This window comes from Carcharhinus amblyrhynchos, chromosome 35, assembly GCF_965287045.1.
Source record: "Carcharhinus amblyrhynchos chromosome 35, sCarAmb.v2.hapA, whole genome shotgun sequence".
NCBI classification, from domain to species: domain Eukaryota; kingdom Metazoa; phylum Chordata; class Chondrichthyes; order Carcharhiniformes; family Carcharhinidae; genus Carcharhinus; species Carcharhinus amblyrhynchos.
The window spans coordinates 17,047,218-17,119,306 of record NC_137358.1 but is presented as its reverse complement, the minus strand read 5'-3'; the positions used below and the strand labels follow the sequence as shown (position 1 = coordinate 17,119,306).

Here is a 72,089-nt window from a genome sequence, read left to right as displayed (position 1 = left end):
GGCAAGGCCCAGCTGTAAATGCCCCTTTTAGTGGGTAAATAAGGAGGGCATCTAAAACAAAGTAGAAAGGGTCAAGAGCTTCAAGTTTTTACGACCTGACCTGGACTCCCATGCCGACACTTTAGTTAAGAAAGCTCACCAACGCCTCTACTTTCCCAGAAGATTAAGGAAATTTGGCATGTCAGCTACGACCCCAGAGAATGCACTCTTTCCAATTGTATCACAGCTTGGTATGGGCTCCTGCTCTGCCCAAGACCGCAAGAAACTACAAAAGTTCTTTGAATGTAGCCCAATCCATCACGCAAACCAGCCTCCCATCCACTGACTCTGTCTACACTTCCTGCTGCCTCGGAAAAGCAGCCAGCATAATCAAGGACTCCACGCACCCCGGACATTCTCTCTTCCATCTTCTTCCATCGGGAAGAAGATACAAAAGTCTGAAGTCACGTACCAACCGACTCAAGAACAGCTTCTTCCCTGCTGCTGTCAGACTTTTGAATGGACCTACCTTGCGTTAAGTCGATCTTTCTCTAAACCCTAGCTATGGCTGTGACACTACATTCTGCACTCTCTTGTTTCCTTCTCTATGAACGATATGTTTTGTCTGTATAGCACGCAAGAAACAATACTTTTCACTGTATGCTAATACACGTGACAATAATAAATCAGATCTTTTCAAGTCATTCATTCATGATGAAAGTTAAAATGGAAGAGGGGAGCAGAGAAAGGTGGGACTTCAGGTACACAAAAAACAACAAGGCAAGTTAACAGAGCCATAAAAAAAAGCACGTGGAATCCAGGGTTTGTACATATAAAAATAGAGTGCAGAGTAAAGAGGCAATGCTAACCTGACCTCAGTTGTGTCTTGTTTTGAGCAGGGATGTCAGAAGAGATTTAGGAAGTTGCCGTGAGGTTAGGGAGAGAGACTCTCCCTAAAACGAACAAATGTTAGAGAAGCTTTAGAGAGCTGTTTGAACAGCAGTTCCAAAATGCAGAGGGCTTTTGAGACAGTGAATCAGGGCAGAATCTCAGCAGTGATTCACGAGCTGGGAACTCAAGGGATATAAATGAAATCATTAGCTAAAGGACAAAGGGAGAGATTTTCTTTTACGCACTGGGTTGTCAGGATGGGGAATGCTGAACCGGAAACAGTTTCTGATTATAAAGTCTGCTTTTAAGGATGAGGTAGATAAAATATTTGATAAAGGAATGAAACATGTCGATACACCTGAAAAGAAAAGTCCGGAGTAATAAATATATTTGGGGAGTTGATGGATGTGGTTATTATGTAGACAACAGATAACAAAATCACTAGTGGCAGAATTTTACCAACTTAGTTCCCCAATGTAATGGCAGGGCCATTTTTGGGATTGGAATGTGAGCTCTCTGCATAGCATAAGAATACAAGAAATAGGCGCCCATTCAGCCCATCGATCCTGCTCCACCATTCAATATAATCTTGATCGATCTTCAACTTTGAGGACAGGCACAAAATATTTATCCGTGCCTCTGTTATTCCCTCATTTCCCACGATAATATTTCCTATCGCTGCTTCCAAGTGATTAATATCTACTTTAGCTACTCTCTTCCTTTTTTATATACTTATAAGATGTCTTACAACCTGTTTTTTTATATTCCTGACTAGTTTGCTCTCATGTTCTATTTTTGTCCTTTTTTAAGCAATATATTGGCGATTCTCTATTGGGAAAAACATTTCGCAATCTTCCTCTGAGCTCCCTGACTGATGAGAATGATCACTGAAATCTTGCTGTGATTGACACTAGAGGGACCTTAATGTCCCGCTGCTGATGGTGCAGTCCTGCTGTGGGGTTCCCAGCAGCAAAAGGGTGCGTTCAATGGGAAACCCCATTAACAACAGCAGCACTATAATATCCCATCATCAGTGAGCAGCTATTTCCCACCACCACAAAACACACCACTCAGCGGAACAGCACTCCCCTGATCTCATGCCACAATGATGGCTGACAGCAGGGAAGTGCACCTGTAAGAGAGAGAAGTTCTAGACAAGCAAAGTACATTCCAAGCAATTGACAATCGCCTGTCAAGCAGTGGTGACACTCAGTGTGAGAAGAAGTGTTTTAAACTGCAGCCTCTCAATGGCCATGTCTGCAGCTCTTCCATGCAACTGTTGACACCCTTACCACCTCATCAGCTTCACCAAAGCTCCAATTCCCACTGCGCACTCGACTCAGTGACTCTGACAAGTTGCTGACAGTTCTAGAACCAGCTTCCTCTGGCTGGGAGATCCAGGGTTCAGTGCTAAATAACCTAAAGTGGCTTTGAAACAACTTCTTTAAAATCGTCTCGCCAGGGTTTCCCCCGCTGCACTCAAACCTGCTCCAGGAAAAGCCAGAAGAGTATAGGATCATGTGAGGATCCCAACATAACATCCTTTCCTACTAATTTCCCAGCTTCCTTGCCCCCAGACCAGCCTCCGGGAAATTTAACCCTATGTTTTCGTTTCTCTACAAGTTTTAAAACCATTTTTGTCCCTCTTCCGTTCACTATCCATTTGTCCTTTACTCCCTCTCTCTCTTTCTGTTGTCTTTGTCTATCTCTCACATTCTTTCTCTCCACCTTTCTGGGTGAAAATTAGGCAGAAGATCTTAAGGCATTCATGTCTACATTTGCAGGGCAGACTCCTTGGCAAAACTTGTCCCTCAACTAACACCAGGAAATCAGGCTTGCTGGCGTTGATCTCATTGCTGACTGCTGGAATTTACTATTCACAAGTTGGCCACTGCATTTCCGACACGACCAAAGTAATTATACATCAGAAATCTTTCATTGGCTGTTTTGGGACACCCAAAAGTCATCAAAGGTGATCTAGAAATGTATACATTTCTTTATTCATTATTGCCGTGATCCATTCAGAGTGGGCAGTGACCTGGTGGCACAGTGGTTAGCCAGGGACCCAGGCTCGGTTCTGGCCTTGGGTGAGTGTCTGCATGTTCTCCCCATGTCTGCGCGAGCTTCCTCCAAGTGCTCTGGCTTCCTCCCACAGTCCAAAGGTGTGCAGGTTAGGTGGATTGGCCATGATAAATTGCCTCCTTAGTTCCACAGAATGTGTAGGTTAGGAAGATTAGCCATGGTAAATGCTATGGGGTGGGGGTGGGCAGGGTTGGTGAGGGGGCGTGGGCCTGACTAAGATGCCCTCTCAGAGATTGGGTGCAGACTCAATGGGATGAATGGCCTCTTTTTGCACTGTAGGGATTCTATGGTTTTGCTGAGATGGTTTTATGAAGATTTCTGTAAATATTCTCACACGGCTACAAACGCTATTACTCCTGCTCTCATTCCTGGGTCTTTTCTGACCAATTGTATTGAATGGTTTGTTGCCAGCTGTGCTATATGGGATCTTACAATCCTTTCCTTTTTTCTGTGAGAAGGAAGCCCCCCAAAGCATTAACTAAACGTGAGTGGCATTCTCTCATGGGATGTGGGCATCGCAAGCTCACCAGCATTTATTGCCCATCCCTAATTGCCCTTGAGAAGATTTGATTTGATTTATTATTGTCACATGCATTTGTACGCAGTGAAAAGTATTGTTTCTTGTGTGCGACACAGACAAAGCATACCGCTCATAGAGAAGGAAAGGAGAGAGTGCAGAATGTAGTGTTATAGTCATAGCTAGGGTGTAGAGAAAGATCAACTTCATGCAAAGTAGGTCCATTCATCTGATGGCAGCAGGGAAGAAGTTGTTCTTGAGTCGGTTGGTACATGCCCTCAGACTCTTGTATCTTTTTCTTGATGTGAGAAGGTGGAAGGGAGAATGTCTGGGGTGCAAGGAGTTCTTGATAATGCCGGCTGCTTTTCCGAGGCAGCGGGAAGTGTAGACGGAGTCAGCGGATGGGAGGCTGGTTTGCGTGATTGACTGGGCTTTGTTCATGACCTTTTGTAGTTTCTGGCGGGCTTGGACAGAGCAGGAGCCACACTGAGCTGTGATACAACCAGAAAGAATGCTTCCTATCAGACATCTGTAAAGGTTTGTGTGAGTCATAGCAGACATGCCTTAACCACCTGAGAAAGTAGAAGTGTTGGTGGGCTTTCTGAATTATAGCGTTGGTGTGGAGGGACCAGGACAAGATTTAGGTGATCTGGACACCTAGAAACTTGAAGCTCTTGACCATTTCCACTTTGTCCCCTTTGATGTAGACAGGGGCATGTTCTCCTCTGCGATTCTTGAAGTCGATGACAATCTCCTTCGTTTTGTTAACTTTGAGGGAGAGATCGTTGTTGCCGCACCAGTTCACCAGATTCTCTATCTCATTCCTGTACTCTGTCTCGTCATTGTTTGAGATCTTTAGATTCATGGAATCATAGAATCCTACAGTGCAGGAGGCCATTCAGCCCATCGGGTCTGCACTGACCACAATCCCACCCAGGCCCTATCCCCATAATCCCATGCATTTACCCTAGCTAGTCCCCCTGACACCAGAGGGCAATTTAGTATGGCCAATCCACCTACCTCGCAATTCTTTGGAGTGTGGGAGGAAATCAGTACACCCTGAGGAAACTCATGCAGACATGGGGAGAACGTGCAAACTTCACAAAGATAATGACCCAAGCCGGGAATCAAACCTGGCTCCCTGGCGTTGTGAGACAGCAGTGCTAACCACTGTGCCACCGTGCTGACCCAGTACAGTGGTGTTGTCAGCAAACCTGAAAATCAAGTTGGATGGGGAAGTTGGCCACGCAGTCATGGGTGTGTAAGCATAGAACATAGAACACAGAAGCCTACAGTGCAGAAAGAGGCCCTTTGGCCCATCGAGTCTGCACCGACCACAATCCCACCCAGGCCCTATCCCCATATCCCTACACATTTACCCACTAATCCTTCTAACCTACACATCCCCGGACACTAAGGGGCAATTTTAGCATAGCCAATCAACCTAACCCGCACATCTTTGGACTGTGGGAAGAAATTGGAGCACCCAGAGGGAACCCACGCAGACACGAGGAGAATGTGCAAACTCCACACAGACAGTGACCTGAGCTGGGAATCGAACCCAGGTCCCTGGAGCTGTAAAGCAGCAGTGCTAACCACTGTGCTACCGTGCCGCCCCAAAGGAGAGTATGGAGTATAGTGGAGAGCTGAGGACACAGCCTTGTGGGGCACCGGTGTTGCATGAGTACAAATTGGTGAGAGCAGTAGCGGACACGCTGACAGTATCATCAGCCTTGACCTGCTGAGTATTTCCAGCTTTTTCTGCTGTTATTTCACATTTCCAGCATCTGGCTCTCTGACCATACCTCCCATTCACCATTCTCTGTCTGAGTATGCAGTGCTTCGATTGAGTACAGCTCCGGATGATTGTCCGCCTTCTCCTCCTGCTCAGCTTGTCGTGGTATCCAGGAGACCGCACAACTGAGGCATTGTGCTAAATAGTGAAGGTGAAGCAAGGGAAAACAGAAAATGTGGGTGACGCTGATCAGATCTCACAGAGTCTGCTGGGACAGCTTTCAGGTTCTGACGATTGGTCACGTACCAGAAACATCTGAATCACAGAATCCCTACAGTGCAGAAGGAGGCCATTCAGCCCATCGAGTCTGCACCAACTACAATCCCACCCAGGCTCTATCCCTAAGACCCCATATATCTGATTTGATTTGATTTATTATTGTCACATGTATTAACACACAGTGAAAAGTATTGTTTCTTGCGCACTATACAGACAAAACATGGAGGAGGAAGCGAGAATGCAGAATGTAGAATCAGAGAATGAGAGTAAAAGATAGAATTAGAAGGAATGCTGGGCAGAGCTTACAAGAAGGCGCCTCGCTCCGGTGCCATTTTGGGAATAAAAAATTTACCCTGCTAATCCCCCTGACACTAGGTTCAATTTAGTATGGCCAATCAATCTAACCCACGCATCTTTGGGAGGAAACCAGAGCACCCAGAGGAAACCCACGCAGACATGAGGAGAATGTGCAAACTCCACACAGACAGTGACCCGAAGCTGGAATTGAACATGGGTCCCTAGCGCCGTAAGGCAGCAGTGCTAACCATTGTGCCACCACTTTTACAGATGCACCATAGAAAGCATTCTTTCTGGGTGTATCATAGCTTGGTATGCGTCCTGCAAGAAACTACAAAGGGTCGTGAACACAGCCCAGTCCATCACTCAAACCAGCCTCTCATCCATTGACTCAGTCTACACTTTCTGTTGCCTTGGAAAAGCAGCCAGCATAATTAAGGACTCCCACGCATCCCAGATATACTCTCTTCCACCTTCTTCCTTAGGGAAAAAGATACAAAAGTCTGAGTCAGTACCGACCGACTCAAGAACAGCTTCTTCCCTGCTGCCAGCAAACTTCTGAATGCATTAAGTTGATCTTTCTCTGCACCCCTAGCTGTAACACTACATTCTGCACCCTCTCCTTTCCTTCTCAATGAACAGTATGCTTTGTATAGTGCACAACGTATAAGATAATGAAGGGGATGAATAGGGTAAAGGTAGAGAGATTCTTCCCACTCAGAAAGGACAGCAGGACTAGGGGGCACAGCCTCAAGATAAGTGGCGGGGGGTAGCAGTTCAGAATGGAGTTGAGGAGGAACTTCTTCACTCAAAGGGTGGTGAATCTCTGGAATTCTCTGCCTGTTGAAGTGGTGAAGGCTGCCTCGCTAAATATATTTAAGACACGGGTAGATAGGTTTTTGGTAGGCAAGAGGATTAAGGGTTATGGGGAGAGGGCGGGAAAGTAGAACTGAGCCACTTCAGATCAGCCATGATCTTATTGAATGGCGGGGCAGGCTTGAAGGGCTAGATGGCCTACTCCTGCTCCTATTTCTTATGTTTTTATGCAAGAAACAATGCTTTTCACTGTATACTAATACACGTGAGAATAATAAATCAATTCTAATACAGTCACGTTGGGGGCTGGAAAATGGGACGAACCGTTTAGAAAGTCCTTTGTCTTCTGCAGGACTGGAAGTTCCTGTTGTAGGAGGGGTGGGACGGTGGGGCAAAAAATTCCGCCCACTGAGTTCTGCGTCTCTCTACAGAGACAGCCCCGAACAAAGAACAAAGAATTTCTAGCATTTTCTACAATGTAGGACTCTTTCAGTTTCTTTCTGTATCTAAGACACAACATCTTTCACACAATATTGTACACAATATTATAGAATAGAGGCATCAATAGGTAGGAAGATGGACTGTTGACAAATTCTATCCATTAATAAAGACCAGGAATAATTGGAATCAGGGATCTTTCCATATTGGAAAAATCTGATTAATGTAATAATACTCTGCTTTTCACATTTTTGTTCATATGTAGGATGTGATTGTCTCTGGCAATCCCTAATTGCAGTCAAGGAGATGGTGTGGTGAGTCATCTTTCTAAATATAACTACGCCACTTGCTTGGCCATTTTAGAGGGGCAGTTATGGATGTTCTGGGTCTGGAGTCACATGTTGGCCAGGCCGGGTAAGGGCAGCATTTTCCAGTTTATTTATTGGTGTCACAAGTAGGCTTACATTAACACTGCAGTGAAGCTACTATGAAAATCCCCTAGTCTCCACATTTTGGTGCTTGTTTGGTTACACTGAGGGAGAATTTAGCACAGCCAGTGCATCTAACCAGCACATCTTTCGGAACGTGGGAGGAAACCGGAGCACCTGGAGGAAAGTCACGCAGACATGGGGAGAACATGCAGACTCTGCACAGACAGTGACCCAAGCTGGGAATCAAACCCGGGTTCCTGGCACTGTGAAGCAGCAATGCTAACCAATGTACATGGGATTTAATGGGATTGAGGGTTATAGATAGGACAGGTAGGTAGGGATATGATCAGCGCAACTTGTGGGCCGAAGGGCCTGTTTGTGCTGTAATGTTCTATGTTCAATGTGTCACACCAGATTTCCTTCCCTGAAGGTAAGCGGGGTGGTCTTTCGTAACAATTCGGTCGTTTCAGGGTCATCATCACTGAGACTAGCTTTCGATTTCAGATTTATTTAATGAACTGAAACTTAAAGGTATCAAATGCTGTGGTGGGATTTGATCTCACAGCTGTGGGTTAGAAGTTGAGGCCTCCATTAATCCAGTATTGTAACTATTGCACTCCTGCGATTCTCAGACAAGCCCCTCAGACACACAAGGGCATCAGATTCCCCTGAATCATTGATCAGATTCCTGTATCTTTTTGTATTTGTTATCTTGTTGGAGCAGGATTGCTATTATAAAACATTTGCAATTATAGCAGTGTTTCCCTTTCGGTGTAGGGCACTATCTTTCAGATATGAGGACTGAGACAAATTAGAATATGTCATTTGTTGCAGAGCGTCCTAACAAAAGAAACTGGTTTGATTGGTTTTATTTAAGATTTGATACCCCATCCTGGTCAATGCCAGCTACATGTTCCAATTTATCAATCAGCTCCTTCAATGACACTTGTTGGCCGGAATTTTACCGGCCCGCCTGCCATGGGAATCGGATCGGATAAGAGGAGGAGCGCCAGAATGTCCGTTGACCTTGGAGGGAATCTTATGGTTTTGGGATGAGCGAGGTCGCAAAAATCCCACCCATTGTATTTTATTCACATCAGAGAAAACTTGCACTTGCATCATCACCTTTCCTTATCTCAGGAAATCCCAAAGTGCTTCAAAACCAAGGTTTTGGTGGAGGCAAATTCGATAGGGTCATTCAAGAGACTTCTTCTGGATGAGTACATGGAACTTAATAGAATTGAGGTTTATAGGTAAGCCTAGTATGGATATCATCGGCACAACTTGTGGGCTGAAGGGCCTGTTTGTGCTGTAGTTTTTCTATGTTCTAACCACTTTTGAAGTCTGGTTACTGTTGTAGTCTGGAGAAATACAGCAACCAATTTACGCAGAGCAAGATCTCACAAACAGTAATCAGATCAGAATGAGAGGTGACCTTGCTGAGACCTTCAGAATTCTCAGAGGGTTTGACAGGGTCGATGCTGAGAGGTTGTTTCTCCTGTGGGAGAGTCTAGGGCCAAAAGCATAATCTCAGAGTAAAGGGGGTCACCCATTTATGGCAGAGATGAGGTAGAATTCCTTCTCTCAGAGGGTAGTGGATCTGTGGAATTCTTTATATTAGTGTCACAAGTAAGCTTACATTAACACCGCAATGAAGTCACTATGAAAATCCCCTGGTTGCCATACTCCGGCACCTGTTCCGGTACACTGAGTGGGTATTTCGCAAGGCCGTCGCACCTAAACAGAGGCTGGGTCATTGAGTATGTTCAAGACTGAGATGGACAGATTTTTAATCAGGGAATCGAGGGTTATGGGGATAAGGCAGGAAAGTGGAGTTGAGGATTATCACATTAAATCGGCCATCGAATGGTGAAGTAGACTCGATGGGCTGAATGGCCTACTTCTGCTCCCATGGTTTTATGATGCTTGTTTGTAAGAATAAATGTGGCAGTGGGACACTAAGGCCAACGTTTCTGAGCATCTATCAGTTATACCATGTGATCTTTCACCTCCACTGAGAGGGCAGATAAGTTTATGGTTCACCGTCCCTTCTCAAAGACCTACTGCAGGCAAAAATTATTTAACAGGAACATTCTACCGATGACCATGAAACCATTGTCGATTGTCAGAAAAACTCATCTGGTTCACTAATGTCATTTAGGGAAGGAAATCTGCTGTCCTTACCCGGTCTGGCCTACATGTGAGTCCAGATTCACAACGATGTGGTGACTCTGAACTGCCCTCTGGAACAGCTGAGCGAGACGTTCAGTTGTATCGATCACTACAAAATCTCAACAAAGACATGAAACTGGACAGACCACCTGGCATCAACCTAAAGACCAGAAAAGACAACAGCAAAACAAACAGCCTCGTTGACCCTGCAAACTCCTCCTTATTAACATTTGGGGGCAAGTGCCAAAATCTCACAGGAGAGTATCCTTAGGCAGCACCTTCCAACCGTAAGACCACCTCCATATAGAAGGACAAGGGCAACAGGTACCTGGGAACACCACCACCTGCAAGTTCCCCTCCAAGCCACTCACCAACCTGCCTCGGAAATATATCACCATTCCTTCACTGTCACTGAGTCAAAACCCTGGAATTCCCTCCCTAACGGCATTGTGGGTCAACCCACGGTCAACGTGGACTGCAGCGATTCAAGAATCATCATCTTCTCAAGGGCAACTAGGGATGGGCAATAAATACTGGCCCAGCCAATGACGCCCAGGTCCCACGAATGAATTAAAAGAAAGCAATGCAGTAATCTCCTGATAAAGTGTAGTTCTATTTTCCTTTTAGGCTACATGGTCTAATTGATACCACACCCAGCTCAATTGGAGGGACTGCAGATATTTTGTCTGTAATATTATTTTTCCAAGTATTTGAAATGGTTGCTTTTACTTCTTTGTAGTTCTTGCTTCAAATATGAAATTGAGGTTAGGCGGGGACGCAGATTTAAGGTCACTGTCAGATCAGCAATGATCTTATTAAATGGCGGAGCAGGCTCAAGGGGCTGAATGGCCTACTCTTAGCCTTGTTGGTGTGTTTTCTAAGGCAACAACATTGGCAACTCATAAATTCATTGAATCCCTACAGTCAGAAGGAAGCCATTCAGCCCATCGAGTCTGCACCGATCACAATCCCACCCAGGCCCTATCCCCATAACCCCATGCATTTACCCTGGCTCGTCCCCCTGACACTAAGGGTCAATTTAGCACGGCCAATCCATTTAACCAGCATGTCCTGGGAGTGTGGGAGGAAACCGGAGCACCCGGAGGAAACCCACACAGACACGGGGACAATGTGCAAACTCCACACAGACAGTCACCCGAGGCCAGAATCGAATTCGGGTCCCTGACGCTGTGAGGCAGCAATGCTAACCTTTTAGGGGTTATTAACGGGGGGTTTGAGTTTAAGAGCCATGGGGTTATGCTGCAACTATACCGGACCCTGGTGAGACCACATTTGGAATAGAACATAGAACATTCCAGTGCAGTACAGGCCCTTCAGCCCTCAATGTTGCGCTGTCCAGTGGAATCAATCTAATGATCTAATAATATTGTGTGCAGTTCTGGTCACCTCACTATAAGAAGGATGTGGAAGGACTGGAGAGAGTGCAGAGGAGATTTACCAGGATGCTGCCTGGTTTGGAGGGTAGGTCTTATGAGGAAAGGTTGAGGGAGCTGGGGCTTTTCTCTTTAGAGCGGAGGAGGATGAGAGGCGACTTAATAGAGGTTTATAAGATGACAAGGGGGATAGATAGAGTGGACGTGCAGAGACTGTTTCCTCGGGTGGATGTAGCTGTTACTAGGGGGCATAACTATAAGGTTCATGGTGGGAGATATAGGAGGGATGTCCGAGGTAGATTCTTTACTCAGAGAGTGGTTGGGGTGTGGAATGCACTGCCTGCTGTGATAGTGGAGTCGGACACTTTAGGAACTTTCAAGCGGTTATTGGATAGGCACATGGAGCACACCGGAATGATAGGGAGTGGGATAGCTTGATCTTGGGTTCGGACATAGCTCGGCACAACATCGAGGGCCAGAGAGCCTGTACTGTGCTGTAATGTTCTATGTATTCTAACTACATTGTCACTGTGCTGCCTCGCATAAATATACATACAAAATATACAATATATATAAAATTGTACCTCTCATCTTTTTAAAACAATCCAAGGTACTTCACAGGAGTCTTTGACACGATGTCAAGGTGAGATTTTATAATAAATTATGACGTCTTAAAAATTGGACAGGGAAGTGTGTACATACCGACAATATTATAGATACATACAGGATCGCAGAAGTGTCTTCAGAATTGCTTCTCTCATTAGTGTGGTGCTGAATAATCCTGGGCCTGAAGGTATATCAATTTTACAGTGTGGTATTTGGGATTTGCTGTATCAGACCTGCAGTATTTCCAAATCATTTTTATGATAACTACAGGAATATTCATGACCTTGACTTATAAAACACAGCGTGCTGATAAACAGAGTGAGTTAACACTCGGTCTTGCATTTTGCGATCAGCGATATTCTTGCAGTTAAGCTGAGGAGCAGACATATAATAAATCACATGACTGATTACATCAGAGGTTCCTCACTGATGGGGTCGCTAAATGCACAACCTGCCCTGCTAAAGGACAGAAGAACATTAGATAGAGCAGCAGGAGTAGGCCATTCGGCCCATTGAACATGCTGTGCTGTTCTTTAAGATCATGGCTGATACCCATGATGGTCACATTGTAAGGAATCATGGAGTTACAGAGTCCATTCAGTGCAGAAGGAGGCCCATCGAGCGTCCACCGACACCAGTCCCATCCAGGTCCTATCCCTATAACCCCACCCTAGCCGGTCCCCCCTGACGTTAAGGGGCAATTTAGCATGGCCAATCCACCTAACCCGCACATCTTTCAGACTGGGAGGAAACCCATGCAGACACAGGGAGAACGTGCAGACTCCACACAGAGACTGACCCAAGCCAGGAATTGTGTCCCTGGTACTGTGAGGCAGCAGTGCTAACCACTGTGTGCCACCATGATTAATCCAATGAAAAGATCCTGGCGTCCTCCATCCTCCTGCCTCTCCTATTCCTGTACAATTGTTTTTAAACAATTCAAAGGGGTTTTATCTCTTTCTCCAGTCCTCCATCCAGGATCCATTCCATTTGTTAATCCCTTATTTTGTGACTCCATTCTAGAATGTGGTCATTGCTGGCAAGGCATGCCATTTATTACCCACTCCTATCTCGAGAAGGTAGGGTGGACCTTCTCCCTCAGCCCCTGTGAGCACTTTTGATGAATCATAGAAACCCTACAGTGCAGAAAGAGGCCATCTGGCCCATCGAGTCTACACTGACCACAATCCCACCCAGGCCCGACCCCCATATCCCTACACATTTACCTGCTAATCCCTCTAACCTATACATCTCAGGATAGTAAGGGGCAATTTCAGCATGGCCAATCAACCTAACCGGCACATCTTTAGACTGTGGGAGGAAGCCAGAGGAAACCCACACAGACACGAGGAGAATGTGCAAACTCAAGGGTAGGACAAGGGTAGCATCACCTGCAACTTCCCCTCCAAGCCACACACCATCCTGACTTGTTCCTTCAATGTCTCTGGGTCAAAGTCCTGGAAATCCCTCTCGCACTGGCACTGTGGGTGTGTCAATACCACACACACTGCAACAGTTCAAGAAGGAGTGGCACGGTGGCACAGTGGTGAGCACCGCTGCCTCACAGCGCCAGGGACCCAAGTTTAATCCCAGCCTCGGGTCACTGTCTGTGTGGAGTTTGCACATTCTCTGTGTGCTGCGTGGGTTTCCTCTGGGTGCTCCGGTTTCTTCCCACAGGGCAGGGATGTGTAGGTTAGGATGATTGGCCATGCTAAATTGCCCCTTAGTGTCCTACGATGTGTAGGTTGTGGGGGATTAGAGGGGTGAATACGAGGGGTAAGGCATAGATGGAATGCTGTGTCAGAGAATTGGGTGTAGAGTTGATGGCTCAAATGGCCTTTTGTTAGAAAAAAGGCAGTTCTCCAACACCTTCTCAAGGGCAATTAGGAATGGTCCATTCGGCCCATCGAATGTGCTCCACCAGTCGATTAGATCATGGCTGATCTGATGCTAAATTTTCCCTCATTGAACCAAAACAGGCGACTGGGGGATTTTTCACAGTAACTTCATTGCAGTGTTAATGTAAGCTTACTTGTGACACTAATAAATAAACAAACAAACTCCACTTTCCTTTTTGTCCCCATCAAACAAAGATCTGTCTAAGTCAGCCTTGAATAAGTTCAATGACTCAGCCCTCCCAATAGAAGTCTACAAGATTATGAGGGGCACGGACAGAGTGGATAGTCAGAAGCTTTATCCCCAGGCTGGAAGAGTCAATTACTAGGAGGCACTGGTTTAAGGGGCAAGATTTAAAGGAGATGTACGAGGCAGATTTTTTTACACAGAGGGTGGTGGGTGCCTGGAACTCACAGCCAGGGGGGGGAGGTAGTGGCAGGAGATATGGTAGTGGCTTTTAAGGGGCAAATCCATGAATAGGATGGGAATAGAGGGATATGGTCCCCGGAAGGGTAGGGGGTTTTAGTTCAGATGGACAACATGGTCAGTGCAGGCTTGGAGGGCCAATGGGCCTGTTTCTGTGGTGCAGGTTTCTTTGATCTCTAGGGGAAAAGAATTCCAAAGTAGGGAAGTTGGATGAAACAAGGTAACTGCAGACCCACCAGTTATGGAGAATCCGCTTGAATCTATCATCATGGATAAAGTGAGTGAGTACTTAGATGAGTATGAACTGATCAAAGGGAGTCACCACAGATTGTTGAAGGATAGATCATGTCTGACTCATCGAGTTGTATTTTTTTACAGCGGTTAGAGGAGTGGTGGGCGTGGTGGCACAACGTCTATGGACTTGATCTGTATAGATTTTATTTTTATTCATTTGTGGGACATGGGCATCGCTGGCTGGCCAGCATTTACTGCCCATCTCTAGTTGCCCTTGAGAAAGTTGTGGCGGCAACTAAGTGGCTTGCGAGGCCTTTTCAGAGGGCATTTGAGAGTCAACCACATTGTTGAGGATCTTGAGTCACGTGTAGGCCAGACCGGGTAAGATTTCCTTCCCTAAAGGACATCAGCGAACAGACGGGTTTTTTTGACAATCGACAGTGGTTTGATGGTCATCAGTAGGTTCTTAATTCCAGATATTTTTTATTGAATTCAAATCTCATTATCTGCCATGGCAGGATTCGAACCCGTGTCCCCAGAACATTAGCTGAGTTTCTGCTTTTAATAATCTAGTGATATCACGAGTAGGCCATCGCCTACCCAGAAAGCACTTAATGAAATTCCACCTGACAGATTTTGGCAGCAAAAATGGGAGTGTTCTGAGATGGAATCAGGGCAGAATTATCAGATTAATGACAACTCAGTAATATGAGTGATAGTAGAGGGGGAGGCAAAGAACAGAGGGGGTACAATTGGTGGCCCTATTCCCGGGCCTCAGCTTTGACTAACTTGGATGAAGTTTTACAGATGACACTAAGGCCAGGATTTTTCAGCTGTTCCTTGGTGGGACCCGCCTGGGAGTATACAGCAGGCCAATAAAACGTCCATTGACTTTCCGACGGGGCTGGAAGATTTCAGCAACAGATGGAGCTGGAAAATCCCAGTGCAGGCTCAGAGACACGGTTAAGTTGTGTGGGTGGGAGCAGGAGGTTGCAAAGGGACATTGGGTGGGGTTTCCCAGCTCCCCTGGCAGCGGAGGAGACTCACCATTGGCTGCCAGCAAGATTTTCCAGTCCTGCTGATGTCTCAGACGTTTTCCGTAGCTTGTCTGAACCGTCGCTGCAGGGGGCGCCCCTTGGCAGGACTGGAAGATCCCACTGGCAGCAAGTGCTGGAAAATTCCACCCCCAGACTAAATGAGGGAACATGACTATTGCGAACAGAGTTCAATATGAGGAAATGCAAAGTAATCTGCTTTGGATCTGAAAAAAAACAAGCTGAAATATTTTCTTGATGTTGAGAGACTAGGAATGTTCTGGAGAAGCAGAGGGGATTTAAAGAAAAGTAAAGTTTGTTTATTAGTCACAAGTAGGCTTACATTAACACTGCAATGAAGTTACTGTGAAAATCCCCTGGTCGCCACACTCCAGCGCCTGTTTGGGTACACTGAGGGAGAACTTACCATGGCCAATCCACCTGACCCGCACATCTTTGGAGTGTGGGAGGAAACCCACACAGACACAGGGGGAATGTGCAAACTCCACACAGACAGTGACCCGAGCTGGGAATCGAACCCAGGACTCTGGCGCTGTGAGGCAGCAGTGCTAACAACTGAGCCAGCACATCCCCTTCACGTACAGTGTCTGTATATGAAAGGAATCAAAAAGGCGAGTACAATGGAGGCCTTCTTCCTCATGGAGATTAGGAAAGTCAGGAAGTGAAGCTTCTGTTTTACAGAGGCTTGGGCAAATGCCATCTGGAAACTTGCGTTCAGTTTTGGGCACCATATCGCAATCAGAATAGATATAGTCAATCATTCATGTGTTCGCTGCCCAAAGGCAGGTCCTTGGCTCATTATCTGCCAATGCTGCCTCCTGGGCCAGTTTCTGGTGGTTTGACTTTCTCCCAGGGGCAAGGCCAAGCAAACAGCTCCCAAAACAATCTCGGCCGCAGGGGAATTGAACCCTATTCCACATCACACACAAACCCTCTCCAGCCAACCATTCCCCTCAAGGCGATAATAGCCATGACATATCAGGGGTCACTTCATAGCTCTCATTGCAAAGCTGTTGCAAGACCAGGGGGCACAGGTCCATATTGTTAAAAGGCAGGTTCAGAACCGATATCAAGAAGCACCCAATTCGAAGAGTGATCAATATCTGATTTGATTTGATTTATTATGGGATATAATGAAAAGTAATGTTTCTTGTGCATTATACAAAGCATACCGTTCATAGAGTACATAGGAGAAGGCAGCACAGTGGCCTCACAGCACCAAGGATCCAAATTCAATTCCGGCTTTGGTCATTATTTGTGCGGAGTTTTCACGTTCTCCCCGTGTCTGTGTGGGTTTCCTCCGGGTGCTCCGGTTTCCTCCCACACTCCAAAGATGTGCGAGTTAGGTGGATTGGCCATTAGAATTGACCCTAGTGTCAGGGGGATTAACAGAGTATATGTGTAAGGTTTGGGGAATAAGGCCCGGGTGGGATTGTTGTCGGTACAGACTCAATGGGCCAAATGGCCTTCTGTACTGTAGGGATTCTATGAAGGGAAGGAAAGGGTGCAGAATGTAGTGTTGCAGTTACAGATTGGGTGAAGAGAAAGATCAGCTTAATATGAGGTAGGTCCACTCAAAAGCCTGATGGCAGCAGGGAAGAAGCTGTTCTTGAGTCGGTCAATATGTGACTCAGACTTTTGTATCTTTTTCCTGATGGAAGAAGGTGGAAGAGAGGATGTCCGGGGTGCGTGGGGTCGTTGATTATGCCGGCTGCTTTTCCCGAGGCAGCGGGAAGTGTAGACAGAGTCAATGGATGGGAGTCAATGGAAACCATTCTGAGCTAAGACCTTTGCTGACAGGCCAGAACTGCTCAAGAGGCTTTTTAACACTATTCATAAAAGATGGAGATCAGGAGAGGTTTTTTTCCTCTCAAGAGAGTCATCACTCTCTTCCCCGCAGAGCAGTGGAGGCTGGGCCATTGAATATTTTTAAGATAGATAGGGTCTTGACTAACAAGAGAATTAAAGCTTATTGGGGATCGGCAGAATGTGGGGTTAAGGCCACAATCAGATCAGCAATGATCAGACTGAATGCAAAGCGGGCCAAATGGCTCCCAATTTGTGTCCTCAAATGCAATAATGGACGTCAATGAAAGAATGAGCGAGTTGAACCAAATAGGCTTCATCATCTGGTCTTACACCTGTGATAGGGGCGGCACGGTGGCACAGTGGTTAGCACTGCTGCCTCACAGCGCCAGAGACCTGGATTTGATTCCCAGCTTAAGTCACTATCTGTGTGGAGTCTGCATGTTCTCCCTATGTCTGCATAGGTTTCTTTCGGGTGCTCCAGTTTCCTCCCACAGTCCAAAGATGTGCAGGCTAGGTGGATTGGCGATGCTAAATTGCTCCTTAGTGTCAGGGGTACTAGCTAGGGTAAATACATGGGACTATGGGGATAGGGCCTGGGTGGGATTGGTTTCCAATGACTCCCATCCATTGACTCCGTCTACACTTCCTGCTGCCTCGGAAAAGCGGCCAGCATAATCAAGAACCCTGGACATTCTCTCTTCCACCTTCTTTCATCAAGAAAAAGACACAAAAGTCTGAGATCATGCACCAACTGACTAAAGAAGAGCTTCTTCCCTGTTGCCTCCTGTGATCAGTGCAGAGTCTATGGGCCGAATGGCCTCCTCTGCACTGTAGCATTCTATGATCTTTGCCAAGTGTGTGTGGCTGGACATTACATATGTCCAAAGAACCACTGGGGGAAGTCACCCTGAACTGTTTTATCAACTAAGCAAACCTCTCTGGTAATGTTTAGTCATTAAAAGAAATTTGCCACAGCAGTCAGCATTTAGCTAATCCTATTATAATGGACATTGAAAAAACATTGCTATACACAAACCAGGACACATTCAACTAAATTGTTTAGTTTCTATCCAATGGAACACAAAGCCAAGCGAAACACAAGGTGCAATCAATCACCACCACCAAAAACCTGAAAAGACTGTACAAAAATGTCAGTTTAGCCTCCAAGGAAAGCAGCTGAGAGATGATCTTATTACCAGGAACTTAACGGAATGCTACTTTATTCATTATTTATTTCAAACTTAGCAGATATACATGCCAGAAGAAAAGGTTTAAGAAGCCTTGGAATACTGTGTACAGTTCTGGTCACCCTATTATAGAAAGGATATTATTAAACTAGAAAGAGTGCAGAAAAGATTTACTAGGATGCTACTGGGACTTGGTGGGTTGAGTTGTAAGGAGAGGCTGGATGGATTGGGACCTTTTTTCTCTGGAGTATAGGAGGCTGAAGGGTGTTCTTATAGAGATCCATAAAATAATGAGGGGCACAGTCAGCCAGCTAGTCAATATCTTTTCCAAAAGGTAAGGGAGTCTAAAACTAGAGGGCATAGGTTTAAGGTGAGAGGGGAGAGATACAAAAGGGTCCAGAGAGGCAATTGTTTCACACAGAGGGTGGTGAGTGAATGGAACAAGCTGCCAGAAGTAGTAGTAGAGACGGGTACAATTTTATCTTTTAAAAAGCATTTAGACAGTTACATGGGTAAGATGGGTATAGAGGGATATGGTCAAATGTGGGTAAATCGGGATTAGCTTAGGGGTTTAAAAAAAGGGTAGCATGGACAAGTTGGGCCAAAGGGCCCGTTTTCGTGCTGTAAACCTCAATGACTCTATGACTTTAAGCCATGTTCTCTTTGGAAAAGAGAAGTCTGAAGGGTGAACAACACCAGCTTGCATTTGTATAGTATTTTTAATGTAGCAAAATGCTCCAAGATGCTTCTCAGAAGTAATGATAAACAAGACACATAAGGAGACATTAGAACAGATTGTTGAAAGCTTCTTCAAAGATGTAAGATCATCAGATGTAGGTGCAGAGGTCGGCCATTTGGCCCATCGAGCTTGCTCTGCCATTCAATGAGATCATGATGTGTAGGTTAGGTCATCCAGAGATGTGTAGGTTAGGTTGATTGGCCATGCTAAATTGCTCCTTAGTGTCAGGAAGGCTAGTAGAGTAAATAGGTGGGGTTTGGATCTAGGTGGGATTGTTGTCAATGCAAGCTCAATGGGCTGAATGGCATTCTTCTGCACTGTAGGAATTCTATGATCCATCTAATGCGTTAATTCTCAACTCCACTTTCCCACCTTATCCACATAATCCTCGATTCCCTTAACAATTAAAAATTTGTCTATCTGAGTCTTGAACATATTTAATGACCCAATCTCCACAGCCCTCTGCAGGGGGGGGGAGTTCAGAGCTTAAAACCCAGGTGGTTAAAGACACAGCTACCAAATGGTGGAACGATTAAAATGGAGAAAGCCGCAAGGATTGGAGGAGTGCTGAGGTCTTGGAGGTTGTAGGGATGGAGGCAGTTGCAGAGATAGGGATGGGCGAGCCCACAAAGAAAAAGAAGGAAGAGGATTTCAAAATCAAAGTGTTGCTGAGCCAGAACAAATTCAGATCGATAAGCATAAGGCTGAAGGGGGGAATGCAACTTGATGCGAGTTAGGGTACAGGAGGCTGGGGTTTGGATGAGTTTAGGATTATAGAGGATGGAAGTCTGAAGACCAGCTGGGAGTCCCATGCAATAATCAGAACCATGGTTAACAAAGGTAAGGCTGAGGCAGAGTGAAGTGGGAACAATGCGACAAGGTGGGCTTCATAATGGTCATGATGTGGAGATGCTGGCGTTGGACTGGGGTGGGCAGTCTCACAACAGTAAGTAGTCTCACAACACCAGGTTAAAGTCCAACAGGTTTACTTGGTACCACGAACTTGCGCAGCACTGCTCCTTCACCTGATGAAGAAGTGGTACTCCGAAAGCTTGTGCTACCAGGTAGACCTGTTGGCCTTTAACCTGGTGTTGTGAGACTTCTCACTCTTCATAATGGTGCAACTGTGTCATCAGGATCAAATATCACAAAGCAAAGCTGAGAACAATCTGTTTCAGTCTCAGGGAAAGGAGGAGATTCATATGCCACTTAAACACTAGCATAGGTCAGTTAGGATGGGCTATATGGCCTTCATCAGCCACAATCATTTTGAGATCCTGTTGTTTGTACTCAAAGAATTTGTAAAAATTGGTAAAAGTTAATTATTGCCATTTTTGGACTTTATCTCCTGAAGTGCATACTGTTCCTCCAACCCAAATGTATTGATTCACAGAAATGGACTGTTATTTTGTAGTAAATTATTTTTCGCAATTGAGCATCATACAGGCTGTCCAATTCACATATTGTCACAATATGCCACTGTGACAGATGTTAACTCGAGTTTAATTTAAATTGTCACATTGAAAATAAAGAGTATAGATAATTAGAGAAAAAAATCTTCAATTATAAATCATAGAATCTGTACAGTGCAGAAGGAGGCCATTCAGCCCATTGAGTCTGCACCAACCACAATCCCACCTAGATCCTATCCCCGTAACCCCATGTATTTACCCTGCTAATCCCCCTGACACTAAGGACCAATCAACCTAGCCCAAGCATCTTAGGAGTGTGGGAGGAAACCGGAGCACCCGGAGGAAACCCACACAGACATGGGGTGAATGTACAAACACCAGACAGTGACCCGAGGCCAGAATTGAACCTGGACCCCCGGCGCTGTGAGGCAGCATTGCTAACCAATGTGCCACCGTGCTGCCCCTCTGCCCAGATTAGTAATGGAAATTACCCAAGTAAGTTAGAAATTTACTTGTCAGGGACCTGAGTTCAATTCGCAGCCTTGGTCAGGGTCTGTGCAGAGTCTGCACGTTCTCCCCATGTTTGCAAGGGTTTCCTCCGGGTGCTCCGGTTTCCTCCCACAGTTCGAAAGACGTGCTGGTTAGATGCATTGGCTGTGCTAAATTCTCCCTCAGTGTACCCGAACAGGCGCCGGAGTGTGGTGACTAAAGGATTTTCACAGTAACTTCACTGAGGTGTTTATGACTTGTGACACTAATCAGTAAAGAAAAATATTGTCAATGGAACTTACCCAAAGTAAACTTGTCACCCTGCAATTCCTCTTCTCCTTCAATGGAAGCTCAGTAACGTTAGGTCGTATTAGAGGTGGGTACAATTTTATCTTTTAAAAAGCATTGGGACAATTACATGGGTGAGATGGGTATAGAGGGATGGGTACTGCGGGCAGTTGGAACTAGCTTAGTGGTAAAAACTGGGCAGCATGGACAAGTTGGGCCGAAGGGCCTGTTTCCATGCTGTAAACCTCTGTGACTCTAATCCACAGACTCAGCGGAAACCTATACGCACTCAATGCAGCAGGAGCAGAAGAAACTGCTTGTCTTAGGAACTTTCCATTTGTTAAATAAATAAATAATCATTGTTTCTGTAATTGGTGATTGTGAAACTGTCGACTAGATTAGTGACCTTCTGTCATTCCCAGGCTCAAAATATTCTATAGATCCTTAAAATCCACTATGAGGAAACAACTTTTTATTTATGAGTCACTCTCTCAGTTATAACTTTGTTAGACTATTCTTTGTAACTTTCCTGGATATTCCATCCCATTCTACACATTTAATAAATGGATATTCCATCCCATTCTACACATTTAATAAATAAACCACTTCCTAAATAAATTCTGGATAGTAACTCACTCTTAGTATCTATCATTCCACATTAATAAAGACTTTTTCCTGTTCTATTTTGCCCATTTCCAAGTAGTATCAGTTTGTGAGTAATCCACAATTTTGGGGTGGATCTGATTTAAGATCACCCTCTTCCTCATTTAGGATTTAATTCAAACAGCAACTTGGCTTCCTATGGCATCTTTAACACAGAAAAGGGCAATACGGTGGCACAGTGATTAGCATTGCTGCTTCACAGCACCAGGGACCCGGGTTCGATTCCCGGCTTGGGAATTTGTGGAGTTTGTACATTCTGTGTGGAGTTTGTACATTCTCCCCGTGTCTGCGTGGGTTTCCTCCGGATGCTCCGGTTTCCTCCCGCACTCCAGAGTTGTGCAGATTTGGTGGACTGGCCATGCTAAATTGCCCCTGAGTGTGAGGGGGACTGGCAGGGTAAATACATGAGGTTACGGAGGTAGGGCCTGGTTGGGATTGTGGTCGGTGCAGACTTGATGGGCTGAATGGCCTCCTTCTGTAGGGATTCTATGATTCTGTATGGAAAACATTCAAAAACGGAAAATGAAATTACTGAACATGAGTTCTGCCATCAAAGTGGCCATAAAACAGAGACCTGTACGCTCCTTCAGGAAGATGTAAAACATCTCCCCAGGAATCTTCCAGTCCTACCCATGGCTGGAAAATCCTAGCTCTCAGACATTACTCAAAGAAGAATGGGGACTCCTCTAAGGCAGCCTGGCTAATATTTATCCATCGACTGATATCACTAAAGATATTATTGATTAATTTGTCTCATTGGCCTTTTCATTTCAACCATAGAATCCCTATAGTGCAGAGGGAGGCCATTCAGCCCATCAAGTCTGCACCAACTCTGACCCCGCTAATCCCCATAGCCTACACATTTTGGGACACTAAGAGACAATTTATCATGGCCGCTCCCGCACATTTTTGGATTGTGGGAGGAAACTGGAGAACCCGGAGGAAACTCACGCAGGCAAGGGGAGAACATGCAGACTCCACACGACAGTGGCCCAAGGCCAGAATTGAACCTGGATCCACAGAGCTGTGAGGCAGTAGTTCTAATCACTGTGCCACCATGCCACATTAATTCTATGGTTTGGGTGTTTAAGAAACAAAGTAAGTGTTTTCTTTTCTGAAATAACCCATTAGAAAATAAAATATTAAATGGAAATGCCCCCCTTTTCAAAGAAAGGGGCACAAAAAATAATTAACTTAATCGCAACAGCAAAGGAAACTTATAAACTTAAAAGTATTATTACTGTACAAATCCTCATCAAAATGTTGCTGTACACTTATGATGCTGCATTCCATATCGAGAAACACCTTCAGCGGTAAATGGTCAGAGTTTCTCACACCTGTACAGAGTTCACTTTGACCATCAGCATCAGGAAGACTAATGTCTGGTCCAGGCTGTTGTCAGACCACTATCTATCAGCATTGACATTATGACACTGGAGGTTGTTGACAGCTTCACATACCTAGACTCTGCAATCACCAACAATCTGTTGCTTGATGCTGAAATCAATTCACGTACTGTGAAAGCCATAACTGTTACATCCAGGCTGAGTTAGTCGTGTGGGACAACAGTGACCTGACGGAGAGTACCGAACTGCTCTGCTCTGCAACTGTGAGGCCTGGAGAAAAGGCTGAACGGTTTTCACTTTTGTTATTTCAAGATGTATTCTTGGCATCTCTTGTCAGGGTAAGGTCACCAACTCAGAGGTGCTGGTGCATGTTAATTCCTTCGACAGAAATCAGTGCAATTTCCAACCCTTATCGTGAATGAAGTTCAATGGGTTACCCACACTTGATGGAGTAGAATGGACGCACAATGCTCCATTCAGTGTAATGCATGCAGACCCAGATATTTCTTTTTGTTATTAATTCATGGGACATGGGCATCGCTGGCTGGCCAGCATTTATTGCCCATCCCTAGTTGCCCTTGAAAGTAAATGGCTTTCTAGGCCATTTTGGAGGGCACTTGAGAGTCAACCAAATTGCAGTGGCTCTGGAATCACGTGTAGGCCAGACCAGGTAAGGACAGCAGTTTTCCTCCCCTAAAGGACTTTAGTGAACCAGATGGGTTTTTCAGACAATTTGGCAATGGATTCATGGTCATCAGTAGATTCTTAATTACAGATATTTTTTATTAAATTCAAACTCCATCATCTGCCATGGTGGTATTCGAACCGGGGTCCCAGAACATTAGCCAAGTTTCTGGATTAATAGTCGAGTGGTAATACACTAAGGCCGTTGCCTCCCCTAATGGGAATCACAGACCTGTTACTGCTGAGTCTGTCTCTATGACACTTGTCCCTCTGAAAAGCTGAATGCTGGGGTGGTGCGTAATTATTTAACATGGAGGATCTCGTTCATTATCAGAATCGTTGCGTCTTTCAGGAGTCCCAAAGCCACTTGCACTTTTTACAGCACCCTTCACAACCTCAAGACGTTTCAAGAAGTTCATTGAAGTGGATCCACTGTTGCTAGGTAAGGTAATGTAGTAACCAACTTGTGCTCAGCAAACTCCCATGAGGTGTGCTTGAGGCCCTCCCCGGTCCAACTGGTCCTGCTGAGACTGGAGTGTATAGTGGATACAAAATGGCAGCCTTCCCTCTTCTAACACTGTGGTTTGCTATTTAATGTGAAGCCTTCCCTGCTGGGAATCAGGTGCCCCACTCTGACAATGATTTGGTTAATTATTGTCACATTTATTAGCATACAGAGAACCCCAGTGAATCCAGAAACTTAGCTATTGTTCTGGGGACCTGGGTTCAAATCCCATCAAGGCAGATGGCAGATTAATTCCAGATACTTTTTATTCCAATTCCACCATGTGCCTTGGTGGAATTTGAATAAAAAATATCTGGAATTAAAAATCTACTGATGACCATGAAACCACTGTCAATTGTCAGAAAAACCCATCTGATTCACTAATGTCCTTTAGGGAAGAAAATCTGCCATCCTTACCCGGTCTGGCCTACATATGACTCCAAAGCCACAGCAATGAGGTTGACTCACAGCAGCGCCCTCCGCAAGGGGAACTAGGGATAGACAATATATGCTGGCCACCAGTGACACCCATGCCCACAAATGATTTTTTTAAAAAGTGAGAAGAATTGTTATGCTATACAAAGCATACAGTTCATAGAGAGTGCAGAATGTAGTGTTATAACCATAGCTAGGGTGCAGAGAAAGATCAACTAATGCAAAGTAGGTCCATTTAAAAGTCTGATGGCAGCAGGGAAGAAGCCGTCCTTGAGTTGGTTGGTATGTGATCTCAGACTTTTGTATCTTTTCCAGACGGAAGAAGGTGGAAGAGAGAATGTCTGGGATGCATGGGGTCTTTGATTATACTGGCTGCTTTTCCAAGGCAGCAGGAAGTGTAGACAGAGTCAATGGATGGGAGGCTGGTTTGAGTGACAGACTGGGCTTTGTTCACAACCCTTTGTAGTTTCTTGCGGTCTTGGGTAGAGCAGGAGCTGTGATACAATCAGAAAGAATCCTTTCTATGATGCATCTGTAAAAGTTGGTAGGAGGCTTGGCGGACATGCCAAATTTACTTAGTCTTCTGAATTAGTAGAGGCATTGTTGGGCTTCCTTAACTGTAGTGTTGGGGGGAACCAGGACAGGTTGCTGATGATCTGGACACCGAAAGACATTCTCGACCATTTCTATTTTGTCCCCATAGATCATGTTCAGTGGCAGTCTGAACCAGATATTCTGCAAAGGAGGACAGTGGGCTGAGAGGATGCACAATTTGCTGGTCTCTGTTTTCTCTGGGCTCTTCTCTTGGCCAGCTGTTTCTTTCTGCTGGTTTCTTCCAGAGGATGTGAATGTTGCTATATAAATTTAAGTCAGTTTGGGACATCCAGAGGATGTGAAAATTGCTATATAAATTTAACTCAGTTTGGGACAAGCTGATGATGGGAATGTTGCTATATAAATTTAAGTCAGTTAGGGACATCCAGAGGATGTGGAAGTTGCTATATAAATTTAACTCAGTTTGGGACAAGCGGATGATGGAAATGTTGCTATATAAATTTCAGTTAGTTGGGGACATCCAGAGGATGTGAAAGTTGCTATATAAATTTAACTCAGTTTGGGACAAGCTGATGATGGGAATGTTGCTATATAAATTTAAGTCAGTTAGGGACATCCAAAGGATGTGAAAGTTGCTATATAAATTTAACTCAGTTTGGGACAAGCAGTTGATGTGAATGTTGCTATATAAATTTGTCGGTTGGAGGACATCCAGAGGTTGTGAAAGTTGCTATTTAAATTTAAATCAGTTTGGGAAATCCCGGGGATGTGAAAGATGAGTGCAGAGAAGGTTCACCAGGCTGATACCGGAGATGAGGGGGTTAGCCTATGAGGAGAGATTGAATAGACTGGGTCTGTACTCGTTGGAGTTTAAAAGGCTGAGGGGGGATTTGGTAGGAATAATGGTAGGAAGGACTATTACTTATGTGGCGAAAAACTGCAACAGGCGACGGTGCAGAGGGACCTCGGGGTCCTTGTGCATGAGTCGCAAAAACCCAGCTTGCAGGTGCAGCAGGTGGTCAGGAAGGCGAATGGGATGCTGGCCTTCATAGCGAGGAGGATTGAATATAAAAGTAGGGAGGTCTTGCTGCAGCTGTATAGGGCATTGGTGAGGCCGCAGCTGGAGTACTGTGTGCAGTTTTGGGCGCCGCACCTGCGCAAAGATATTTTGGCCTTGGAGGGAGTGCAGAGGAGGTTTACTAGGCTGATACCGGAGTTGAGGGGGTTGAGCTATGAGGAGAGGCTGAATAAACTAGGCTTGTACTCGTTAGAGTTTAGAAGAATGAGAGGAGATCTCATTGAGACATATAAGATGATGAATGGGATGGATAGGATAGAAGAGGTGGAGAGACTCTTCCCGCTCAAAAAAGACAGTAGGACTAGGGGGCACAGCCTCAAGATAAAGGGGGGGCGGTTTAGAACGGAGTTGAGGAGGAACTTCTTCACTCAAAGGGTGGTGAATCTCTGGAATTCTCTGCCCGTTGAAGTGGTGGAGGCTGCCTCACTAAATATTTTTAAGACGCGGGTTGATGGGTTTTTGATAAGAGAGGGGATTAAGGGTTATGGGGAGAGGGCGGGAAAGTGGAACTGAGCCACGACAGATCAGCCATGATCTTATTGAATGGCGGGGCAGGCTCGAAGGGCTAGATGGCCTACTCCTGCTCCTATTTCTTATGTTTTTATGTTCTTATCTTATAGAGACATATAAGATAATGAAGGGGATAGATAGGGTAGAGGTAGAGAGATTCTTCCCACTTAGAAAGGACAGCAGAACCAGAGGGCACAGCCTCAAAATAAAGGGGGGCAGTTTAGATTGGAGTTGAGGAGGCACTTCTTCACTCAAAGGGTGGTGAGTCTCTGGAATTCTCTGCCTGTTGAAGTGGTGGAGGCTACCTCGCTAAATATATTTAAGTCACGGGTAGATATGTTTCTGATAGACAAGGGAATTAAGGGTTATGGGGAGAAAGCGGGAAAGTGGAACGGATCTACTTCAGACCAGCCATGATCTTGTTGAATGGCGGGGCAGGCTCGAAGGGCTGGATGGCCTACTCCTGCTCCTATTTCTTATGATATAATAGAAATCCTACAGTACAGAAAGAGGCCATTCAGCCCATCAAGCCTGCACTGACCACAATCCCACCCAGGCCCTATCCCCACACATTTACCCACTAAACCCTCTAACCTACACATCTCAGGATACTAAGGGGTGATGTTTAGCATGGCCAATCAGCCTAACCCGCACATCTTTGTGGGAGGAAACTGGGGCACCCGGAGGAAACCCACACAAACATGGGGGGGGGTTGGGGGAAGAATGTGCAGACTCCGCACAGGCAGTGACCCCCAAGCTGGGAATCGAACCCCTTGGAACTGTGAGGCAGCAATGCTAACCCACTGTGCCACCCACTTCAGAGGGGAAGCTGATCCCGTGGTAACATCAGTACGAGTTGCCCCTGAGATGCCCTCAGCACGACGGGCAGCCGCAGGGTGAAAGAGGCCGAGGATGGTACGGGCGATAGCCAAATGCACAACCTCTCCCCCTCCCCCTGACAGCGACGCTGCATTGACGTCGGCGACGTGCTTTCCGATTGGCCGGCCGGGCCGACCAATCCGGCGCTCCGCCAATCAGAGCCGGGTTGCTAGCACGCCGCGTTTATTTTTAGTCCCGGCGCGCGCTGGGGAGGAGAGGTGGGGGCGGGGCCAGCCGCAGCCCCGCTGACGTCGCGCGTGCGTGCCCTATCCTTCCGAGCTGGGAAAATAGAACCTGGGGCTTCAAGTGGGGTGGGGAAACTGGGGAGGAGAAAGTAATCCCGGGCAGAGACGGAGGGGGAGGGGATGGGGGACAGTTGACCGTAGGGAGCTGAGCTGATATAAGTGCGCCGGGGAGCAAGGGGCGAAAGTTTGGGCTGAGGCTGAGAGGCGGCGGCGGTGGCAGCGGCGGGGAGCCCGGACCCGGGATCGAATCCCAGCTCGGCAAGTAAGCCTTCTCCATCTTAAAAATTAAAAAAAAATTAAAAATAAAATAAACCTTCAAGCAATAAAATTAATTTACCCCTCCATGATATAGATTTTTAAAAAAATTAAATAATCCCTGTTTTGGGGAGGTGGCGGGGGGTTGACAATATAATTCTTGCTTATTTAATATTTTTTTAAAATGTCAGGAAAAGCAGGCCTTCCAAGCTATAAATTAATATTCCTACGTGAGAGTGGGGTAAAATGCCAAGTAGTTTCTCCCCCTCCCTTTTTAAAATCAACAAAAAGAAATGATCTACAATTAATGAACCTCAAGTTTTATTTCGAAAAGAGGTTCGTGTGCTGTGTAATCTTTTTCCTTCTCTCCCCTTTTAAAACAACAAAAAAACCCCGTATTTAATCTAACATAAGTTTTATTTTATCTTATCCCAGAAAAAAATCTAAAGCAACAAAAAGATCTACATTTGATGACCTTTAAGTTCTCTTTTATTTCAGAAAAGGGGGTCCTGTTTCTGTGTATTTTCTTTCCTTTGCTTTCTTAACCCCCCCCTCCCCCTTAAAACAACAGAAAGAAATGATCTGCATTTGACGAACCTTAAGTTTGGTCTTATTTCTTTATTTTTTAAAAAACAAATCCCTCTTTTCCTTTTAAAACAACAGAAAGGAATGATCTGCTGAGCCAAATTTAATGACAAAAGTCTTATTTCACCTTTTTATTTTGTGTGTCTATGTATTTTTTTCCTTCTGTTTCTCACCCAACCCCCACCCCTCTTAAAACCCAAAGAAATGATCTCCATTTCACGTACCTCAAGTTTTATTTTTGCCCAAAAAAAAAAGGAGGGGTGGTGTTTGTATTTTGTCTGGAATGAAATGACACAAAAAATAAGACGAGGGTTTCCAGTTGTTGGTGTTTTCTTGGGTGGGGGTTGGTTATCAGGCTTATTTGTGGGAGGAAAAAGGGAGCAGATTTTATGTTAAATGGGCTTTTTTTATTTTTAAAAGATATATTTTGATGGTGGTTGGTGGGGGGGTGGGAAGGTTGTTAGTAGGGGGTGAGAGAGAGAGAGAGACAGTTGTTGTCGTGTTGTCAGTAATTTCACTGCCAAGTCCGAAATGTCGATTGATTTATTTATATTTATTTATTTTAAAAAAGGGATTAATTTTTTTTGGGGGGGAAGGGAGGGGATGAATTATCCCCCCTCAAAATTAAATACCCCCCCCACCCCAACATTCCAGCTTACTTTAACTAGCTTTTATCAAACGATGCCTAGCCAGTTCAGGATTAAGATAAGGTTTAGGGGGATTTGGAAGGTTAAAGTCCTTGGGTTGGACCCTTTTTTTTAAGTTGAGGGAGGTTTTTTTAATGTAATTTTTTTCCCCCTCTCCTCCTTCCAGCTCCTGGAATATTTCACAGATTTGATGAAGGGAGAGTATGTTTAGAGGTTATTTTTTCCCCCCCCCTTCCTCAGGTTTGGTTATTTTTTAATGGAATTTGTGTGAGAGGAGGTGGCTGTGTGTGTGTGTGTGTGTGTGTGTGTGGGGGAGGGGATGGGTCCAGGGACATTTAATATTGAGCAATGTTAGGGAGGGAAGGAGGGACTGCGCCTGCGCCGGCCGTCTGCCCGACCCCGCCCCCTAAACCAGCGCGTACAGTGCGCATGCCTGCTGCCCAGCCCCGCGCTGCACGCTGGGAATTGTAGTTCCCCTCCCCCAGGGCGCCTGCTCAGTGGCTGGGCGGCGGGGACTCCAACTCCCGAGATGCACTGCCAGCCCACTGGCCCTGCAGTGCCTCCTTCGGTCTCTAGGACTCCTTATTTGGCTGCTCCTGCCTAGGCTCCTGCTTATGTACAATTGGATTGCAATAGCCTAATGGTGCTGTTGATCTTAGGTTCATGTCACACCATTTGTAAACCGCCCCCACCCTTCTATGACTTGCCTGTTGCTTGCAACATCTCACTTGCTGTCTTGTCTGGAGACAATGCACGTCTCTTTAACCTATCTATGCTTAATGCTCTCTCCACTCACATTGCTTTTAAGACTTGATTAGCTGTGAAGACTCGCATTATTCTGTAAACTGAGTGTGTGCCTCTACGTGCCCTGTTTGTGATCACCCACAGAGGCCTGAAAGCTAGTGGCAGCATCCGTGGAGAGAGAACAGAGCCAATATTTCACATCTCAATGACCATTCGTCAGGGAACCAGGTTCGAATCCTGCCATGGCAGATGGTGGAATTTGAATTTAATATAAAATATCTGGAATTTGAGTTAGCTGATGACCATGAAATCACTTTTGATTGTCAGAAAAACCCATCTGGTTCACTGTCCATTTAGGGAAGGAAATCTGCCATCTCTACCTGGTCTGGCCCATGTTTAATTTCTTTATTAGTACCACAAGTAAGGCTTACATGAACCCTGCAGTGAAGTTACTGTGAAAATCCCTCAGTTGCCACATACATATGTTGGACCTCAAACTGGTGTTTGTGAGACTTCTTACTGTGTTTACCCCAGTCCACTGCTGGCATCTCCACATAGTGGTGCTGTGGCCAGACTTATTAATCCAGCTGTTAATTCTGGGGACCAGGGCAGATGGTGAAATTTGAAGTAAGTAATAAAAAAAATCTGGAATTAAGAATCTACTGATGACCATGAAACCATTGTCAATTTTTTTTCTTTATGAAAAAACCCATCTGGGTCACTAATGTGGGATGGAAGTCTGCCAGTCTTACCCAGTCTGGCTTACGTGTGACTCTGAAGCCACAACAATGTAGTTGACCTCTGAAATGGCCGAGCAAGACATTTGGAAGCTGCTCCCTTGGTGTACACAATCGGATCATCCACCCCTGGCAGGGCATCAGTGCTCTGCAGTAGGGGAGGCGATGGCCCTGTGATATTATCGCCAGGATATTAATCCAGCTAATGTTCTGGGGAACAAAAGCAGAAAATGCTGGAAAATCCCAGCGGGTCTGACAGCATCCGCGGAGAGAGAACAGAGCCAATATTTCACGTCTCAATGGTACCCTTCGTCAGAGAACCAGGTTCGAATCCCGCCATGGCAGATGGTGGAATTTGAATTTAATAAAAATCTGAAATTTTAGAATCAACTGATGACCATGGAACCATTCTTTATTGTCAGGAAAACTCATCTGATTCACTGATGTCCATTTGGGGAAGGAAATCTGCTGTCCTTAGCTGGTTTGGCTCATGTTTTATTTATTAATTAGTGCTGCAAGTAGGCTTACATTAACATTGCAATGAAGTTACTGTGAAAATTCCTTAGTTGCCACATTCCGATGCCTTTGTGGGTACACCCAAGGGAGAATTTTACCATGGCTGATGCACCTAACCAGCGCGTCTTTCAGACTATGGGAGGAAACCCGTGCAGATTCCACACAGTAGCCAAGCTGGAAATCGAACCTGAGTCCTTGGTGCTGTGAGGCAGCAGTGCTGTACTGCCATGCTCCTCCTCCACTCCTCTTCCCCCACCCCCACCCGTGACTCCAGAGCCACAGCAATGTGGTTGACTCTCAGCTGCCTTCCAAGGGCAACCAGGAATGGGGTGTCTTGGTGGCATGATGGTTAGCACAATGGCTTCAAAGTGCCAAGGACCTGGGTTCAATTCTGGCCTTGGGTGACTGTATGGAGTTTGCACATTCTCTATGTCTGCGTGGGTTTCCTTTGGGTGTTCAAGTTTTCCCTCGCACTCCAAAGATGAGTGGGTTAGGAGGATTGGCCATGGTAAATTGCCCCTTAGTGGCCCAAAATATGCAGTGTAGATGGGATTAGCCATGGTTAAATATATGGGATTACAGTGGTAGGGTGGGGAAAGGGCCTGGGTAAAATACTCTTGTCAGAGAGTTGGTGCAGACTTGATGGGCTGAATGGCCTCTTCTATGCTGTAAGGATTTGATGACTGAGGAATGGGCCAGTGACACCCCTGTCCCATGAATTAATTGAAAAATGACAGGAAGATGATAATGCCCTGCACAGCTGGCTTGGAATGCTGCTCTTTAAAAAGAGTCAAGTTTAGTAAGATTATATGTGCTTCTCTCCAATAACCCTGATCTGCATAGGATGACTTTCTATTTACTGCATTGCTTTATTTATTTCCACCTACTCCTGATTCTACAGGTATTTGGAAAACTGGTTGGCAATTGCCAGTCTGGGCTAACCTGTTCCAAGTTTACCAGCAGGAAGAATCTTCATCCAACGGCTTCTTGTGTTCTTTCATGGCAAGTGGATGTTGCTTGACTAGGCCAGCATTTATTGCCCATCCCTAATTGACCTTGTGGTGAGCTGCCTTCTGATTTGCTGCAGTCCGTGTGGTGTAGGGACAGTAGCGAGGGAGTGCCAGAATTCTGACCCCGCGACAGTGAAAGAAGGTGGCGGTTCAAGACCTGCAGATGGTAGTAGCATTGACTGTTTGGTGGATTGAGACTTTCAGAGACCCCAGTAGAACTCACTGTACCACCTGCAAACAATTTTTTGGCTTCTTCCTCACCTCTGTCTAGTTCCTTTGCCACCAAAGGGGAGCAACTGACCATTTCCCTGGATTGCCAGGTAATTATGGATGAGGGAGGCTGTTTGGCTCACTTTTGATTTATGCATCCTCGGGTACCCTACTCGCATAGACAAACTGGTGAAAAGGGCAGACCCACTGCAGATAGTTTAGCGCAGATCAGTGTGAAGCGAGGAATTTTTGATAGTAAATTATGGGTTTTGTAAATTGAATATTTTCATTTCAAAAGGAGTGCGGGACCAGAAGTATTTGGGGATTCGCATGCAAAAAATCTCAGGCAAGTTGTTAAGGCTGTTTAATTTTTCAACAAAAAACAGCACGGCTGCAACATTGTCTTTATAAACAAGAGGCCGAAAATACAAAAATAAGGAGGTGCTACCACACCTTTGTAAATCTGAGGCTGGGCTGTTGTCCAATTCTGACACCTCATTTTAGGAAAGCTGTCAAAGCTTTGGTGAGGAGGGTTTTCATTAGAATTCTGCCAGGGATGAGGGACTTCAGTTGAGTGCAGAATGGCAGGGGTTCGCTTTATAGCAGAACAGCTTAACAGGATAGGTCGCATTCTGTAGGTGCTCAAAATGGAGGAGTTTTGAGAGGGCATGTTGGGAGAAACTCGCTGTCAGGGTTTGTTACCTGAAGTTGCAGATCTATGTTAATTGGCAAAATAATCCAGTGTTGTTTTTTTTTTGGTGGGGGGTGCTGGGGGTGTGCTGAAGGTCAAGAGAGCGAAACTTTAAGAACTGAATTTCTGGAAAGGAGAAAATTGCAGGGCTATGTTGAAAGAGACTGGCTCTTTCCAAGAGTTAGTACAGATGTGATGGACAGAATAGCCAGAATATTGTATGACCAATTGTTTCTGAAATTATTTCAGAATTTGTACATGTCACTACTGTAACTGGATATCTATTCTATATGTTGATCAGCGTGGATGAAAATTTCCCGAGTGGGATTTGGTGACACAGTGGGCTAGCATATTGCCCTATCTGCTGGCAGGGGTGTGAGGCCTCCTTGTACTGATTGGATGACACACCAAGTCTCAGCCCATGACCCAGAACTGCTGTGACCTGCCTTGCATGCAGAACTTGCCAAAAACTGGGAAACCAATCCTGGGGCGAATGGAATTGCTTTCCACTTGGTTGCCCAGTGTTGAAGGTCAATCTGTGACCTTTCCCATCCGACTCAGTCAGTTGCAGTGACGGTCACACCTGCTGTCTCTGCGATTGGTGATTTGTGGAGCCCACAGAGCTGAGCCAAGTGTGTTCCAAATGTTTGTCTTATTTTTCCTTTTGACCTTCAGGAGATTAGCCTTCCCCTTGACATTGATTCTACAAACCCTGAGCAGTACACTAAACCACTGCATCGCCATCAGTTCAGCTCGTCAGCCCCTCTCAGTTTTGCAGCTGATGTCAGCGTATTAAAAAGGAAGTTGTGTTCGTGCCAATTTCTCTTTCCTGAGCTGAGGGTGTTGTTTCTGGGGTGGATGCAGTCCTGTGTAGGCTGGAGGTGTCCTGCCCAGGTGACGAGGCAGTGCATTGCTGCAGCGCACTCGTGAGCAAAGGGCCTTTCCGTCAAAATGGATCTTGTCCTTCCCTGTTGTCCACGTGCCCACTTTTCCAGCAGAAATGGCTGGCTGCTGATCAGGGGCAGGAACTTTCTCCCTCTTCCGGCCTGGCACCTTTGCGGCCATCGCAGACAAGATCAGCTAACTGACCAGCTCCTGGTCTGCATGGCTGAGTGCTGAACAGGGCAGAGCCTTAACCCACTCGGTCCCAGTAACCTGTTTATTAGTCAGGTGTTATTCGTCATGCAGCCTCCCATTTCTCTGAGCTGACTGCTCTGTTCTGCAGTACTGGCTTTGGAGATTTGCCTTCTCTGAGGATCTAGAAGCCTGCAGCCATTAACCCAAATTTGTCATGTCTCAGGAAGCATACAGTGAATTTTTAAAATGTATTAATGAAGTTCCCAATGCTTTGGTGTAAAAGACTGCAGCGACACAACACTGGCATGCAGGTTCACACCACCTCTCCTCATTGTCAAAAACAGATATAAAAACAGACTGTTCAGCCCAGCTGCTCCATACCAGTGTTTATGCTTCAAAGGGATCTTCCACCCCCATCTCCTTTCCCAATCGGGTTTAATTCTGTTCCTTTCTCCCTTTGTGCATTTAGTTTCCCCTCAAAAGCTTTGAGGCTATTTGCTTCCACTGTGTCAGTGATTCTGATCTATGTCTAAGTAAAGACATTTCTCCTGTATCCCTTGCTGGATCTGTTAGTGACTCTGTTGTATTGTGGCTTCTGGTTTTGGATTTGGCCACAAGTAGAAGCATCGTCTTTCTTTCTCTCCTCACAGGGCAAGAGGGCCAATCACCTGTGATTGCAGGAAGCTTCTTAGAGTAGTTACTGAAACCTCGTGAAGCCTGCAGTACAGAGAAACTGACCAGATGCCCCTCCAATTTTCCTCTGTAGGTTTTGTCCGGGCTTCTTGTACCTTGCTTGAATGGCCGTCTCGATGGCTGTTGAACTATCACAACTGAGCTATGGTTTATCCCACTGACGTTGGCACAGGATATGAAAACCTGGGAAAATTGAATCCTTCCTAGCCCAAGGACGCTTGGATAGGCTGTGGAGCCTCCTCGTGTTACTGCTGTGATGAATTAACTTGGCTTGGTCTGGGAATGAACCCAAGGATCTAATCTGATTGAACACACAATTGGGTGGAATTTAAATAAAAACACCCAGCCAGTGATAGGCATGCAACTTTCAAGCGGCTATTGGATAGGCACATAGCGCACACCAGAATTAGAGTGGGGTAGCTTGATCTTGGGTTTGGACAGAGCTCGGCACAACATTGAGGGTCGAAGGGCCTGTACTGTTCTATGTACTTGGTCAATTGTACTTTCTGTTCAAAATGGTGGCTGTAACCTTGCAATGGGCTTGTCACGCATGAAAATAAAACACAAAATGAAAGCAAAATCTGGGTGGGGGAATAATGTTCCTATTAGGAATCTTGCAGTGTATACTTTTCACAGCGGTTTAATTGTGTAATTGAAACAATATTGTGTCAAACCAGTGAAATAACATTAGCAGGAGCTTGGTCAAAGCGTCACTGGCCTGTTTTTGTGGATGTAGTGAAAAATTACAAACTGCCTGTGCTCCTCTCCTCTGTATGACAGCTTTTTAAACTGATGTTGCTTGTATAAAAGCATCGGAGGCTGGAAGGAGAAAAATGATGGAATGTGAGCTGAGGACAGTGGGGAGGAACAGAAATCTAAATTAAAGGGAATGTCAAAGATCTAGTTAAAAGTATTTTTAGGATGCGGCAAGGCTGGGATTTACAGGGAATGTAAAATTAAACTGGAAAAGGCTGACTTTCATTAAGCTGTGGTTTTGCGGGGAGACAGAAGAGGCCATTCGTGGTCATTCTCAATGTGAGTTGAGCTGGTGTGCGTTACCAGGCAATTTAATTGGTAGACATTATAGGCAGGCTTGATCCTTGATTAAAGCAGCATTACCCCCTGCCTTCCCCACACATAAGGTCACTGGAGTTGTAATGAGAAGTAAGGAAGCTTGGATTTCCTATCTCTGAGCCCCATATCTTAGCACTGAAATCAGTTGGCCCATCATACTTGTCAGGACATGTTTAAAATGGGCTATCTAATTGGTTCCACACCGTCCTCCAGCTCCTTACCTGTAGCTTTGCAATTTCTCCTCTAAATATCTATCCAATTCTTGCAAAAATTGTTGCTTCCAGATGCAACTCATGGACTGCAGCAATTCAAGAAGGCAACTAGAGATGGGCAATCAATGCTGGCCTAGCCAGTGACACCCGTGTCCTATGAATTTAAAAAAAACTGCAGTCTAGATCCTCACCAGCTGCGATTTAAACCAAAACAATAATCTTTCCCCTCGCTCTTTTGCCAATTTTTCCCCCAAATTGTACTTTATTCATCAAATTTGTAACGGTCTTAACTGGTTACCAATGTATCTGCCAGTGGAAACAGATTCTGCTTGTTTATTAAAGCCCTTGTACCCCATCTCTACCTCCTGTGAATGTTGAGGAAAATTGCAGTGCTTGCACTACCTGCAAGCTCAGCCTCAGCAAAGACCAGGGCTCAAACTTAACCCGTTTGGCTGAACCTACTGATGTGTTCCTGGTAAGACCTTCATTAGTGTCATTGTTAATTCACTCATGTGACTGTCACGTCACAGCTGGAGCACTGAGCTTACTGGCGTTGAGGTGGGCGTATGTGTATGTACGCATGCAGGTCGGCACAGAAAAGCCTTGATGCAGAATAAAACAGACCTGTAAAACTGAGATGGAGTACTGCAAGCTGATAGCTCGGGGTAATTGTGGTGTCTGACTAATCAGTATAAACTGACCTTGTGGTACAGGCACCTAAGCCCTTTGATCAGTTTACTGCTGGGTAATTCTCACAGGTAGCCATTCTATATATAGAGCTTTTTGATCGGGTTGTAACCTCTCCCTGGGATCTGTTAAATTCTCTGGGTAATTGGCCCTTGTTTTATTTCAGAAAATATTTGTTTCCCAGTCAGTATCTTGTCTGTGGCAAATCAGCACTTTCCATTCAGTTGTTACAAAATAGTCTTAGCTTGGTGATTTTTTTTTTTCAGTACCAGAAGGGTTAATTGATCATTAGATGCCTGGTGTAGCTAGTAAAGGCATTTTTCCCACTGCAAAGTTTACAATTGATGGTGATTTTATAAGGCTTCTTGATAGACTAGCTTTGTCTTACAATCTATTGGATTTGCAGTTCAGTTTTCCAGTTCTGGCCCCTGCTTTCTTCCAAACTAACTAGTTGTGGGGTGGTCTTTTTTCCCTAAAAAAAAACCTGACACCCATTGGACAATTAGAGCAGTGATTTGCATAACACCAACAGGTGGCACAGTGGTTAGCACTGCTGCCTCACAGCACCAGGGACCTGGGTTCAATTCCCAGCTTGGGCCACTGTCTATGTGGAGTCTGCATGTTCTCCCTGTGCTTGCGTGGGTTTCATCCGGGTGCTCCAGTTTCCTCCCACACTCCAAAGATGTGCAGGTTAGGTGGATTGGCCATGCTAAATTGCCCCTTAATGTCAGGGGACTAGCTAGGGAAAATGTATGGGGTTATGGGGATAGGGTCTGGGGTGGGATTGTGGTTGGTACAGTCTTCTGTGGATGCCAGGACAGTTAACCTCAAAGAATAAGGGCAATATACATGTGGGAGCACCACCTAAAGACCTCTCCCTGAAATCTCATACCATCCTAACTGTATCACCATTTCTTCACTGCCACTGGGTTAAAATCCTGCAGCTTATTCCCTAAAAGCACTGGGTGTACCTACACCACGTGGACTGCAGCGACTCAAGAAGGCAGCTCGCCACCACCTTCTCAAGGGGCAATTAGAGATGGGCAGTAAATACCATGAAAGAGTAATTGGAGTAACTTTCTTGACTGGGAAGGTAGACGTTATTAGATTTTTGTATGCATAACAAGGGATGTGGAGTGAAGTTTTATAATTAAGGTTGAGGTACCCATGATCTAATTAGAACAGGATAGAAGGACTGAATAGCCTGCTGTTGTTCAATAAAAACACTGTTAACAGGCCAGTGTGGTGTAGCAGTGGGGCTCCATTTTGGTTCTGTAACCACAGGCTGGAGAAGAAAACCCCAAAACAGGGTTCCTGCTCCTAATTATCCACCAGCCTTGATGTTTAAATACTGGTTGAATGTAGGGCAGGGCCATGTGTGACACAGCATCCTATTCAAGTAGTGGATGACCACATTGTCGAGCTACAACTGAGCTGCTGCTTGCAGAGCCAAGCGTTGAGTCATAAGCTGTGGACAAAGAGGGCAAGTATTTCGGTGGGTGTTACCATATTTTGGGTGTGATTTCTTTAAAAATCTGTGGGGATAGAAGGAAGTAATGGCAAGTATGGTGAAAATGTTGTGAAGCTAATTGTTCAGTTTATAATGTAAAATTTTGTGATTGTGCTCACGGATAATATTAAAAGCCATAGGCAAAGCCTTGACTTCAATTTCCCCTCCTAGTTAGATGCTCTATTACGAGTGCAGCTTTCTGTGTTCGTGTTCAGCAGAAAGGGTATACTAATGGGATTCAATCTGTGTTTTGAACAGCTAGAATATATCTGGGAGATGTTGAAAATGTAAGGTAAGCATTAACCCATGCACTTCCTATTTTTAATTTGATTCTGACACTGATTTTGTACAGTAAAATACCAGTCTACCCACTGGATTCACTTGCTGAGATGCACATTTTATTTGCAAGCAATTGAGATGAAATTTGGAATGGTTTTAAAATTAAATGTTTTAATCTATTGCCGTATCTTGATATTGCTGCTAAGATCTACTGTTAGAGTAGGGGCATAGGGCATTTTCTGCTTCTAGGTTGTCTCTAACTCATGGGGATTACTGTAAAAAGGAAGGAACATTCGCTCAGGAAACTTCAATAGATAACACAATATTTGGTTATGTTTAAGCTTCATCTCTTTCTGGAGGTGCTGCTTTTTAGATGCCTGCTTCCCTTCTGACACCGAACCCAATATTCTACTGCAAGCCCTGACCTTGCAGCTCGACAGGCTGTTCAGCTACAGATGGTATTTAAAGCCCAAAGCTGTTGCAATTGAGTTAAAGAATAATATAGCACAGGAATGGCCCTTTGGCCCACCTAGCCTGTGCTGATATGATTTCTATCCCTCTGTGTTTGCCTCCCGTTCATCTATCAAGATGACACTTGAACATTGCTAACGCGCTTCCCTTTACTGGCAGTACATTCCAGGCACCCACCGCCCTCTGAAAAACCTGTCCTGTATGTCTCCCTGAAACTTACCCCCTCTCGTCTTGAACCTGTGCCCTCTTGTAGTTGGGCTATTCTACTGCCCATGCCTGAAGGGCATTGAGGCTGTTTGTAACTACTTGCCCAGCTGAAATCAACTAACACCTTGGCAGCAAACTAAAATTGGAGTTTCATCTGGAGAATTAACATCCAAGGGTGGGCAGAGGGGGTACGTTCCTTCTGACTGTCACCAGAGACATGGCAGCAGCGTATATGTGAACCTTTAAGGTTGGGATTGGGTGTAGTTGTGAAGGTTCATGTGCTGCATCACTGAACTGCTTCCTGCCCTACATGTGATCTTGGAGTTGGATGAGGGGGAGGGAACAGAAATTTGGTTCCACATGAGATGTCAAACCTGAAGAATGAGTGATACGGTGGACGATTGACCAAAGACCAGACAGGGATGTAGCACTGGAGGATGGTATAGAAACTAACTGGAATGTAGCTGTGGTGGGAATTTATAAATTGGGACAAAAATTTTGTAGTCAGGCAGGGATCTGGTGAAGATTAGATGCACATGTGGGACTTTATGAACTAAGTTGTGATTGTGCGTCTGTGCCTTTTGGATGTTTTCCTACATTCATCATGTGTCCTTGGCGTGTATTCTTTCCCTGTCTCTCTATCCTGTGGCAGTATTTTCATTAGCCAATAGCTTTCTTCAATTTTCAAGTCATCAAGCATTGACATTCTCCTCTTCCCTGTTTCCTTCCCTTACATGTTGGTTTCTGCCTAAGATGTGCCCTATCCAGACACTGTTTCTGATTACGTTGAGTAAACTTTTCCTTGGTCACTCTCCTCCGCATTTCATAAGTTGTTACTTTTTCTGTCCAGCCGATCCTTTCCATTCTCTTCTAAACCCACATCCCTTTCCTTTGGGTGCAAGTCTGTACCCACACAGAACAACACTGCAATTCATGCTCTTTTACAAGTTGTGGTGTTTATTCAGCTTTCCAATCTAAAAGTAGTCTTTCCTTGCCAAATAACGGCCTTTCCCATTGATCCCCATGTTGTTTATTTTCGTTATGACATTACTTAAAGTTCTTGTGTGCCGTGATGGTCAAGGATTCTAATTTTAACAGGTTTTAAATTTCAGCAGGTTCTTAAATTCTAACAGGTTTTGGAATTTAGGGGCGAGACAGTGGTACAGTGATTAGCACTGCTGCCTCACAGTGCCAGGGACCTTGGCTCGATTCCCAGCTTGGATCATTGTCTGTGTGGAGTCTGCACATTCGTCCTGTATGTGCGTGGGTTTCCTCCCACAATCTGAAAGACATGCTGCTTAGGTGCTAAATTCTCTCTGTACCCAAACAGGCGCTGGAGTGTGGTGACTAGGGGATTTTCAGTGACTCCATTGCAGTATTAATGCAAGTCTACTTGTGATACTAATAAATTTTTTTATAAAGGACTTGTAATCTCCCAGATAGATGGAGATTAGTTCCTAGCCTGCAGTGACCCGCCCTTCCTTGGGACAGAGTTCACTTTCAAAATCCATACTGTTTTGAACATTGTGACAGAGCTTGGTGCTTCCAGTTGCTCCCTTCGATTTCCCCAAGGTTGAGGATAGTGTTGAAGTTGAGCTGTAGTCAGAGCTGACGGTTTTCTTTAGTGGGCAAGGTAGGCCTAGAGATAGGAAATAGAACCTGTTAGTGCAGAAAGAGGCCTTTCCGCCCATTGTGTCTGCACTGACCACAATCCCACCTAGGCCCCATATCATTATCTGCTAATCCCTCTAACCTAAGCATCTTAGGACACTAAGGGACAATTTTAGCATGGCCAATCAACCTAACCCGCACATCTTTGGACATTTGTAAAATGCTTTTTTAAATGGGTTATAACTGGTGATGTATGAGGTGTGGACTAGCTCAGCTCACAGTTGAGCAGATAAGCTTCCACATCCTTTGGATGCAGCCTGAGTGAGCAGATGGCATGGAGTGTCACAGAATTGTTATAGTGCAGAAGGAGGTCATGTGGCCCATTGTGTCTGCACCAGCTCTCCAACGAGTTTATTTATAAAGTTTATTTATTAGTCAGAAGTAAGGCTTACATTAACACTGCAATGAAGTTGCTGAGAGATTCCCTTAGTTGCGCCACACTGGCGCCTGTACGGGTTAACCAGCATGTCTTTCAGACTGTGGAAGAAAACCGGAGCACCTGGAGGAAACCCACGCAGACACTAGGAGAATGTGCAAACTCCACAGAGACAATGACCCAACCGGGAATTGAACTTGGGTCCCTGGCACTGTGAGGCAGCAGTACTTGCCACTGTGCTGCCCCAGGAGACTGATATGTGAATGGCGTAGTGGAAGACACTATTAAATTTGAATTGTGAAATTAATATATTTTAGAAAATCTTCCTGTCGTTGGGCTGCATGTTATAGCTGACCTTGATTTATTGAAAATGTCCCTGTTATCCCTCAGTATGGATGCTTGCGCAACACTAACTGAGCAGAAGGAAACTGTCCACCCTTGATCCCCATCAACAAAACATTTTAATATTGCTTTTTAACAGAGCAAAATATCCCAAGGGGATTTGTCAAAAAAAAACTGAGGCACACAGGTGATAGATGAAAAAAATGTATTTGAAGAGATGAGTTTAAAGGAGGTTGAGTGGGACTGGAGGTTGGGGAGTGAATTCCAGAGTTGAGGATTGAGGCAGTTGAAGCCATGGGAGGAGTGATGAAAATTGAGGATGTGCAGAAATTGGGGTGTTACAGAGCTGGAGGAGGGTTGCTGAGGTAGAGAAGGCCAGGGAGTGTGTGGAATTGGCTGCCATCGGTGGTGGTGGAGGCCAACTCGCTGGGATCTTTAGAGACCTCTGGGTGAGTACATGGGATTTAATGGGATTGAGGGTTATAGGTCTGGTAGGTTGGGATATGATCAGCACAACTTGTGGGTTGAAGGGCCTGTTTGTGCTGTAGTGTTCTATGTTGAAAACCAGGATGAGAATTTTAAAATTCATATGTACTCAACCAGTGTAGGCCAGCGAGCATAGGGGTAAGGGGTGAGCCTTTGCCTCTGTAATGAATTGTAACTTGATTCTCGTGGCTGAGATCAGGAATTTATTGGTAGGGTCTGTTGCAAGCAACATAAAAACACGGTTTGTTTTGCATACTTTGATTTTATTTTCAACTGGGTTTTACTTCCTGATCCCTTGAGTATCTCTGCTAAATGGGCACTCTTCATGTGAATGTCTGGTGATCTGGAATGGAAATTGTGCTGACTTTTCTCTCCTCACACCCCCACCCCGTTTAAATTCAAAACCATTTTGTGGAAATCCCCACAGTTACATCCAGGGAAGCTAGAATTTGGGATTTTTGTCATGTTTCCCAAACTGACTCTCTGGAAAGCAGAATTGTAAGTTGGAATGGTGGGTGTGATGTTTCTGCACCGGCTGTTAATATTGAATGAGTTTCGGAAAGTGATCTCTGATCTGGTGACCGGACAGTAACTCTGAATTGCTGTCTCCAGCGTCCTTGCAGCTGGTGCGATTCACTCCAGCTGTTGGGCTGATTTCCAAAGCTGGTGAGCGTTGTTGTTTGTGTACCACGTGACCCAGGTGCCCCTAAACACCCCCTCCCCCCCCAATATCCTTTTAACCCCAAGAGCTATATCTAATTGTTCTTTAAATCACACAACATTTTGGCCTCAAGTTTCTACGAATTGAGTCCATGCCCTGTTAAATGTACAATGTGAGTATCTGTTTGGATCTTTAAACTCTGTTAATTTTCAGAGCAGACAGGCTTAGCGTGCCAGGCTAGTTTGTATTTGACATCTTGCTTTATTCTCCCTTGTTTTATTGTACCCATGTAATGGCTTGATGCAAATCAGATGAAAATTTCATCTGCTGCCTGGAAGTGATAGATAAATCTGATACTGCAACTCCTTGCGTCTTGTTGACGGGTTAGGAGTTTGCAAGTTTCTCCATTAACGAGTTTCCCATTTTGTTTGTGAAGGTGGTGACGCTGCTGCATAAAGGGAAAATAGCAGGTGATGTAATCTGGGTCGCTCCCCTGCAGCTCCAGCAGATGCTCGCAGACCAAAATTGGCAAAGTCATGGCAGCAGCTTACTTGACCACCCTTTTGACAGATTGGTGCATGGCATGTGCTGCATGCAGGAGAGGGAGAAAAGGCAGCAGTACATTACATCACGGGCAGGTAGCTTAAAATCTTGTATATGCAAGCAACAGGAGTAGTTTTCATTCCCAGGGGAGGGGATTGTAATCTTGGCAATCCTTGTTTGAGTCTATGGCCATCCAATGCCTTGTTTTAGTGGCAAATGCAAGCTGAAGACTAATGCTTGGTTTCTATTTGGAGCCATAAGCCGCTTGGCAAGTTGCGATCCTGAAGATGCGATATCCATTCTTGCTGGGGTGCACTTCCATAAGTTCTGCAACGTGCTGGTAGCTTACTCTCAATGACCAGTGTTCATCTGTGAAGTTAAATATGCTGTTTTGACTGAGTGTTACAGGTGAACTCCGTTATCTCAATCTGTTCACTATCGGGTAAGATGCACTTGATAACTATCAAATCTGGTGGTATCCCTTGAAGTTTCACCAAGATGTGATTTTTCTTTTTAAATTCTTTCACTGACTGAGTGCTGGCTAGATCAGCCTTTATTGCCCATAGGGGAAGATGCTGGAAAATCTCAGGTCTGGCAGCATCTGTAAGGGGAGAAAAGAACTGACTTTGAGTCCAAATGACACTTTGTCAAAACCCATCTCCACTTGTGCTTGAAGGTGGTGGTGAGCTGCAGTGGTCCATTTTTTTATTCATTTGAGGGGCATGGGCCTTGCTGGATTGCTTATCCCTAGTTGCCCTTGGAGGGCAGTTGAGAACCAACCACGTTACTGTGGCTCTGGAGTCACATGTAGGCTAGACCGGGTAAGGATGTCAGATTTCCTTCCCTAAAGGGAACCAGATGGGTTTTTCTGATAATTGACAATGGTTTCGTGGTCATCATTAGATTCTTAATTTTTTTATTAAATTCAAATGCCACCATCTGCCACAGTGGGTTTCAAACCTGGGTCCCTAAAACATTAGATGAGTTTCTGGATTAGTAGTCCAGGAATGATACCATTTGGAACATTCTCTCCTATGGTGTAGGCACACCCACAGTGCTGATAGGGATGGAGTTCCAGAATTTGCTGCAACAAGTGAAGGAACAACAATATTTTGCCAAATCAGGGTGACCGCAGGGAACTTCCAGGTGGTGGTGGGTCTTTGTCCTTCTAGGTTTGGAAATTGCTGTTGTGGGAAGTTTGACGAGTTGCTGCAGTGCATCTTGTGGATGATGCACACTGTTGCCATTCAGTGCTCGAGGGAGATGATGTTTAAGGTAGTGGATGAGGTACCAGTCAAGCAGGCCATTTCATCCTGGATGGTGTCAACCTTGTGTTGTTGGAGCTGCTTCCATCCAGGCAAGTGGAGAGGGTTCCATCATACTCCTGACTTGTTCCTTTACAGATCATAGAAACCCTACATTGTAGAAAGAGGCCATTTGACTTTTCCGTCTGCACCAACCACAATCCCACCCAGGTCCTACTCCCAGAATCCTACATATTTATCCACTAATTCCTCTAACCTACACATCTGAGGACACTAAGGGGCAATTTTAGCACGGCCAATCAACCTAACCCGCACATCTTTGGACAGGAATTGAACCTGTGTCCCTGGCACTTATAGCTGGTGGACAGGCTTTGGGGAGGCAGGAGATGAGTCACTTGCTACAGAATTCCAACCTCTGACCTGCTCTTGTAGCTTCAGTAGTTGTATTTATTCTTTCACTCCCCACACCACCAGCTTCCTCTCATCCAGCTAGAAACTGGGTGGGTGCAAATGTATGCAGCCAACACCAATGAACTGGGTTGAGTTGAGCTGTGCCTCTCCTGCCTTGTGCTGCTGTCCTTTCTGAGTGACATGCTGCGGGTTCTTTGTGCTGTTGGCAAAGAGACCCAGGATGAGTCAGCACCTTTTCAAGAAGTGAAAATTATGCAGCTTTAAAACAATTTTTCATTTTAAAAATGTGATTCAGCTGCACTGAGAAATCTCACTCGCATAGAGAATGTGTGAGCTGAGCTGGAAGCTGTCCCATTAGCTGCCTTTGTGCTGGTGAAGTCATTGGCAATGTGTATGCTGGTTCCACCATCCAGTCCTGTGCGGGATGATGCTGTGAGCTATTCTCAGAGTTCACAATTTTGAAAAGAGTTTTGGGAGTCACAAGATGATAATAGCATTAAGAAAAGACACAGCTAGTCTTGGATTGGAGAAAGAGCTTCAATCATGGTTGTTCCTCAGTGTGCAGGTCATAGAATCCCTACAGTGCAGAAGGTGGCCATTTGGCCCATTGAGCCTGCATCAACAACAACCCCAGTCAGGCCCTATCCCTGTAATGCATGTATTTGCGCTACTAATTGCCCTGACAGTATGGGACAATTTAGCAGGGCCAGTCCACCCATCCCACACAGTTTTGGAGGAAACCTGTGCAGACAGGTGGAAGTGTTGATTACAAAGGGGTACAGGTTGAAGGTGAGGGGAGGAAAAGGTTTTCACGCAGTGTGGTGGATGCCTGGAACGTGCTGCTGGAGGAGATGGTGGAAGTAGGCACATTAGCAATACTTAAGAGGCATCTGGATGGATACGTGGATAGGAAGGGAATAAAGGGATGTGGGCAGAGGAAAGGGCGGAAGGTCTTTAGGGCATTATGATCAGCACAGGCTTGGCAGCCCGAAGAGCCTGTTCCTGTGCTGCACTGTTCTTTATTCTTTTCTCAACCCCAGCTGGGGTAATCATAGCATAATCTGGTATTGTCTATTCACCTGACGAAGGGGCTAACCCCGAAAGCTTGAGTATATTATCAAATAAATAGGTTGGACTAAAACCTGGTGTTGTCAGACTTTTTACATTGTCTAAAACTACAGACTCCAAAATGACTGAGTGCCAAGCCAGTGGGATGGCAGTGAATCATCATGCTTGTTGGGAGAGCCACTGCAGATAGGATGGGCCAAATGGCCATCACCTGCGCAGTAACAATTTCTACTTGCAGTAGGTTAGCCATGCTGATGAAATTAATTTTGTATTTTGGGGGTGGTGTTGGGCCTTTTTCACGGCAGCCAGCACTAATACTGAGCTTCAGTAGGGAGATAATCCAGTCCAATACTTCCATATTTTAAAAGAAATTTACTTAATTTGTGGTCAGAGGGTCTAGCCAACAATTGTGATCTCCCTCCATGTTGGATTAGTAAATTATCAATCCTTTTTCTCCCTGTCAGTATTCCCAGTTACTCTGTAAGGCTCGAGTGTTGATCAGAAGTCAGTCGGTCACTAAAAGAACTAACAGTGAAACCCTATGGAATGGGTTAGTGCTGTTAAAACTTCTGGCCCCGCACTCCAGTACCTTGTTGAGGGATCCAGTTGTCATGTTGAGTACACAGTGGATGGGGTGGATTGATGGCTATTTCTAACTGAGGGATACTGTTTTTAACAGCAGGATTCACTGGGCTGAGCTTCTAAACCCTACCCTTTTTTTTTGACCCCCTTCCAAGGCCCCCTCCACCCTGCCCCAATCCCATGATGAGGGTTATTGCTTTAGCCTGCTGCTGGGGGTGAAGGGCCTGGGATGATAGCTGCGGTAAGTACTGAATGCAGAAAGTGAGATGCTGTTGGTGCAGAGTATTCATCATCATGTGCCTTGGTAACAGAGCAATGAAATTAGGCTGCCTGGCATTCTGAATTGAGGAGCACCTGAGACACAAGTGCTCTCTTGGCTCCTACACAAGTGATTGCAGTAACTCATTTTGATGCCTGCTCAAATCAGACTTTCTACTGTAATTCTTCTAGTAAATTTCCCTTTTGTCCTTCCCTCTGTTAACTGAGGAACATGGTGATAAGCTGGCTTCCAAATTCCAGTTGTGCTGCCCAATACATACTGTCTCCTCCCCAGAAAGAAAATCTGTGGGAAAGAAGCTTTTGCTCTGATGTTTCTAATTGTAAGGACAGCATTGAATGTGTGTGAATGATGTTTAAATTGAATTGTGCAGTAGCTGCTCTTCATTTGTGAGCTCACAGCTGAGGATGATTCAGAGCCAGAAGGCAGTAGGTTTGCAGTGGGATTGAATTCTTTGTTATTAATTTAAAGAAAAAAAACCTCAGTACGTATTTCAAACAACGTCACAATCTGGACTCCCCTCCTGGTGAAGGAAACAGCCCGAGAAGAAACAAGAGACTGTTGCTCTTGTTTTTCATTTTTCTCAAAAAATAATGAGTGCTTTGGCTTAGGAAAGTGTGACATTGCATCAGTTTGTTCATTATAGCAACAGGAGAAGGCTATTCAGTTACATCTTTGCTGCTGTCTACTTCACCTCCCATAACCTTTTGTGTGTTGTCCATTGATAAACATTATCTAACTGCCTATCCCCATATTGAAAATTTTAATTGATAGAATCCATCCAGTGCAGAAGGAGGCCATTTGGCCCATTGAGTCTGCACTGACCCACAATCCCACCCCTTCATCCCAACCTATTTACCCTGCTAATCCCCTGACACTAAGGGGCAATTTAGCTTGCCCAATCAACCTGATCCGCTCATCTTTGGAGTGTGGGAGAAAACCAGAGCACCTGGAGGAAACCCAAGCAGATGTGGGGAGAATGTGCAGACTGTGCACAGATAGTGACCCGAGGCTACAATTGGACCTGGGTCCCTGGTGCTATGAGGCAGCAGTGCTAACCATTGTGCCACTGTGCTGCCCAAAATTAATCCCCAGAATCTAAGAGCTTCTTGCAAGCTGTGCCCAGCATACCCTCTAATTCTATCTTTTGCACTCATATATATTAAGTTGATCTTTCTCTACATCCTAGCAACACTCCACTCTGCACACTCTCCTTTATGTACGGTATGCTTTGTCTGTACAGCACGCAAGAAACTTCTCACTGTATACTAAAACATGTGACAATAAATCGAATCAAAGAATCCACAGCTGTCCTGGGATGGAGTTTGTGATTCTTGTTATGCTTTGGGGAAACAGTGCTGCTTCATTTCTCTGCTAAATGGGTTGGATCTATGCCCTCCATCAGAGGAAATAGATCAGCTGTATTTACCCTATTGAATCCATTTATCACATTAAGCACCTCAATTGGATCATCCCTGATTGAACTTTCTAAACTCGAATATGGACCAAGTTTAAATCTGTAGAATCCCCACCATGCAGAAGGAGCCCATTTGAGCCTGCACAAACTCTCAAAGATGCCCCCACTCCCTTGGGAGAAAATTAGAGGATCTGGAGGAAACCTGCACCGATACAGGGGAAATGTGTAAACTCCTCAGTCACCCAAGGCCACGATCAAGCTCAGGTCCCTGGCACTGAGAGGTCAGCAGTGCTTGCTGCTGTGCCACCCTGTTTGTGACCTGTCTTAGTTTAATCCTTTAAACCCTGGCACCATTGTGTTTGGCTGTACGTTGTTTGTCTGCACAGACGCAGCTTTCTGTAATGGGCTTGGGGAAGAGCGAGGGCAATATTGTGCTCTGCTGTGATGCCCCTTATAGTCAAAGAGCCTGTGGCTGAGTTCCACGTGGCTGACAGGTGTTAAATGTGGTGACATTGATATATTCACCTTGGCAATTTCCAGCATGGTCACTGAATATGAAGCGAGGCAGACCCTTCCTTGGCTGATTCCATCCTCCCCCTGCCACATCCCAGATGCTGAGGCCAGTTGTAGCTGCTGTGGCTGAGAACAAGCTCAGCATAGAATTGCCTTGCTGTTTAATCAACATAATGCTGGAAATATCAAGGATGTTGCTGCCGGAATTTTAAGCAGTGCATAAATATTTATGCAGCCACCAGCGTGACTCTTCTCAATTTAAATGTTTGAAAACAGAGCAGTGGTTGGGTTCAAATGCTTTTAATCTGAGGAAATTTTTAAAAAAAAACTAATTTTGTAATTTGGGTTGTGAACAATGGCAACAGTTAAGCCAAGATGTGGGTCTACGTTTGTGACACTGCAGGGTATTATGTTACAATATTTCTGGGTGCTAATTCTACATTTAAATTGTTTTCCACTAAATGAATGCCACACGTACTCAGCTTGCATATAGGTTTGGCCTTCAAGGTGAACACTTAACGAATTATATTCAACTTGGCGATTTACTTGCTCGTATTGCAGTGCAAGTGGTTTAAATATATTCTAGTGCCAAATTTGTTCTTGGTAAATAGCTCAACATCCATATGCCTCATTGTTCTTCAATGCCTAGTTAGATTCAAGTAGGAGTGTGACTGACTGCAGGCAGTTTTGTGGTCCCAATGTACTATTGTATCTCTAGGTGTGCATCTACCCTATTAATACCCGAGTCATTACATGGTGAAATTACACTGATCTGTCAGATCTTCCACTGTGGATGTTTTGAAACACTAGCCTTACGACATGCATTCTGCTGTAGAGCGTTGCATTCCAGGTGGTATCTACAAAGCTCTTTTCAGATTCCATGCTGTGAAACTAGGCATGCTAACAAGTGCAGGCTGTTAGTAACAGCACTCAATGCAACACTGATCTGCAGATTTTCTTCCGTGAAAAATTGATGAGAAGCTCGTTTTGTTTCCTTGTAACCCAACTTTTCAAACCCCAACTGGTCCAGACCCCGGACAGTGATGCCCTAATCAGTGCTGGCTGCCCTGGAGAAGACTGAGCTTTAGCCCAGTGCTTTCTATCAGCAGTTATTGTATGGAAACAGATTCCTGGTGCAGTCTGAGGAAGAAAGAACCACCATCTAAGATATGAATTTAACATTTGTTGGGCTGCAGACTAGTTCAGTTCTTCTCCTGTCTCTCCTTTGTGCAGTTTTAATATTCTGCCAAGGTGGCTTCAACCTTCACAAATGGCATTCCACAAGCTGTTCTCCTTTTGATTCTATTTTAGCGCAATGCTGACTACCCTCAGACTCCTCCGTCATCGTGACTTGTATGAGAATTTCTCCATGTGGAAAGTTGGGATTACAATGCTATGTGTGTCACTGCACAGTCCTCCAAACTTGTTTTTAATTTCCTTCTTTAAGCTGCCTTGCGCTGATACACAAGAGTGACCTGGTCCCAGCCTCTGCTTGTACTACACCAGGATCTGGCTTTATAAACCTGGCCTGCACCATCAGATTTTCTCAGCCTGATCTTTGGCAAGCTTGTTAGCTTCTCCAGTGAGTTAGAAACTCGTGTGGGGAAGAGCAGGAAAGCGCCCAACTCACACCAACATGTTGCCTTGCTTGGCTGTGAATGTATTTAATCTAGTTACTTGAAGCTGGCTGCTGCTGGCTAAAGGACAGCCCATCAGACAGATGGGCTCGCAAGATACAAGCAGACTTGGCACAAGCCTCTCGCATAGCAGTAGCATTTTGGAACATTGCAATACACCCATCATCGCTATTATATGATATCACCATCTCTTTTGTACAGTAATGCACTGTCCCTGCTGGCACCTATTCACATTCCAGATCTTAATATTTAATGCAAGCACCACTTACTGCGAGACTTGTTGGTCCAAGGTTGCAGTCCACAGAATCTGTCCCCCTTATGGCATCAGGTCCCATTGTCAGGTAGAGGAATTTTCATTAGGAAAGCAAGTGTTTGTTGATGGGTTGAGTACAGAGTTAGTAAATAACTATATATATAGCAGCAGAGTCTAGCAGCTTAAACTTGTAAAATCTTGATTATTAATGTTATTCCCCAGATTTAATAACTGCCTATTGCAAGTAGAAAATTCTCATTTTTTAATTTGCTTAAATTAAAAATTTGCTGAGGGTGTTAGGGCCTAATTAGTTGATGCTGTTGCTCAGTTTCACGAGGTGTAACAATGCCAACTGAGTTTTTGTACAAAAATCTTGACTTGACCACTCTAAAGTGACCAGTTTGTCTGTCTGAACATGAGTGAATCCAGAAAGAACGTTCTGAACTGTGCAGCAGGAGGGTGAAACACTGGTGATTACATGTCTTGTCACTCTGGGTGGATGTAGCTAAGACTGATTAGCATCAGAATGATCAACACAGAGCATTCAGCTGGCAATACCTGCACTGGGTCCTTGAAAGTGCTGTCCAGTTGGTCCCACTTTTTTCCAACTCTTCCCACAGCTCTGCACATTTTTCCTCTAAGTATTTATCCAATTAGGGAGTGCATTCCAGAACATGAGAACCTGCTGCACAAAGTAATCTCATCTCCCTTCTAGTTCATTTGCCAATTACTTGAAATCTGTGTCCTCCGCTTACCAATCTTTCTGTCACGGGAGACAGTTTTGTCTTATTTACTCTATCAACCCTTTTGTGATTTTTTTTTTTTATTAACCCCTTCCCCCCCTGCCTTAACCACTTTTTTGTTTTTATTCCAATTTGATCAAATCAAATCCAATTCAGAGTCTCAACAAGTTGAGACGTTCCTGACCCAAGCTGACGAGACAGGGTTCTCGCCTCCTGTCTTGGGCTTGTTCTACATGATCCAAGCTGATTTGAAGTAGGCATAGTTCCTCCTCCAAGGCTTCATCTCATTTGCATCTTAGCCAAAAGGCCGAGATGGCACTTTTTAAAAATTGCTTCAAATGAAGCTAAAATGTAACCTAATGACTTCAACCAAGCACAGCATGTCGATACCACACTTGATCTTAGCCAAAAGGCTGAATCACTTGTGCTGCAAGGAGTTACATTTTCCTGTATCGTTTAAGAACCAGTCAGCCAGTGCGGGGACGTGTACTGCTGGCTCCTTTTCGCTCCCCAGTTTTCCTGCTTTTGTTTCCTTTGATCCTCCAGGAAGTAGTGTAGGATGGGTTGACTAGACAGAGATGGCAGTGACCTGCTCCCTACATTCTGTTACCCTGTATCTCATTTAGTGAGTAGCACAGGTTAATCTTATTTCCATCCTCCCCCTTGATGTAGACATGATCTTCACCTTTGCTAACTAAATTCTGGTGTCCTGACTGACTTGAAGCTAGATACAAACCTCCAACCTGATCACATTCTGCTATCTGACTTTTATGCCATTATTAGCACCACCTTTAGTCTTTAACACTTAATTTATCTTGTGCCCATGACATTTTTGTCAAATGCTCCCAACTATCCCTGACCTGTTCTAGGGCAGCACAGTGGTTAGCACTGCTGCCTCACAGCACCAGGGACCCAGATTCAATTCCTGGCTTGGGTCACTCTCTGTGCATGTTCTCCCCATCTCTGTGTGAGTTTTCTCCTGGTGCTCCAGTTTCCTCCCATATTCTGAAAGACATGTGGGTTAGGTGCATTAGCCAGGCTAAATTCTCCCTCAGTGTACCCAATCAGGCATTGGAGTGTGGCGACTAGGGGATTTTCACAGTAATTTCATTAGTGTAAGCCTACTTGTAGAAACCATAGAAAACATTCTTTCTGGTTGTATCGCAGCTTGGTATGGGCTCCTACTCTGCCCAAGACCGCAAGGAACTATGAAAGGTCACAAATGTAGCCCAGTCCATCACGTAAACCAGCCTCCCATCCATTGACTCTGTCTACACTTCCTGCTGCCGCAGCAAAGCAGCCAGCATGATTAAGGACCCCACACACCCTGGACGTTCTACCTTCTTCCGTCATGTAAAAGAGGTCACTAATAGACCTACCTTGTATGAAGTCGATCTTTCTCTACACCCTAGCTATGACTGTAACACTACATTCTGCACCCTCTCCTTTCCTTCTCTGAATAGTATGCTTTGTCTGTATAGCACACAAGAAACAATACTTTTCACTGTATACTAATACATGTGACAATAAATCAATTAATAAACTTGAAACTATTCTGCTCCACCTCTTCTCCAACTACATAATTCACCATGTTTCTACCCCTTGACAGTTCTGGAGGAGTCACACAGACTGGTAACATTTACTAACTTTATCTCCTCAGATGTCATGATGTGGAGAATGCCGGCGTTGGACTGGGGTAAACACAGTAAGAAGTCTGACAACACCAGGTTTAAGTCCGACCAATGGATGGAGAACTCTCCATTCATCTGACGAAGAGGGAAACCTTGAAAGCTTGAGTTTACTATCAAATAAATTGGTTGGACTTAAACCTGGTGTTGTCAGACTTCTTACTGTATCTCCACAGTACCAGACTTGCAGGGTCTTTCCAGCATTTTGCCTTTAGTACAGATTTCCAGCATCTATAGTATTGTAAGCAAATCATAAACTCCTTTGAGTCATGTGAAATAAATGAAAAGCCACCACACCGCTGTTTATTAAAGCACACAGAAAATGTCTGTACCAATATATGTGAACTAATTGCTGCTTTTCTCCTTTTTCAAGGGATTGTGTGTGAAGATTTGAAGTTCTTTCTACACTGCCTTGCCCCCATCACCATACATCAAGGATGCATTTGGAGATCAAAGTGGCTTTAAATTTCATTATCTCCTATCTGTATAACAAATTACCCCGGCGACGTGCAGATCTCTTTGGGGAGGAGCTGGAGCGGTTGCTAAAACAGAAATATGAGGGCCACTGGTACCCAGAAAAGCCCCTGAAAGGATCCGGTTACAGGTGTGTCCATATTGGAGAAACTGTGGACCCCATAGTTGAGCAGGCCACAAGGAGAAGTGGGTTGGATATCGAAGATATTCGTGCTAACGTTCCTCAAGAATTGAGCCTCTGGATTGACCCATTTGAGGTATCGTACCAAATTGGTGAGAAAGGGGCTGTGAAGGTCCTTTACATGGATGACAATGAAAACAGTGCAGAACTGGATAAGGAGATAAAGAGCAGCTTTAACCCAGAGGCCCAAGTTTTCACACCCATCACTGACCAGGGCAACTCTTTGTCCAATTCCCCTTCTCCATCTTTTGGGAATTCTGTAAGCCCCACCTTCATCCCAAGGTCAACTCAGCCAATCACATTCACCACTGCAGCCTTTGCTGCCACCAAATTTGGGTCCACCAAGATGAAAACTGGAGGCCGGAGAATGGCTCGCTCCCCGACCAACGGCTTGATGAAGCAGAAGGGGTTGTCCACGTCAATGCACTCACTGGTCCTTGGAAACAGCCAGATGCCGCCATCCTCCCTCTCTCCCAACGCCAAGGAGTTTGTGTACCCCGGTTCATTGAGCTTGTATTTCGGGAATGAAAACCAGTCATCTTCCGGCCCGGCTCCGTTCCCTAATGCCTTTGAGGTGCCACCAATCTACAACAACAACAACCTGGGCGAGAAAGCCCCGTTTGTGGAAGGACTTGACTTCAACTTGAACACCATGCAGTATCCTAACCAGCCATTTCAGCCAGTTGTCTTGGCTAACTAATATATTTAGTGAAGAATCCTTTCTATACATAGAACTCAAAGAAGACCAACACTAAGATATTGTGTTGAAGAGCACTTTGGGAACAGTTTAACATTAAACCTCCAAACCCCACTTGCAGTCTCAACAGTGTTCATCTCCTAAGTTTTCACACTTTTTTTTGAAATTGTTCAAGTCGCACTCATGCAATCCATTGGGAAGTTGTGGGTTTTTCAGAGTTAAACGTAACTTGTTTTTTTTGTTGAGAATCTATACTCTTCCCTTGAGGGAAGCAGGGCATCAGAAGTCAATCTTTAAAGAAAAGTGGAATACTGAAATATTGGAATACTCCAAATTTGAGTAAAATAAAGGTCACGATATGTAACTGGCAGTCTTCAGTTTCTCACAGCAGTTTAGATTTGGGGCATTACCTCACACCTGTGCCAGTATTTCTGTATTTAATTTTGCACTGTAGTTCAAGTAGCAGCTGGATCAGGGTTGCTGGGCACACACATTTCACAATTTTTGTTGCTGTAGTGCTACAGGATGGGAAGCCATGACTGACAATTAAGTTTGACAGGTTCATAGTGAAGCAGAATTCTGCCAAAATAGCATTTTACTGCAGTGAGTGTGTGTATGTCTGTCTGTCTAAACCAGTTCAAACTGGTTGTCCACAGAGTCTTGACATTTGCCCTGTTTGCCCTTGCCATCTCTCCTTCCCTTTTTTACAAAAAGAATCCAAGTTTCGCCAGCAACGACATCTTGCTCTGAACTGCAACAGAACCTGTCATCTTGGTGTTAAAGGGCTTTGAAGTTCTTCATCCAAGCTAATCTCCTAATTCGGATTACTACTGTACTATGGCAACTAGCAAAAAAAAACAATCTTTTGTGATGCTGTGGCACGTACTGTGGATCCTGCTATATGGACTGATTACTACATCGCGTTGCGCTAACTGGTTCACGTTCTGCGTTGAAGATCTACAGTACCTTGTGTCTAACTGAGAGCCTCTGACTGTCCCAATATGCTGCAGGTTTGGTGAAGTGTGCACTTGACAACAATAGCTGTTTGAGATGTTATAATGGGGTGTGTGTTTGCATCCTAGCCACTGGTGTGTGTTTTTTTTTGGAATACTTTGTTGTGTCATCTCTGATGTTTACAGTCAGGCTCTGAGCTGTGCTGTTCTCCCCTTCCCCTGCCAGGCAAAGAGCCTGATCCCACTCAAAGGGTTGCCGCAAAACAGATGTTTAGGTGATGGGAGGGGAATGTATCAGATGTGGGGAACGTACATCTTGTGGATGGTATGAGATGTTTGCCTTGACTGTATGGGGCAATTTGAAATAGTGAATGGGAAAAGATCAAAAACATCAGAGGACTTGAGTAACTGTGTAGCCAGGGAGGTGTTCAGTGATCCTGCCTGAAGTTGATCAGTAATTAGGTACATGAACTGTTGTGTTTAAACCCTGCTGCACATTGGGTCCTTGCTGCTCAAGCTTTGTGTACAGCTACCTGGTAATGTACCAGGTTCACACCATGCGTCCACGTCTGGTGTATGAGTAGGATCTCGCCCTGTAGAAAGAATGAAAGTGACCAAATTGAGTTGTGATGCTGTATCCCACTGGCTGTCAGCATCTTTTACTGATTGTAGTGTCCTGTATGTTAGGCGCTGAGGTGCTGCATTCTCCCTTCAGTTTACAAACCCAGTATTGAATTCTTGCAAACAAACCTGCCGCGTCCCTGTTCATTTGTGTAATGAAATGACAATCCGAAAACCTCTTTTCCTTTGCCCATAAGGAATAGTGGAATATGTCTGTCTGAGGTCAGAGCTTTTTGTGTGTGAGCGTATGCCCTTTTGGAAGCGCTGGAGTTTCAGAAACTGGTTCCCAGCCCTTGCTGCAAGCCAAGCTAATGAATGCCGTTCAGTCAAATGTCCAACTCCTGAGAACACGACCCTCCCTTTGAGAGCTGTTGTACTGAATTTACTAAAGGTGCAGAATTTCAGCAGTGCTTGTTGTGATGGCTCGCTGCAGCCTGGATTTTGCACAGCCCTCAACAACACTTCAGTCAGCTTGCACCTAATCCTGTAACTGGTGTGTCATGGGGTGGGTGGGGAATGTTAGAGACACCAGCCACGCCTGTCAGTTTTGAACTCCAGGGACGGTTTGTATCACGTGTGCAGACCCTCAAGTGATTCCTATATGACAAAACCATAAAGCTTGATCAGTCACTACAGCTGAACACGGGCGAATGTGTGCAGCAGTGTTTACTATATTTTTACAATTTGCAGCAACAAAAAACACTTGGGAACTTCATGCAATGTCCTTGAGACAGTGAGCAATATTTAAATTGATATGTTTTTTTTTTAAATCTGTCCTAGCTGACCTGCTTGGTGTTCCTATCGCAGAGATGAATAGGGGATGCCAGTGATGAGATTAACAGTTCGCTAAATATTTTATCCCAATACTTTGGAGCTTTGCTGATTTAATTTTTGCTGCGGTTGTGATATTTGACCAAACTAAAAATGTTTGTTAGAAAGGTTAATTAATTAGTTGATTCCCATGTGGGAAACGTCTACCTGATTTTTGGCATATCTAACAAAACACTTGCATATGTAACACAAATATGCTGGAGGACTACTTGTAACCCATGAGACGTTGGGCATCCTCCATTCATCCAGAGTATCCTTGACCTCGTACTAGCTTTCCTGCTCCCCGCAAGCCATATCTTACCCACTCACCAAACTCTGAAAGCAGCTCATTCTGAACACAGAATTGATTTAAACTATTCTGAGAACATGTCTAAAATAGGTACCAGTAAAGAGTGCTTCAGGAGGAATAATGGGTGGGTGGGTAAAATTCTGTGTTGGACTTTAGTATCTGCCAGCCAGTTGTGACTAGTTTGTACTGTGCAGTTTAATACACTGCTGATACAGGAAAGTTGGAGTGAGACTCTGGGCCTGGGCCAGGCTTGTTTAGCTTGCTGTTGTTGCTCCAAACCACTCCTCTGGCAAAGGAGACAATCTGCTCCTAGACTTTTCCCAGCATTGTTTTGTTGGAGGTTGTTGGAAATGATGTAAGGAGATCTCCTGATTTATTTCCCATCTTTTTCCTCATGGAGAGAAACGTGCAGTTTTCCTTGTTGCATCCCATCTAAGCAACATAGCTGAAATGGGAGAAATAGCTGGGGCCAATCTTGGTGAAGCTCACCAGAGGCTTGTGAGCTGTACAAGTGGGATATGTTCCAGGCTGGAGTACTGTCCTCAGGGCTGGGAGGGCAAACCAGAGCCATCGCTGGCCAAAACTGAGCCCTTGGATCTTTGCAAATGGCCCAGTTGCACTGAACACTAAAACATACCTGCGAGTAACCCAGCGTGACTTGCATTCAGCACTATGAGGAAGTGACACTCCCGCCCAGCTTGTGGCTTCCCTTGCTGTGAGCAGGCCAGGTATTCTCCTGCCTCTCTGCTGCACTAGTGATCTGTACCCACCAACTAGTTCCATATCCATGGACCTGTGTTACTGTAAGGTGACAGCAATTGGACTGTTGTTTGCAACCTGCTGTGGGTAAATGAGTCCAATGTTTATATAATGGTCCTAGCATTAAAATGGTTCTGAAACGTTGAATTTCTGGGTCATCGGTGCTGCATTTCAGCCTAGCTTGAATCTTTTTCCCTACACGCTGAAATGAAATTAGCCACTTTAAAAAAGAATGCTTTCATTGTAATTGTGGGTACTATATCGAAACCTGAAAAGACAGGCTAAACCTTTTAAGTTATTCCATGTTTATAATCTTAAATTGTAGTGACAGAGTCCAGAGTTTATTAAGGAGCCTTTCTTGTGCATTAAAATGACCACCAGTAGGTCCCATGTTCGAGTAAAATGATCAAGGATAATCAGACAAGGAATCTCAAGCAGAATGCTTTATAATCCGCTCGGTTACTGTCCCAGCTTTTCCATTTTAGGTGGAGTGCTCTGGACTGAGCTATCTACAGTAAAATTCGCCCATACGCTGACCCAGATGTACTGCTATTGCAACCTCTTCCTAATAACCATCAGCTCCAACGTGGAGCTGCGTCAATGGATCTTTTGAGCTGATGTGGTTTTCCTATGCCTCTTACTGTAGTTGCGCACGCGCACACACACACGCGCACACACACAACTTATACCAACATAAATCGCACTAATGCTTAACCACAGACTGATGAAACTGGTCATTGCAGAAGGGAAAATTAGTTGGTATCCACTGTCTCTTTTGCTACCAAAATCTCTCCTCCTGCCACCCCAAAACCAAAGTGGCTTGCCCTGCTCTCCCTGATCTGTTGGGAATGCAGTGTGAAATTCAGGTGGTTTAGAAATTGGAGATGAGCACCTTCTGCATCAGTTTACAAACAAAATGTTGCATTTAAACACTAATAGGTCCAAGTTAATGCCTTTATGTAAAGAAGAAAGTTGTGTTGCTACGAGTGGAGTAGAGTTCTTGGGTTACTGTATTGTCAGCACTTTGTTAGGGGGTGGCTAATACCTGGTGAGAATAGTGGTGGGTAAAGGACCATTGCAAATTTTGCTCTCTTCACCTTCTCCATATTGAACTCTTGGCTTTTATTTTAAGTGAAAACAATTCCTCTGTGGCCTGTTGATGCCTGCTGACCATTCAGACTTCCAGTGTTTCTCCACACTCATGTTGAGGCAAGCTTAGTGTCCCAGAAGGGCGGGCAAGGCTGCAAAATGGTAGTCTCTCTGGCTATGTGCCCTTTGCCACGTAGAAGTATTCTGCCCTAATTTGTTGGGGCAATGGGGTTAAGAGTAAGAGCAGTGCAGAACCAGACAACCACCTATCCAATGGGAGGCAGAAGTGGACCCTCGGCTTTGGGGGGGGCTCGTGACTGAAGTGGCAGCTTAAGAGTAGCCACTAAGTTTCTGACCCAACCCCCTTGTCCCCACGCACTCTTCAAATGAGTGATGGTTACTTTTGTCCTGAGTCATTCAGACTTGCTAACTGCAAGGCAGAAAAAGAGTCTTCCACCAGATGAGCTTTGAGTGTGGAGTCTCTTGTCTCCATCTGGTCATGATGGTGAGTTTGTAACCGTCTGGGGAAGGGGTTGGGGGGGAGCCAGTGAAGCTCTGTAGCCGCCCAGGCTGGTGCTGGCGTCAAGAGGTTTCATTCTGTACTACTTAGCTGAACAAAATTTAAGGTGGATGGTGGAGGGGAGAAGAATATTTGAGGGGGTGGGGGGAGGCACATTTGGTTTCAATATCTGAATGATGAAATGGCATCCCTCTTTCATATGGTTTCTGATGGGAGGGAGGGTGGGGGGAATGTGTGTGGGATGGGGGAAGAGAGAGGTTGATGAATTGTAATTCTTTTGCTTTTTTTTTGATTTGTTTTAGTTTGCCTCACCCAACACCCTTTCCCATTTCCCCCCCACAAGTGTTCTTCTTTGAGGTGATGTATTATGCAGATGTTAGCCTTTCTTTACTTGAACATTTGGTTTTATTTTTTAATTAATGAATTTGGCAGTAACCAATCAGAATCTTAAGTTTCTCTTCTTTCTCTCTCTCTCTCTCTCTTTGGTTTCCTTTGCTTGAATGATTTAAGATGTTTGTAAAGGTTAAGAGTATATATTTCTAATGTACATTGTAATTTCATTTCAGATTTCATATGCAACAAATTATTTTTTCAAAAAAAAATTGAAAACGAAGAGGTATTGACATTGTATGCTTCAGAAAAAAGAATTGATGGCAGGATTTTTTCAAATTATGTACATTTTACTTTTTCGAAAGGAATGGTTATTTTCTGTTCAGGAAAGCGGATGCAAAATTCCTTTATTGTAGACTGAAAAATATCCCAATTTTCTACTTTGGAACATTGTGCAATACTTGCTTGATGCTAAAATGTTTTTTGCAGATTTGTTGTAGGTGAGGTCAGAGCTGTATAGTTTATAATGTTCCGGATCTTTTTTAAGTTTGTATTAAAAGCATGAAAATTGGAGCTGCTTGTGTGTAGTACCTATTTTAATTTTTTTGGATTAAAATGTGTTATGAGCCAGGTCTGAAACTCCCAAGGTGCTTTACAAAGTCAGTTTTGTACTTCTGTATTTGACACGGGTAAGCCTAAGATGTTTAATTTCCAATGACCCACTAGGAAACTTGTATCAAGTAAAGTTTATTTGAGAACACAGTTAAACTATAACTCTTACTGATTACAAATTTTAAGCATGATACAGTATAAACCTTAACAGCCTGCTCTTCCACGCCAAACATAATGGTTAGCATTGCTGCCTCATAGCTCCAGGGACCCAGGTTCGATTCCTGCCTCAGGTCATTCTGTGTGGAGTTTGCACTTTCTCCCAACATCTGAGTGGTGGCGAGAGAGACCCTCGTGACATTGAAGAAGGACAGCATAGTGGTTAGCCCTGCTGCCTTATAGTGCGAAGAACCCAGCTTGGGTCACACTGGAGCCTGCACGTTCTCCCTGTGTCTGTGTGGGTTTCCTCCAGGTGTTCCGGTTTCCCCTCACAGGCCAAAGATGGGTTCGTTAGGTGCATTGGCCATGCTAAATACTCCATCAGTATACCCAAAGAGGTGCTGAAACATGGCGACTAGAGGCTTTTCACAGCAACTTCATTGCGGTGTTAATACAAATGTACTTGTGACACTAATAAAATACTGTAATGTGGATGCTGCAATCTCCCACAGACAAACTCACCAAATAGTCCGTTTTAGTGATATTGATAGTGGGATAAAGATTACTAAATACTTTGTTAAATTACTGAACAACAATAGACAACACTCCACAGCTATGGAATGCATTTCAAAGTACACAAGCAACAAGATCCTTAATCCTGAGTGACAATCAGATCAGTTAGTAGTTGTCATTGACTTGTGCCTGTCATAGGAACAGGTGATCATAAAATCCCTACAGCTCAGGAGGAGGCCATTTGGCCCATCCACACTGACTGACAGCATTTCACCCACACTGCCCGCGCCCCCCCCCCCCCCCCAAAACAAACATCTCATGCATTTACCCCACTAATCCCCCTAACCTATACATCTTGGGGAAACTAAAGAGAAGTTTGGTATAGCCAATCCACCTAATCTATCCATCTTTGGACGATGGGAGGAAACGGGAGCTCCCAGAGGAAACCCATTCAGGCACTTGGAGAACATGCACCTAAAGGCAACCATTAGAAAATAGTAGGAGGAGGCCATTCAGCCCTTTGAGCCTGCTCCGACATTCATTTTGATCATATCCCATATCCTGATCCCACCTTCCCTCTGTATCCCTTTATCCGCAAGAGCTAAGCTAATTTCTTGCTCGTGATTCCAAATAGATCTGTTGGACTTTAACGTGGTGTTGTGAGACTTCTCACCCCCATCTGACACTGGCACGTCCACATCATAATTTCTTCTAGAAATCGCGCAACATTTTGGCCTCTCTACTTTCTGTGGTAGTGAATTCCACACTTGTCACCCTCTGCGTGAAGAAATTTCTTCTCACCTCAGTCCTGAAAGGTTTACATCCCCCTGTTAGTCTCAAACTATGACCCCTAGTTCTGGACCCCCCCCCCCCCCAACCATCACCATTTGGGATGGAATTGAACCTAAGTCTCTGGTGCTGTGAGAGCAATGCTAACCACTGTGCCACCCTCTGTGGCCTAACTCCATATGCCTGCCAATGTTCAATTGTAAGGCTTGCTCCTTTTGGGTTCCCAGACACCATTAAAAAGGGTCTCCCCTCATTTGTTGTCGGTTACCGTATCCAAAGTCTTGAACCATTCTGTTCCGCGTCAGTTTTCTGTTTACCCTAGAACAGCAAGCAGAAATTTGTGGTTAATATACAGGCTGGGTTTTTCATTAGAGGAAGAGTCAAAAGTTCACAGCGTTTAAATTACCCAAAGGAATTCTGTACCTTGAACAAGAATGTTGGCAAATTATCGCAGTCCTGATTGTGAAATTACGGTGATGAGCAAGTATGGGAGCAGAGGTAAGATGTTAAACCAAGGCCACCTCTATCTGCCCAGCTGGGTGTAGATGTTTGGTGAAACCTTGTGTCAAAAAAAAATTTGATAACACTTTAAGCCTTCCCCCCTCCCAGAAATAATGTTGATCAGCGGTTTGCAAGAATTTTTTTTAAATAATGGAATGAGTTGTTTACTCTGGGACTGGCCCTCAGTTGGAGTACGGTGTCCCATCCTGAGCATCACACCGTAACAATGATAAAATGCTTGCAGAGGACAGAGAGGGGGTTTATTAAAATATCAGGGACTGAAGAACTTCAGTTAGATTCAACCTTGGACAAAATTGCAATTTATTTCTTTGGAGCAGAGAAGGCCAAGGGCAATTGGGTATAGAATTGTATAGAAAGAGACCATTCAGCCGATTGATCCTGCACCAACAAGAGTACCATCCAGGGCCCATACCCATTACTCATATTTACCCTGCTAGTTCCCCAATAAGGGGCAATTTAGCATTGAAAATCAACCCAACCTGCACATAAAGTGCAATTTACCATGGCTGATCTACCTAAACTACACGTCTTTGGGCTGTGGGAGGAAAGCATCGCAGACACGGGGAGAACGCACACTGTCCGCACAGACAGTAACCCAAGCTGGGAATCAAACCTGGGTCCCTGGCGCTGTGAGGCAGCAGTGCTAACCACTGTGCCACCGCAGGAGGAAAGGCCTTCACTGTGCTGGAGAGAGTCAATTCAGAGTCTGTGAGTGCTTAGCAGCAAGACTGCAGCAATCTTTAAACCATTTCTTACATTGATGTGTTTTCTCACACGCAGGCATTAAGCCAACAGGAACAGATTTAAACTTATTTCTCACACTGCTTTATCATTTCCAGTTAGCCACAGCTCTGGAACTGTGGCCCAAAGAGAAGATTGGTTAACTTGTGGTCTTTGGCACGGAGGTTGCTTTGCAGTGAAGTGTGGGCTACTGTTTGAAGATGAGCAGGTGGGTTGTGAGATCCTGACCGCCATGTATTATCACAACCAGCAAAGCATCGTGATGACCACAGGTTGGCTGCCGTGCTCGCTTGCAGTTCATCGGTTGGAAATATCTTCAGTGGAGGGATAAGCCTTTCCGGAGCTCGCTCAGGGAGTCCATTAAACTTTGATATTAAGCTGATCCTTGCTGGGGCCCTGTGAGAGCATTTAACTTGTCCCATTCCCGACCCTTTCCCCATTGCCCTCCAAACTTGCTTCACATCCCCGTCCAGTTAATCGCCACATGCTGTGTGAAATCGTCTCCACCATGCTCTCAGACAGTGCATTCCAGATCCTAACCACTCGCTGTGTGAATCTGTCTCCACCACACTCTCAGACAGTGCATTCCAGATCCTAACCACTCGCTGTGTGAATCTGTCTCCACCACACTCTCAGACAGTGCATTCGAGATCCTAACCACTCGCTGTGTGAAATTCTCTCCACCATGCTCTCAGACAGTACATTCCAGTTCCTAACCACTCGCTGTGTGAATCTGTCTCCACCACACTCTCAGACAGTACATTCCAGATCCTAACCACTCGCTGTGTGAATCTGTCTCCACCACACTCTCAGACAGTACATTCCAGATCCTAACCACTCGCTGTGTGAATCTGTCTCCACCACACTCTCAGACAGTACATTCCAGATCCTAACCAATCGCTGTGTGAAAATAGTTTTCCCTCATCTCACCTTCAGCACTTTTGCCAATCACCTTAAGTTGGTGTGTGCTTTGCTCCTTGAATAATGTCTCTCTCTCTCTCTCTGCTCCGTCAGACCCACCTCATGATTTTAATCGCCTCTCCCGTATCTCTTCTCAACCGGTCCTTCTCTACGGCAAGGAAGCTATCCAGGACCCTCCATCCCCTCAAATCCACCCCCCATCCCTGTGGTTCATTTGCTCTGCACCCTCTTTATGATTTTTATTCACAACACTGCCCCTTTAGCCAGCCAAGGCAGCATTGGCACTGGAGGGTTGATTTCCATTGGGCCCCCCTGCAAAGAAACACAGCCCAGCCAGCCCATGTTTTGTGGAGAGACAGAAAGCTGAATCAATGTTTCAGATCCGTGTCCTCATAAAATCCTACAGCACAGAAAAAGGCCATCGAGTCTGCCCCAACCACAATCCCACCCGGGCCCTATCCCCATAACCCCATGTTTTTACCCTAGCTAGTCCCCCTGACACTAAGGGGCAATTTAGCATAGCCAGTCCACCTAACCCCTACACCGTTGGTCTGTGGGAGGAAACCGGAGCAGCTGGAGGAAATCTACGCAGACACCGGGAGAACGTGCAAACTCCACACGGACTGTGACCCGAGGCTGGAATCGAACCCGGGTCCCTGGCGCTGTGAGGCAGCAGTGCTAACCCACCGTGCTGCCTCTCGGCAGACCAGGAAGAAGTCTGAGAGTTGAAGCTTTTTAAAACCGTGCAGATTTTTCTGTGGGAAAGGCGGATCCCCCTGGATGGAACATTTGCTCGTTTGACAGCATCTGAGCTCACATCCGCCCAGGCGAGCAGAGAATATTTCAAAATTTATTCATGGGACATACGCGTCACTGGCTGGGCCGGTATTTATTGCCCATCCCTAATTGCCCCTTGAGAAGGTGGGGGCGAGCTGCCTTCTTGAATCGCTGCAGTCCACGTGCTGTGGGTTGATGCCGTTAGGGAGGGAATTCCAGGATTTTGACCCAGCGACTGTGAAGGAACGGCCGATATATTTCCAAGTCAGGATGGTGAGTGGCTTGGAGAGGAACTCGCAGGTGGTGGTGTTCCCATTGTATCTACTTGCCCTCCTAGACGGAAGTGGTCATGGGTTTGGAAGGTGCTGTCTCAGGATCTTTGGTAAATTGCTGCAGTGCATCTTGTAGATGGTACACACTGCTGCTACTGAGTGTCGGTGGTGGAGGGAGTGAATGTTAGTAGATGTGATGCCTACCGAGTGGGGCTGCTTTGTCCTGGATGGTGCGGAGCTTCTTGAGTGTTGTTGGAGCTGCAGCCATCCAGGCAAGTGGGGAATATTCCATCACACTCCTGACTTGGTTTGGCTTTCACCTTGCTCCCCAGACAAACGAGTTAGGAGCAGGAGTAGGCCCCTCGATCCTGTTCCGCCATTCAATAAGATCCTGGCCAATCTGACTGTGGCCTGAACTCCACGTTCCTGCCAATCCCCAATAACCTTTGGTCCCCCCCTTGTTAATCAGGAATCTATCTAACTCTGCCTTAACAATATTAATTGACCCTGTCCCCACTGCTCTCTGGGGAACAGAGTTCCAGAGATTTACCACTCTCTGAGAGAAAGAAATTCTCTTCATCTCCATCTTAAATGGGAAACCCCTTATTTGTAAACTCTGTCCCCTGGTTCCAGTCTCTCCCACATGGGAAAACATCCTCTCACCATCCACCCTCTTCAGAATTAATATGTATCAATAAAATCACCTCTCAACCTCCAATGGATACAGGTCCAACCTGTCCAATCCCAATCCCAGGAATCAGTTTGCTGAACCTCCTCTGAACTGAATTCATAGAATTCCTACAGCGCAGAATGAGGCTATTCGACCCATCAAGTCTGCATCAACCACAATCCCACGCAGTCCCTATTCCCGCAACCCCATGCACTTACCCTGACACTAATCCCCCCGACATTAGGGGCAGTTTAGCACGGCCAATCCATCTAACCAGCACATCTTTCAGACTGTAGGAGGAAACCGGAGCACTCGGAGGAAACCCACGCAGACATGGGGAGAACATGCAGACTCCGCACAGACAGTGACCCAAGGCCGGGAATCGAACCTGGATCCCTGGCGCTGTGAGGCAGCCGTGCTAATCACTGTGCCACCATACCACCCTGATCCTAACACATTTATATCCTTTATTAAATAAAGAGGTCAAATCTATACCCAGTGTGCAGGATGTGGTCTCACGAATGCCCTTTACAATTATGGTTAAAAAATTCTGACTTCTATATTCCATTCCCCTTGAAATAAACAACAACATTCCTTCCCAATCACTCGCTGTACCTGCACACTAACTTTTGGGATTGATGTACCAGGACACCCAGATCCCTCTGTATCTCAGAATCCTGCAATCTCTCTCCATTTAATCTGCTGCTCTTCTCTTCTTCCTGGCAAAGTGGACAAGTTCTCATTTCCCCCACATTACACTCCCTCTGCCATTGACCCGAACAGGCGCCACAGTGTGGCAACTAGGTGAATTTCGTGGTAACTTCCTTGCAGTGTTAATGTAAGCCCACTCGTGACTAATAAATAAATGGGTAACTTCTTCAATTACCAATTGGATGATCCTTGACCATCCACCTTCCCCTTCCCATTGTCAATATTCACGTCATTAATAAAACAGAAGTTTTTAATTTTGTTAATCCCCTCCTGTGAACTGTGTCCTGGGTGTCGCTCGCAGTGGTGACTTGGAGATTGGTCTTCAATTCCCGGAGACTTGAGGAGAATCCTGGAATTTGGGAATACTATCTGGAAGTGAATTCCACAGTTCCACAAGTCTTGGTACTGTGTTCTCCATTCTAAACATCATTTAATCCCAGGCTCCTGCTCAGACCTCATGGCACCATTTGGAGACAGGCAATTGGATTGATTTGATATTATAACTCCGTGTTTATCAGTTAATTCATCTCATTACCATTCGGAGGATTTTGCTGTGTGAAGATTGCTGCCAATTTATGGAGTATCTACGAAAATGACAGCATCTGCAATAAGTGCTACTGAATGATTAATAGGCAGGCAGTTACAGGGCTTACAACAAAATTCACAGTAAACAGTCTATTCTTACAGCTAACAAAAGTAACTAAACAGCAACAGAGTCCATTGAAATAGAACATTACACCAGTCTACAGAATCTACTTAAACAGTGTATGACATCAAACAGTCTACAGTATCTACTTAAACGGTGCGTTACATCAGACAGTCTACAGAATCTACTTAAACAGTATACTATGTCAAGCAGTCTACAGAATCTATTTATTTAGTGCATTACATCAAATAATCTACAGAATCTGCTTAAACAGTCCATTACAGCAACAACCTACAGAACCTATTTAGTAAGAAGAATCACAACACCAGGTTAAAGTCCAACAGGTTTGTTTGGAATCACAAGCTTTCTGAGCACTGCTCCTTCATCAGGTGAATCTACAGAATCTACCTCAACAGTGCGTTACATCAAACAGTCTACAGAATCTACTTAACCAATGCGTTACATCAAACAGTCTACAGAATCTATTTAAACGATGCATTACATCAAACAATCTACAGAATCTACTTAAAACGTGCATTACACCAGTCCACAGAATCTACTTAAACAGTGTATTACATCAAACAGTTTACAGAATCTATTAAATAGTGCAGAACAGCAAACGGTCGAACATGGAAAGGTCTGTTGACCTCAGGATGGATTTCACGGTTCAGAGTGAACAAGGCCATAAAATGCCACCCAATGTGTGTACATCCTATCTGTGCCCTCCATGGTTTAATACATCTCAATAAAGTCATAAGAACATAAGAAATAAGAACATAAGAAATAGGAGCAGGAGTAGGCCATCCAGCCCTTCGAGCCTGCCCCGCCATTCAATAAGATCATGGCTGATCTGTCGCTGCTCAGTTCCACTTTCCCGCCCTCTCCCCATAACCCTTAATCCCCTCTCCTATCAAAAACCCATCAACCCGCGTCTTAAAAATATTTAGCGAGGCAGCCTCCACCATTTCAACGGGCAGAGAATTCCAGAGATTCACCACCCTTTGAGTGAAGAAGTTCCTCCTCAACTCCGTTCTAAACCGCCCCCCTTTTATCTTGAGGCTGTGCCCCCTAGTCCTATTGTCTTTTTTGAGCGGGAAGAGTCTTTCCGTCGCCTGCTGCAGTTTTTCGCCCCGTAAGTAATAGTCCTTCCTACCATTCTTCCTACCAAAGTGGACCACCTCAGACTTGCCAACATTAAATTCCATTTGCCATTTCCTGGCCCATTCGCCCAGCCTATCTAGATCCTTCTGCAGACTCTCCACACCCTCCGCACAATTTGCCGTTCCCCCAATCTTGGTGTCATCAGCAAATTTCGACACTCTACACTCGGTTCCCTCCTCCAGATCATCTATATAAATGGTAAAAAGCTGAGGCCCCAGCACCGACCCCTGGGGCACCCCACTAGTCACCAACCGCCAATCCGAATAGCACCCATTGACCCCCACTCTCTGCCTCCTATTTGACAACCAATCCTCTATCCACGCTAACACCCTACCCCCAACTCCACGTCCCCTGACCTTCTGCAATAACCTCTTGTGAGGTACCTTGTCAAACGCCTTCTGAAAATCTAGAAAGACCACATCCACCGGCTCTCCTCTATCCACCGCCCTAGACACATCCTCATAGAACTCCAGTAAATTTGTCAGACACGACTTCCCTTTAATGAAACCGTGCTGCGTCTGCTCTATCAAGCAAGTCCCTTCAAGATGCCTCGCAATTTCCTCCTTAATGACAGATTCTAACATTTTACCTACCACAGACGTTAAACTAACCGGCCTATAATTCCCCGCCTTTTGCCTGGCACCCTTCTTAAACAACGGCGTCACCCCCCCCTCATTCTTCTACATTCCAAAGAATAAAGTCCTAGCCTGACCAACCTCTCCTGATAACTCAGGGCCATTGGCCCAGCAACATCCTTGTAAATCTTCCTTGTACTCTTTCCAGTTTATGGCAAAATGTTTTTGGTTGCAAGAGGAATGGAGTGTAAAAGTCAGGAAGTTTTGCTACAGTGTTAGGAGGCTTTGCTATAGTTATATAGGGTGCCGGTGAGTCCATGTCTGGAATCTTGTGTACAGTTGAAGAGAAGGAGATCATAGCATTTCAGAGAAGATTCACTCAGCAGATTCCTGGGATGAAGGGTTTATCCTTGAGGAAATGTTTGGCAGGTTCGGCCTGTTTAGAAGAATGAAAGGTGATTTCCTGCCCAGAAACTTCCACAGTCCAAAGATGTGCGGGTTAGGTTGATTGGCCATTGCTAAAAATTGCCCCTGAAATGCGTAGTTTCGAGGGATTAGTGGGTAAATGTGTAGGGATATGGGGGTAGGGTCTGGGTGGGATTGTGGACAGTGCAGACTCAATGGGCCGAGTGGCCTCTTTCTGCACTGTAGGGTTTCTATGATTCTATGGAACTCCTGCCCAAGGTTAATGGACCTTCCCATTGTCCACCCTTTCCCGCTCTGATTCCCGTGGCGGGAAGGGTGGTAAAATTCCAGTCATAGTCTCTTTCCCAAAGGAAGGGGAATTGAAAACTAGAGGCATGGGTTTAAGAATCTTAGAATCCCTACAATGCAGAAGGGAGGCCATTTGGCCCATTGAGTCTGCACCGACCACAATCCTATGTAGGCCCTATCCCCATAAACCCACACATTCACCCTGCTAAACCCCCCCGACACTAAAGGCAACTTTTCATGACCAATCAACCCATCTTCAGACCGTGGGAGGAAACCGGAGCCCCCGGAGGAAACCCACGCAGACACGAGGAGAATGTGCAGCCGCCACACGGACGGTGACCCGAGCCGGGAATCGAACCTGGGTCCCTGGTGCTGTGAAGCAGCCGTGCTCACCACCGTGCCGCTGTGCCACCCTGAGGTGCGAGGGGAAAGGTTTAAAAGGGACCTGAGGGGCAACTTCTTCACACAGAGGGTGGTGCGGGTGTGGAATGAGCTGCCAGAGGAAGTGTTTGAGGCGGGTACAATAGCAACATTTAAAAAGCATTTGGATAAGTACGTGGATGGGGAAGGATTAGAGGGATGGGGGCCAAAGGTGGGTAGTTTTTAAAGTTTTTTATTTAAGTTTAATATGGAACAATCTACTGGAACTAGCTGGAAGGTCGGGCCAAAGGGCCTGTTTCTGTGTTATATTGCTTTATTCCAAATATCAAACCTTGAGGGGACTTAATGAACGAGAGAGGATGTTTCCCCTTAGAATTACAGAATCCCTACAGTGGAGAAGGAGGCCATTCTGCCCTTTGAATCTGCACTGACGCTCCAACAGAGCATCTTACCCAGCCCCTATCCCCATAACCCCACATATTTACCCCCCTAAGCCCCAACCAACACATTTTGAGACACTCAGGGACAAATTATCACAGCCAATCTACATCTTTGGAGTGTGGGAGGAAACTGGAGCACCCGGAGAAAACCCACGCAGACACGGGGAGAATGTGCAAACTCCACACAGACCCAAGCCGGGAATTGAACCCGGGTCCCTGGTGCTGAGAGGCAGCAGTGCTAACCCACTGTGCCACCCTATTGTGGGAGGGCTACACCTAGCAGGTATAGTTTAAAAATAAGTTACCTCACTTTTAAGATGGAGAGGAGAATTATTTGCCAGTCTCTAACTACCCTCATTTTAGAGAGGCATTTAACATAAGAACATAAGAAATAGGAGCAGGAGTCGGCCATCTAGCCCTTCGAGCCTGCCCCGCCATTCAATAAGATCATGGCTGATCTGTCGTGGCTCAGTTCCACTTTCCCGCTTTCTCCCCATAACCCTTAATTCCCTTGTCTATCAGAAACCTATCTACCCGTGACTTAAATATATTTAGCGAGGCAGCCTCCACCACTTCAACGGGCAGAGAATTCCAGAGATTCACCACCCTTTGAGTGAAGAAGTTCCTCCTCAACTCCGATCTAAACTGCTCCCCGCCCCCCCCGGCCCCCCCACCCCCCCTTATCTTGAGGCTGTGCCCTCTAGTCCTGCTGTCCTTTCTAAGTGGGAAGAATCTCTCTACCTCTACCCTATCCATCCCCTTCATTATCTTATACGTCTCAGTAAGATCCCCCCCTCATCCTTCTAAACTCCAGCGAGTACAGACCCAGTCTATTTAGTCTCTCTTCATAGTCCAACCCCCTCATCTCCGGTATCAGCCTAGTGAACCTCCTCTGCACTCCCTCCAAGGCCAATATATCCTTCCACAAGTGCGGCGACCAAAACTGCACACAGTACTCCAGCTGCGGCCTCACCAGTGCCCTGTACAGTTGCAGCAAGACCTCCCTACTTTTATATTCTATCCCCCTCGCTTTCAAGGCCAGCATCCCATTTGCCTTCTTGATCACCTGCTGCACCTGCAGACTGGGTTTTTGAAAATTGTGCACAAGGACCCCCAGGTCCCTCTGCACCGTAG

General features: G+C 45.2%; 1 protein-coding gene across 10 annotated transcripts; it reads left to right on the top strand.

Moving 5' to 3' along the window:
• Window positions 1–28,250: 28,250 nt before the first annotated feature.
• LOC145361768 (protein Tob2-like) lies at window positions 28,251–60,927 on the top strand. 10 transcript variants are annotated; one of them, XR_013889863.1, is made up of 4 exons: window positions 28,276–28,334; window positions 32,458–32,886; window positions 53,984–55,972; window positions 60,591–60,927. XR_013889863.1 is itself a non-coding variant. In XM_080217731.1 (4 exons), the coding sequence occupies exon 4, from the start codon at window positions 54,048–54,050 to the stop codon at window positions 54,963–54,965; it is 918 nt and encodes a 305-aa protein (XP_080073857.1). In that variant the 5' UTR covers window positions 28,276–28,334; window positions 32,458–32,558; window positions 38,979–39,012; window positions 53,984–54,047; the 3' UTR covers window positions 54,966–55,326. The 10 variants fall into 10 exon arrangements, 7 of the variants coding, with proteins under 7 accessions (XP_080073856.1, XP_080073857.1, XP_080073854.1 ...); XM_080217731.1 differs by lacking the exon at window positions 60,591–60,927 and adding an exon at window positions 38,979–39,012 and having other exon boundaries at window positions 32,458–32,558; window positions 53,984–55,326; XM_080217728.1 differs by lacking the exon at window positions 60,591–60,927 and adding an exon at window positions 38,979–39,007 and having other exon boundaries at window positions 53,984–55,326.
• The last annotated feature ends 11,162 nt before the right edge of the window (window positions 60,928–72,089 follow it).

Excerpts from the sequence above, each read along its gene's own strand:
- LOC145361768 (XM_080217730.1), top strand. The coding sequence starts at position 54,048 with ATGCATTTGGAGATCAAAGTGGCTTTAAATTTCATTATCTCCTATCTG.